The sequence below is a fragment of the Ascaphus truei genome, chromosome 8 (assembly GCF_040206685.1).
Source record: "Ascaphus truei isolate aAscTru1 chromosome 8, aAscTru1.hap1, whole genome shotgun sequence".
Lineage (NCBI taxonomy): Eukaryota > Metazoa > Chordata > Amphibia > Anura > Ascaphidae > Ascaphus > Ascaphus truei.
Window position 1 is genome coordinate 35,842,349 of NC_134490.1, and position 72,089 is coordinate 35,914,437.

Here is a 72,089-nt window from a genome sequence, read left to right on the forward strand (position 1 = left end):
ATATATTGTATAAGACAGTCTAAAACAGGGCGCTAGTTTTTTAAGGAGGCAATTCAAGTGACACTTAAAAACAAGCAAAAAAAATAATGGCCATTTTTCAGTTTCAATCAAACCTTCAGTCAGTTTAACTCAGCAGCTACAATGTATTCTTATATTACTCAGGTAACATTATCTATTGTTACAGTTTGCAGCTCAAACTGCTGGGAATGTTGGCTATAAATTATCAGATGCTGAGTATATTAAAACTAATTAAAAATGGCATTAGGAGTGGAATATTTTTTTTTAATGTAGTATTATCTAACATTACAGAACAAATGTATTTAAAAAAAAACATGCACGATATTGCTTGAATATTGACTACAGTTTTGTTAGTTATTCCCAAAAGTAATCACGGCTAGCTGAGTCCCCTGTACCGCTGACCGCGCTCATGCTTGGAGAACAGTGACATCACCAACTCTCCAAGCATGAGCGACGGGTGTCCGCGCTATTTCGCAAGCGCGGGGGGGGGGGGGGTTTGCAGGCAAGCAGAGAGCGGTTCAAAGACAGTTTTTTTAGTTTAAGCAAACGCCAAGCGTGGGTGAGTGTCCGTTCCCGCGCACGAGCCCTCGCGCTCCACGTGAGCAGGGACATCCAAATTTAAATAGCGAGCATTTACCTCGTCAAGCACCGCGCGGTCAGCATGGTCAGCGGCACAGGGGACACAGCCTAAGTCCATTTATGCACTTGGTGGCAGTGTACCATCCTTTGGGAATAATCAGACTGTCCTTTTAGTGCAGTTAGTTTACCTGTGTATGCTTTATAGCAATAACACATAAGATCATTGTATACAAGTGGGCTGGGGTATTAACGGCATGTGCACTGTATGCATAATATCTGAAGTGTGTGCTTCTTGCAGTTTAGCAGAGGATCTGAGGGGTCTAGGTGTCAAGGCAAATGTGGAGCAGATCTGGGTGAAAAAACTGTACAAGATGTATTAAAAAAAATCCTTATTGATTTCAATTGGACATTTTTCTTTGATACATACAAGTTGGCTATTTTGCCCCAGAGTTGCTCCACTTTTGCCTTGTTCCATATGCCCCCAAATATACCAACATATGTTACAAACACCTGAGAATGTCATAGATCTTATTACCCTCACAAGGAAGTAGTACTGTATATGTTAAGTGCAAGAGTTTGCATCTTGTTTATCTTTATAGGAAGTGTACTCCATCTACTGTATGTAGTGGATAATTAATTGTCTACGTGCTAGAATACATTCATATATACATGTATATTATATATGCGTGTGTGTATATTAATGTATCGCAGCACGTAGACAATTAATTAGACACTAACTAAATGATGTCTACTTCCCGACAGATATTAATAATAAGAGCGTGATTTCAGATTATTGCTTCCCAAGAAGGGAAACAGACACGAACCAATAGGAGGCCGGGAAGCTGCCCGGCCCGCCCCCTCTCCCTGGGCTATATAAGGACAGGGGAGTGCTGAGCAGAGCAGTAGAGCTCCTGGAACGCACTTGATACATTGTGGCAGAGCCGCTGCATTCCGGATTATTGCAAACGCGGCTCATTTTGTGTGAGGAAATAGTCATATTTCTGCTCCGTATAAGGATTACAATAACCAATATGACCCTGGAGGATATCGCTACTTGTGATAACCCAGACAGCAAGTAAGTAATGATTTATGTGTAGCCTTGGGGATACCTCTGCACCTGCTCTTTCTATGCAAACTTGCTCTCTATCTCACTGTAATTCTGACCCCTCCCCTCACCCCTTTTCCTACTGTCCCTTCTCACTCTATATGGGTTATTAACACGGGCATAGTGCCCTGGTCGGCATTATCGCGATGTAATGGATCACCCCCTATGTGCTTCTGACCGGCTCCCTTCTGTCTGTAGGATGCAGCCTGTGAGCGCAGCGCTGGAAGAGGCGTTGGTGGCTGCCCGGAGAAAGGATTCGCTGACAGTCGGAGTGTATGAATCTGCCAAGCTCATGAATGTGTAAGTTTCTGGGGTCTCGTGTCAATGAAAATCTACAATTGGCTGTATCTCTATCTGTACATGTACATTAGCCGAGAGTGTCAACCTGTCCCCAACCAACACATTAACCTTGCTTGTATGATCACTAAATGTTGCCTGCTTTGTTCCTCCTGCAGAGATCCTGACAGTGTGGTACTCTGCCTCCTCGCTGCAGACCAGGAGCATGAGGACGATGTGGCTCTGCAAATCCACTTCACTTTGATACAAGCTTTCTGCCGGGACAATGACATTAACATTGTGCGGGTGTCTGGCCTGCAGCGTCTGTCCGAGATTGTCGTGGGTCCAGCAGAGCCCAGCTCAGAGCCCCAGGACCTGCACTGCATCTTGGTTTCGGTAAATGTAATTTTTAAGCACTTATTTAATTCAGGGTTTGAGAGATTAGTTAGCAGTCTGAGCAATGTCTCCAGTGACAGCAAACATCAGTATACAGTTCCTGTGGGTCGCCTCTCATCCACAAGGAATGTCTGGTCATGAGACATAAAAACTATTGCTTCTGGTCAAATAACTTGTTTACAGTAACATGTGTTGGCACAGGACTGTCAGATCTCAGACTGGTTAATGGTGGTGGGGGGTTGGGGGAAGGGGCTGCCAGTAGCTGGAGTGAGCGGGGTTGGCAAACATCCAGAAATGTTAAATAGTTACTTGAACATTCAGATAGTTTGTAGTATTTCATGGGCTGTGGTTGGACTCCAGACATCTCTTCCCAGAAATATTTTCCACCTCCTAATTATGGCCATTTCTTCTTTCTGCAGAATCCACACACCGATTCGTGGAAGAGCTCAGGTTTGCAGGAGGTCTTTGATTACTGTGAAGAAGGCAGGTGCAGGAATCAGTGGGTCCCCTTCATATCTCTGATGGAACGGTGACCGATCTTTGGTGGACTCTAAATATATTAGAAGCAAAGGTTGAATGATGCTGAATGTCCATGATAACGTGGAAGCAACTTAACCCCAGACGGATTTGGATGGCCGCATTGATGAGTTTGGGCTGTGCCCTGTTCGGTATAGGAGAAGATGATGCTGGAATGAAATCCATCAGTGGCATCACATACAACTTTTTATAATATAAAACAAAGGAGCAGCCGGATCTGCAACTAATGTTACTCGATTTTGTTGGGAACACTGGACAAGATGACTGGACTTCATCAATACTGACTTTATGTGCCAATTTACTTGGAGGTGTAAAGGAGCTACTTTTGGACATTGGGTGGACATTGGGTTCCCAGCCGTGGCACTTTGATTTTGGAATTATTTTAAGCCTTCTGCTCTGGGCTCCCTATTGTGTCCCTGATCTGAAAACACAACTGGAAATTACCATAGTCACCTTGACCTTGTGGCCATTAGGCATCACCTCTACATAGTTCACCTTCCTGTTTTTTTGAATTTGATATAAAATGTGTCCCCCCTCAAACCCTGTGAAAATGGTGAATGCATACTAATATTTTTTAATGTCATTTTTGTAATAAATTATTTTGCAACCAATTTACTGCTCCTTTGCTTTTTCTCATGTACCAATATACACAATTGTCATGTTCATATATAACTGAGGTTGAAAATATACAGATGTGAGATTAACAATACTTATATTTACCCTAAACAAAGCCAATACAACATGTCCCAATTATATTTTACAAGGAAAAATGTAATAATTTCTCTAAATAACAGCCACATCGCTATTACTGAGAGCATATAAGGTTAAACTAACCGGATTGTTTTCTATATACGGTAATACTGTGTAACAGTTTTTGAGATGAATAAAAATGTGGCAAATTCAAGCTATCAGAGCTTGAAGTGTAAAATAGTCACCATTACCGCATATTTTGTTCCTCAGGGAACCCCTGCTCACCTACACAGAACCCCAAGGCTCCACAGAACACACGTAAATTACGGGAGCACTAGAGCAAGTGACACTTGCAGACTCACTGTGAGGGTAGTAGAAAACAGAACAAAGGCTATACAATGGCTGCATGATACAAAGCCTTTGTTTCCAATACAATATCTTTATCGTGCATTTATTTGTAAAATAAAAAATACAGTTAAAATGTCAATTTGACCATCTTCCATAAAGAGTGCGTAGGAATCTTTTCTATGCCATATATGCCAAAACTTGTGAGCAACGGGATTTCCGAATAGCACCAGAGCACACAAAAACATATGGCAATATTTGTATCAGTTTCTTCCGATAGACAATTTTATTATTCCCCAAATTATTAATCCTTTAAAGAAATTGTGAAATCAGGATCATATTTTTTATTAGATGGTGTGAACCTCATGTAACAATTTTTTGGGAACTGTAAGAAAACCATTCTTGGACTTCACAGTGATATAGCCCCAACATAAATCTTCACCCCCATATGTTTGCCAGTACAAAGCAGGCCACCCCAAAAATTACCAAGATCATATGTGGATAGAAAAACGAATCAAATATAGGTTTTCCATTCTCGTACATCCTATCCCTTGTGTACAATTAAACCAATCATTTAAACTCTTTAATAAACAAGGTAAACTGAAAAACTCAAACCTTTACTTTATATAAAATGTTACAAATGAAAAAATAAATTGGTTGTTGGCCTCTTAATTATGTTGACCACTAAGTGTAATTTAAGATAGAAATTAAATATCTTGTCTGATGTAACTTTGAAATAAAGTCCAATACTTCAAAGGTATCGTAAGTAATGGGTATGATCTATGAGGAATATCGACCTTAAACTCTTGTAAAATTTTGTATGGAACTTTCTTGGTTGTTATACAGCAGGGGCGGCCAATCCAGTCCTCAAGGGCCAACCACAGGCCAGGTATTAGGGGTATCCCAGTTTCATTAGTCAGACTGAGCCACTGATTGAGCCACCTGTGCTGAAGCTGGGATATGCTTAACATTACACAGTAGAACAGGAGTGGCCAACACCAGTCCTCAAGGGACACCAACAGGTCAGGTTTTAAAAATATCCCTGCTTCAGCACAGGTGGTCTTTGTGATCACTCTCTACATCAGGCCTGCACAGCTGTTTGCGGCCCTCGAGGACTGGAGTTGTGCAGGCCTGCTGTACATGGACTTGGGTGCACTAGGATAGTGGGTCTGTGGGTTTTCAAGTTCGCTGCCCTCTCTTTTTCTTTTTCAGGAGACATTGATGAAACCGTACAATTGAACTAGAGATTCTTTTTTTTTTTTGTTTCAAATAGTTTTTATTGGTTTTTCAGTTCCATGAAACAATAACAACAGTTACAATAATAGCATAAAAGAACAGGACAGATAAGAACATAACAAGCATAAAAACATAAAACACTCCTATCAGATGATAAATAAAATGGTATCGTACCATTCAGGGCAATACTCTACAATACACTCCAATACCCTGTATTACACATGAATAGACAAAAAAGAAAAAGGAGGGGAGAAAGGGGTTACCAACTTCGCTCCAAGGCATATACCTACAGTATACTTTTTCTTTTTCAGAACCAGGTTTTGATTTCTACCTGTTACCTCTTATGATACATCAATAATATAATATTGGTATCACTGGGGATGTAATATAATGTAGAATGATACAATATAACAGGTGAAAAGGGTAAGAAACCAGCAGTAAAACATCATAGCTCCAGCTTCGTTCATCCTTCCTCTATGAACTAGAGATTCTTTACGAACATTTAGTGGTGGTTGTGTGTCTATAGGGTCACGGGTGAAGATCTTGCTTAGATGTTCTGCCTCTCTAAATTGTGTGTAAGCAGGTGGACCCCCTGCTGTCTGGGCTTGTGCAAGGACATCTTTTCTTTATATTGTCTTTTGATTTTAGTCCAGTATTTTTTTTCATTGTTGTGACAAATAAATTCTCTCCCCGCCCCCCCCCCCCCCCAAAATTAAAAAAAAAATCTGTATATAGAATAAAATGCAATACTCCTATGTAAAAGCATGATACATAAGACATGGTTATAGCATCATTTAAGCTATTTGACATATCACATTTGTTGAGATGTCCATGGTACAATGAAAATACTAAGCAAAGGTTATTGCATAATTCTCAACTATATGGCAGAAATGACAATGTAAATGTTACATAAAGCTGATCCAGCAACTTATATAAAACAGTTTGTAGGTAATTGAACTTGAAAAAAAAAAATCTGTACACTAATGGTATGGACAGCGATGACATACAAAAACAATAATTAAGGCAAAACTTCTGCGCTATAATTGTGCCATATGGCATTTTTTTTAGTGTAATAGAAAGCACTCCGCATCTCAAGTTGTCGTTCATTTATACGGGGTGCAGATAGGACTGCCAGGTGCCACCCATCGGCCAACAAAAGGGAAACCGGCAAAAGGATCCTCCACACTCCAAACAAAATATGACATGCCGTACAAAACAGGGGACATTTCGGGCAACAAGCCCTTTCTCCAACGTCTTGGGCTTGTTGCCCAAAATGTCACCTGTTTATACGGCATGTCATATTTTGTTCCGAGATGAAATAAAATTGCTCTGAGTGCATCGGAGGGCTGCGGAGGATCCTTTTGAAGTTTACGATGTGGCTGTTTGTTTTTGATGGAGCTGGTATCCGGGCCTCCAACAGGGTGGGACATCCAGGCCTAGGGTCCCAGGCTCAGCAGCTATGGGGAGAGGGGGGGTCTGCGAGGAGATAGTGTCAAGTTCACCGGTGCCCACTGCTCAACACTACATTTGGGTCCCACAAAAATGTTCTCTCTTATACATAAACTATGAAAGTGTGAGATCAGCAAATATGACAAACTGAAGGGAATGTCGACAAAAATGTATTCCACGTGTGTCTGGGGCACAGGTTTTATCAACAAGAGAAATATACTGTACTCCTACTTAGATTGTAAGCTCTTCTGGGCAGGGACTCCTTTTCCCAATGTCAACTTTTATGTGGAAGCGCTAATGCCTATTATTTCACACGTATTACTGCGGTACATGGACGGTACTACATAACGATATACATACTTTTTGACGAAGCTGGTAAAAGAAAATGGGCCGGACAAAGACTGGGATTTCTGATATTGCTTTATGCTTCCGTCCTGTTCCGGTCATACATACATAAAGTGTGAGTAGATACCAACTGAACATTGTGTAAAGCAATGTATCTATGAGTCAAGTGTTCTATCAGGGAATTACATAATGAACAATGTTACAGTAATGGATTTGATGGAACATAGGCCTGGATTCCCATAGCTCCATTTAATCAGGACAAAATAACGTAAATTTACCTAAAACAGAAATGGCGGTTTATTTTTCATTACTTAAACGCCTTATTCACTAAGCTAATGATATGCAAAATATACCGGCTGTACTAGAGTACATTAGCATAGGCTTTAACGTCATGTTATTTCAGGACACTGGTACGTTATCTTCCAATAAAGTGACATTACTTTAGCCTTGCCGTTACTCCCATCTAGACCCTGAAGTAACGCTGAGAGGAGAGAAAATACCAGGGACAAACAAGACGTTTGCTAAAACATTATTATTATTTTTTTCCATTTTTAAAATATATTATTAACCTTAGTATCTCAAGTGATCGGCTAGTCATGTGCAACCCACAAAAAGGTTATTTAATGAACTTTTACATACTAATCTCAACCGTCAGGAAATGCTCTGTCCTTCGGGGATTAGCCCTCCCCACAAATGGAGGGGGGGGGGAGGTCAGACTATGCGCGTAAAGGGGGCCTATGATAGTAATAATCCCCAAACAATACTGCTTTGCCTTTGCTGTCCTTTGGGGATTATTACTCAATTCTAGGTATTGTACCTCCCTTGTCCCTCTCCAGCGAAAGTCCTATATCAGGGCCAGAAATGCGTTAAATATTAGTTAAATAACATAGCGTTAGCTTCCAGTATTAACCTTAACGGAGCTGAGTGAATAGGGGTTAAACATCGAGGCTCCTTTGCATATCATTTAGGATAACGGCTATTATTAATTACACCATGCTCTATATGGGAGCAAATCCTGGTTAACAGCGCATTTATTTGCACTGGTGAATTCTGCGTTATGATCAACGGCCGTCGGATTTGGTTAACGCCACGTCAAATAGGCCAACAGCGCTAGGTGAATCTGGGCCATAGTGTTTTATGAAGAACGGTCATCTTCGTCCATGCAGAGGTGCAACTAAAGCATTTAAACAGATCATGACGAAAAAAAGTAGGATGTCTGTAGAAAGTGAAAAGAGACGCGATCAGCGGCGGATTTCAAAATCCGTCGCCCCCGGTCACTTAGCTGTTGCAGCCGCCTCCTTACTTGCCGCCCCCTCCTCCTTCTGAACTGCCACGTCAAATGACACAGCGGATGTCACACGGCAATGTCGTGTTGCCATGGTAACGCCATTTGACGCGGCAATGTCGTGTTGCCATGGAAAAGAGACGCCACGTTGGTTTGAAGCTGTGGTTCAGGAGAAGCAGGGTGGCAGGTAAGGAGACGGCCGCAACAGCTACGTGACTTCCCATCAGGCCCGCTAGGCCTTAGAGCGCGACAAAAGTATATGGGGGTGGACTTGTTTGCCGCGTTAGGCCCGGGCCTAATGGGAAATACGCCACTGAACATGAGTGTGGCAAGCAACATGGTGGCATGGTATATACACTTATACGTTATTACTTTAAGGTAGGTGCCTCGATTCCAACTGGAGAATAAATAACGGGTGCAGATTCTGCAGCACCTTGCATTCGGGGGGTGAAGACACGGTCAGTGTATGTTAATGTGGTCATTTTATTGATAGAGTAGGTAAGGAGGACACTATTACGAGTTTATAATCTAAAATGTATTCTCCTGTGGCAGTATAGCAAGTTTTGATCTGCGTGCACCATTTTAAAAGTGTCAGAAGGAGAACCGATTTTAATGAGGCATGCTCATTTTCATTTAATTTCCCAGAATCCCTAGCTGCAGTGGAAGCACTGTATGCAAAACGATAATGTGAAAGGCAGGGTTGCAGACCTGTCTGAGACATGTGAATGTGCTCACAAGTGATATTTTTATTTGCTGAACGAGAGGACTGAAATTATGTGCCTTTATTGCTACATTTCCCCCCTTATTTGTGCCAAAATAGCATTCAGATCTGAGGTGACCTAAACCTGCCTAGTCTGCAGCCTGCACTAGACTTGATAAATGTAACTAACAAGAATATCTTGCATGAAACACAACAAATAGCAAAGAAGCAGACCAATGTTTTCTCTGCTTTGATATGCCCTAAATATGTCCATCTCGCACTCCACAGCTCCACTTGTACAAGATCCCAGATCCAAGTCACTGATTGAGCCACCTGTTCTGCAGCTGGGATATCCTTAAAAACCTGACCTGTTGGGGGATCTTGAGAACAGGAGTTGACCACCCCGGGTGTAATAGACACTTGTTATTTCAGGTAAAAGAATATTAGTCACATGGTGGATGCACCAAAAGGTACCCCTTCTCTGCTAGGACCACCTTTTTACACATGGCTAATTAAGGCATTACATAGCCCTTTAGCAGTGAGAGTTTAAGCACAGGGACTGTGCCCTCCCTGGTAAAAAAAACACACGGTCACTGAACTGCACAAATTCCACAAAGCGAATGTGGTGGTGAGAGCAGAACAATTACACAATTGCTGGATACATAATGCTCAAATAGACCAATGCTGGACTGCAAGCTTTGTCCTAAGGGCCTTTTCTAGATCTGTGCTCTGCTTTCTATTTCCACACGCTCTCCCATTCGCGGTCTCATTTAGGAGAGATGGTCTGCCCATTGCCACTACTAAACCTCGTTTCCCTCTACCCAGTATGCAAAGTAGTTGTTAAGGACTTGGCTGCACATAATTACAAAACGTGAAGCTTCACTGAGGTTGCAACAGCATTCCTAACATAACTAATAAGGTGGAGGCGACTTGAGGAATGTTTTCATAACATAATATTAATAGTAACCACAAATGGAATGAGAATATCTGCTAGCGAGCGGTAACGCCCTCTAGGAAGTTAAGTGTCGTTATCACGCATATCAGTGACAAAGAAAATGCACAGACATGGGCATACAAACACATTTTGGGTGAGAAAGGGAAGAGAGTTGTGATCCGCACGGCTTTGGAAAAAAAAGGCAGAAGTATTTTTACATATGCAAAGCTGCATACTCTCAATTGTTAATCTGACCCCAAACTGAAGGGCATCAATGGAGTTAGGTTACCATCTTATCTCAATAATGTCAGTGGAAATGCAAGTCTAGACCAGCCCCAAAATGGTCACAGATGAGGTGCCCCAAACATTGCATAGACTAAGAAAAACAAAAAACTCTCAAGCTTATCTAAGCTAATAAAGATAAAAACTAGAATGGCAAGTAATGCGCATTTGTCACATGTTACACAATGTGCATTTGAACAGATATACTCACAGGTGCATATATGCAGAATATTTTTAGACAAAAAAGACAAGTTGACATGTTAAGTACAATGAAGTGAACCGTTTTATTATCTTTTTAATTCACATTATAACAGCAATACCACAAGATATTTGGCACACTGGAGAAATGCAAAGAGTTGACATTAAAATCACATAGATTACTTTCTAAGATACACACTGTACAAATGTTTGTGTGGTCATTGATGTACTGTATACGAATTCAGCGTGACAGAAAGTAAAGCATCAAGTTACCAAAATATTGTAGATGTCCATTTTTATTTCCAAAAATCAAAGAATACAGATAATATATAAATGATTACACAAAATATATTGTGAACTTTATGAATATAAGGCAGGGGTGGGCAACTCCAGGCCCCAAGGGCCACCATCAGTTCAAGATATTCCTGCTTCAGCACAGGTGGCTCAATGCCACCTGTGCTGAAGCAGGGGGATATCCTAAAAATCTGACCTGTTGATGGCCCTTAAGGACTGGAGTTGCCCACCCCTGATACAAGGCATGAAATATCAGGCCTACAACTTACATCTAAAACGCTCGAACTTGTGTATATAAAACAAACTGGCATCATTACAAGCCTTCTTGGTTTCTAAGAACTCCTTAGAAATGTATTTCCAGACAAACTCTCAGGAAAGTGCCGAGGTCTGCAGTGTTTTAATAGTAAACACAAGTATACTCATTTTAAACCAATCTAAGATGGTCTAGCAGCGGCAGTACCACATGGTCAGAACCGGGCGTCCTGTTATCACCAATTAATAGGTCTTTCATATGGGCATGTTGCAAGCGCGTGTTTTACTATTAACATTGTATTAACATACAATGCCGCTGTAAATGTTGGGAGTATGCAGACTTCATTAATGTTAGGATTTTATTTACCTAAGGAATGTTTTATTGCTTTCAATGGGTTTTATTCCCTTAATCCGTCTGGTGCTGTAAATTGCCCCATTTATGTTTAATGATTTCATGTTGATAGGTCTGGGGCAGATCATGCGGTGTTGCATTATATTCTTAAATTACCAGGAGTCTGGCTGGGTAATGTGCTGGGGCATTCAATGTAGACAATCAGGTAACGTCTTGCTAATACTCAATGAGGGGTCTTCCATTTCACACTTAATGGATACTTCCAATTCTAACTTGCAAGCATTGACAAAATGAGATTAGATAACGATGCAGGAATCGGTAATGTGTCACCTAACTAATTAACTCACAAATGTTCAAAGTGACTCAGTGAACAAATAGTATTGGGATTAACCAAACACACACACACACACACACACACACACACACACACAATATATATATATATATATATATATATAAAATATATATATATATATATATATATATATATATATATATACTGTATAATTGTGAAATTCCCCATGAAAGCTATACAGGAAGTGGGCAAAGGGCCCTATAGTTTATCACAGATGCTAGATAAGTGGCCTTCTAGTCTTTTGTACACATGAGTTACAGTCTGGGTTGGGTAGCTCCAATCCTCAACGGCCACCAACAGGTCAGATTTTCAGGATAGCCCTGCTTGAGCACAAAGGGCTCAGTCAAAGACTGACTGAGCCACCTGTGCTGAAGCAGGGATAGCCTGAGAAAATAACCTGTTGGGGCGTCATGAGGACTGGGGTTGAGCACCCCTGCTTTAAATGACGAAAACGTCTAAACTTCGGCCAGTATTTGTTTCATGCACGCACAGAAAGTGATGTATTAGGCTGCCTTAATATTTTAATTATAATTAGGTATTCCGGTTTTAGGTTTTAACCAAAATACACACTGGCATATCTGGTTAAAAACAATAAAAGCCGGAAGTTAAACATTTCCATTGCTAGCACTAATGAACACTGATTTAAAAAAAAAAAAAAAATAGAAACATCTGGGGGCTAGGGAGGTGGGGGCAATTTAACAGATTTGACAAAAAAAAAAAAAAAATGACCACCACAAAACAGAATCCCTAATTATTAATAGACACAGGGCCATAATTACTAAGTAGTCCTAGCTATAAGGCAGTGGTTCTCAACGCCAGTCCTCAAGGACCACTAACAGTGCAGATTTTAACGATACCTCTGCTTGAGCACAGGTGGTTCAGTCAAAATGATTGGGCAACCTGTGCTAATAAGAGAATATCCTTAAAACCTACATTCCATGAGGACTGGAGCTGGGAACTAATGCCATAAGGCATCTTCCATGTCTCTAACACACCTTACATTCAAGTCAATAGGCCATAAGGTGTCTGCAGCCAGAAGGGGTCTTCTTTCAGTAAATATAATGTAGAAGAGAACGCACACCTTAATTCACGTTCATTGCTGGGTGACTATTCAAATGCAGGTACTGTAACGGCACTCTCATAATCAGGCTTATATTTGGAGAATGGCCCACCAGTCTTGTAATCCTGTGCATATAAAGCAAGATTTTCAATGACAACAAGATTGGTGGGCCACTCTCCAACTAGAAGCCATGTTTCAGAAGACGGCGTAGGAAATATGGACACTAATGCATTAACTTCATGAAATGTGAATAATTGGGTTGCATGGCACAAAGAAAAATAATAATAGATCTTTATGCATTTTTTGGGATGTAACAAACACCGAGAGCAATTCCAATGAAGCGTAAAAGGTTTTTAGAAACAAAAATTGATAATACCATTATATTATACATACTATATATTCTCATCCAAATCCTACTGCTGCCACCCTTAACACTCAATGACAAAATAATCCTAAATCAAGTCATCGTGAAACACCACCTTAAAAGGTTCATGCAAAGTGATGGCTACTTTCCATTATGCATAAAAGGCCATGTTTGTGCAGCACACAATGGTAGAGCTATGAACACTCCATGTAAACACCTCTTAGCATCTTCTCCATCCGATTAGTGAATGTGGATTCCCATCAGAATCCTTATAAACACTTATTTTCTTTGCACCTTTCCCCACACTCGTGTTCAAAGCTCAGGAAAAGCACGTTCTACAGGAAACGCATCCAACCCCTTACAGTGGTTTATTTGCTACCTATGTCTACACAAAGTGTCCCGCTCTCCATCTAACCAGCAGGAGACTTTCCTCTCCCATATCTCAGATGAAGTCTGAAAGTTGTAACCAACCCTAGATTGACACGTACACATTGGAAGTGGCTCATCTCCAAATGCAAAATAGGTGAAAACATTCAATTCTTGCATAAAAGTAATATTTGGCAGGGGAAGACCATCAGTACAGCTCTTTATAACCTGCACATTATGTGTGAAATGCAAGAAGCGAGACTGTTACATATTGAGGTTGAAAGAAGAGATGTTCATCAAGTTAAGTCAACCTATGCAAAAAAATTAGACGACAGATACTTATCCTATATTTATATTTACAGTATATTCATAGAGGAAGGGAAACAAAAAAACCCCTAGGGAAACATTATTTAAAAAAATGTCTTATAAAGGGACAATTACATTCATTTCTGAGTCCAAATAATGGCATTTAGATTTCTCCCTGGATCAACATCCTTCCCATATTTACTTATTTAGAATATTCCAGTATAACCTTTACTTTCTAAAAAGCCTTTTTGTAATGACTTCAGTTTCATCATCTTAAAATACTGCTGAGTGTTTGGCGTTTTACAGAACATTCTCCTTGGCTTTGATTATTCTAGTTAAAAAGTGATAGGAATCCAGAGGATGAATTAGAAACATTGGACTATTCCATACACTTACCAAGAAGGAATATGTGTTGACAACAGTCATTTCAACGACTTGTAACGATACAAAACCTTAAACTATGTTTTTATTTATTGTTTGGACATGGACACAACTGTGTAATTGGCACTGTTAATGAGCACTGTTAATGAAGTTGACAAAGTGGGAATATCATTACAATATAACAAAGTAACAAGTGACCTGCATGTTGCAATGTTAGCCATTATCAACAAAGGGGAAAAGAGGTCTTCCTAGAAAGGTTACTCGCTTCATTTTGATACTCTGATCCAAGGTTGGCCAACCTCAGTCCTCAAGAGCTACTAACATGTCAGGTTTTCAGGATATCCCTGTTTCAGCACAAAGGGCTCAAATTGAGCCCCCTGTGCTGAAGCAGGGATATCCTGAAAACCTGACCTGTTGGTAGCTCTTGAAGACTGGCATTGGCCACTACTGTTCTAATCAGATCAGTGTAGTGAAATATTGATCTCTGAAACCGAATGCAAAATCCTTTAAGAATACCTTTCTTCTCACATCCCATAAAGCTTTTGCAGAAACAGACTCAAACAAAAATAAAATAAAAAACAGAAACCTAAACACTGCAGTCGTTTCATTTGCCCTCTTCATGGCTACGTCTAAATCTTTTCATAATAATTTAAATCCCAAGTCTCTCTCCTGGTATTTGCAAAGCTTCTTTCTTTTGTTTTGCATGTTGCAAACCATTTAATCAGACCGAGTTATCTGCAGGTTACTATGAAATTTGATTTGAACCAAACATTTAGTGTTGCATCGGGCATCTTGAGCTGGTCATGGAACCGCAGCCGTGTCCGTAGCAGGCAAATTATAGGATGGTGCAGGGCTTTTTGTCTTTAAAAGGGTTCTCTGAGGTTGGAACTCCAACCAGCAAAGGGTCATTCTTGGCATGCTGCTCACAGTAGTTCATAAGGTCTGCTGCAGCTTTGGAGACCTAAAATTGGGCAATAATTATGGAGGGAGAAAAATAAATCAACAATTTGAGCAGCAGAAGCAGCAGCACTGGCACAATGCACAATGCACATTTACCCAAATTGTCCTGACTCACTGATTATATCACTAGACCCGTATTCACACTACTGCACGTTGGCGATCACACATTTATTTATTTTTAGAAATACCAGCTGTGACTAAGTGCAATGTCTCAAGACATTATAAATCACTATAAAAATGTTTAATTCCCCGAGATTGAACCACACGAGTTATGTTGGTGGAAAAAAAAAACTCCACCCTACAGTGTACAGCAAATAAAATACCACTTGTGGGCACATTCACATCTCAGACAGGTCTGCAACCCCGCTTTTCCCCATTATCTCTTAGCACAGGGGAGCAAACTTTTTCTGCTCCGTCCCCATGTCTGCCTGCTGCGGAGCTCTCGCCCCACCTCCTACATGGCAGCTGCGTCAAATGACGCTCCGGGGTCACGTGACATCAGGTCACATGACCCGCCGCGGCATTTGACGCCTGTGACGTCACACGACCCTGCGGCATTGCCATGGAGATGTGTCACAGCGTCTGAATACTGGTAAGTTTTATTGTTGCAGGGGCCTCACACAATCCCCTGGCATTTAATTTAAATGCCTGGGGGAAGATCGCGGGACCTTTGCAACCGCCCGCGCCACCACCAGATAAATCTCCCGCCCCTTTGCACACCCCTGTCTTAGCATACAGTGGTTCCACTGCAGCCAGGGATTCTGGGTAATGACATGCAAATGAGCACATGCAAACAAGAAACCTCTTGTTTCTTGTCCATTGTAACATGGACCCCTATACGCTTATGCCTGTGGTATTACACAGCTTTTCAGCACAGCCTGGGTTAGAGAAGTGCAGAGCCAGTAACCCTACTCACAGACAGCTATTTCGAAAGAGATAATGGGGAAATGCAGGGTTGCAGACCTGTCGGACATATGAAAGTGGTCATTTTATTTGCTGTGCACCGAGATAAAACAGAATGGTAGTTTATTCCATAGGGGAAAAGAGCATTATTGTATGCAAGAGAAAGTTACACTATAAAAAAAAACACCTGAACACCATGCAATACAATATCTTCAAAATACAACAGAATAAAAATGTAATACAAACAAAATATGTTTTAAGAGTGAACTGCAGGTTGCATAAGTCAGTTTCTGTGTTTCTTGTGCCACTGGTAAAGTGTTGTAATGCAAAGTCTTAATTCTCTTTGTTTGACATTCACATGATGCAATTTGACAACAGAATAAGTAAAACTATAAGGTTAGAAGATTATAATATTCTTAAGAAATACATTATTTCCACTATCCTAAGGAAAATTAGACTTTTTATTTTTGAACAATTCACATTCTTCAGGCTTGCATTACCAGCAGGATATATCATATACCTACTGTACTGTGTATAATCTTACATTATGCAAATAATAGCATTGACATTCCAAATAAAAATGAATTATGGGCAGCAAAAGTGGCAATGAAGTCCCAGTGATAACACATTACAAGAGCTTCTGCAAGTATAAATATGATTTAAAATGCTAAATGTGGGAGAAGGTTAATGGTGCAAGGAGTATGACTGAATGGTCTCAATGTGATACCCTGCTACAAACAGAAAAAACAGCAAACTAGAAAACACCTAATCACATTGCAATCAGATTAGTCCCAGATACTCACCTTGATTCGCTCTATCCCAGCCTCAATTCGCAGCTGCTCCACCAATTTCCGAGCCTGTGCTATGTTATTAGAGGTTGACATTATCTGCCATCAGTTCTCAATCCAAAGATTTTTTATTTATTTATTTTTTTTAAATCTGGAAAAAGGAGGAAAAGGTTATTTTATACGGTAAACAGATCATAATATACATTTGGCACCAAGAACATCTTAAAAGGAGCAATCCAAGACGGCATTTTTTAAAATATAGCATTGAAGCAGGTTATCTCCGGAGCTGAACACCGTTAATTTTAACTCCGGGGACCCCCTGCTTCCGGAGATACTTACCTCCGAAGTAGGTCCTGGTAGCAGCTCCAGCTAAGCAAGCTGGGCTTTAAAGTTTAAAGCTCCCGCGTCACATGGGCCAGTAGGAAGCAGCACCGATGACTTTGTGGCTCCCTGGGCGTGGGGGGCTTTGAAACGCCCCCCCCATTACGTTTCAACAGAGGACATATTGTGAACCCTGGCAGCCTAGGAGAGGAGCTGCTACCGGCACATAATTCGGAGGTATCTCCGGAAGCAGGGGGTCCCCGAAATTAATGGGGTTCAGCTTCACAAAATGATATTGATTATATAACAAATTCACTAAAATAATCCAACGATGTGGATTGCCTAACAAAACCTCACTAAGTTACCCATCTACAAAGAAATACTGCTGCATTTTCATATACCCTTATTATCAGCACTTTGCATTAGTCGGATTGAAAGTCTTTTTGCGCACGGGTTCGTTTATACTCTTGTATGTACTTCGAAATAGATCCACGGTTCTCCTAAGCACAGAGTTCAAACTTCTATCCAACAGAAGTAATGCAAGTAGTAGTTGCTTTTTAATTGCAGACCTGTATAAAGGATCACACAATGTTTCGGGTAATCTCTTCATCAGGTGGGTGATGTATATACTTCTCTTATAGGGTAAAAAAAAAACAACAACAAAAAACCTGCAACTCTAAAAGAAAATAGGTTTCCAAGTGAAACCAATAGCGTTTTTCTGCTTTGATAAATATTGTGCAGCCTTCTGCTCCACATTTGCCCTAGTTGTACAGCTGGAAGGATTTAATATATACTCCCTTAGACTTCCTCCCACTAAGAGAGCTTTTGCAGGCACTGGCATGCGGGCAAATGACCCATGGTAACTCTGAAGTTGGCTTGTTACCATACATCTTAGTCAAAGACTTGTTTGTGCAATAAGGTTTATTCAAATGAATAGCCGATAAAGGCCAAATGCAGTCATGTGTCGCAGCAATGTCAAAATTAAACTAAACTTGTAAATGGCCAGCAAAATACTGTAAATAGGAATCCTTCCTATCCTGCAAGTGATACAGAACGAATAACCTGTTACAGTATTGCAGAACTTGTTAGGGTTTCAGCAAGTTGGCAAACCTGGGAAATGTTATTGGCATTTGCTACCAAAAGCAGCAATCCTCCCAAATTATTATTTTATTCTATCTTAACTGTCCCTTGGAGCTGATCATTGGTGCCCCCACCTCAGGGGACTGTGTGGTTTAAGAAAACGACAAAAATTAATAATAAAACTACAAACATGGCCTGTCCCCAACAGAAAACCGCAATGTCATCTCCCAAAGACGTTGCAGGTTTCTATTGACCCTTGGGCCATTGGTGGACAAAACGTCTCTTCGCTCGGGATCATTCACTGGTGTGCGTCTAAAAGACATGGGAAAAGGTTTCTGGACCAAAACAGAGCGAAGGTAAAATGGGTTCTTTAATGCCACATGCAATACGGTACACAAAATAATGACTGTATTTAGTCTTCTGCCCAATAAAGCAAGGTGTGTGATGCATGAATGCTACGCAGAGTTGGGGAGTTGAGCATATTTCCACTGGAATTTGAACCAGCCCCATTTTTAAAGCATTTTTACCTTCCAAAACAAAGTGTAAATATCAGTGTGGGTAGTTCTTATGCAGAGATGGTGATATAAAAAGGATTTGGCTTGCCCAGACATGCTGTAGCTACAGAAACATCAACCAACCTTACCAACACCCAGAAATTATTAACTATTCATGATCATTTATGAAATGGAATGTTGTTGGAACTCTGCCCTTTCTCTTTCAGGCGCTACAACCTGAAACGTAATATTACCATAATGACAGGAAGCAACATTGCAAGGCGATTAAATTCCTCACATCGTTTGCATTGCTACAAATTTGCCACACCTCAATAATTAGATAAACAAAGTAATACTGTCAGGTATACACGTGAGCAGCTAATTATTTTATACATGTGCCTGCAGAAGAGAATATGTCTTCCGGAGTACCATCCTGTGCACATACAGTACATTGTGTATTTATCCCTCTTACAGCAAATAACCCAAAGAAGAGCCAAAGAAAGAACTGAGAATTAACTTCTATTTCATGTCCTACATGCCATTCCTTAAAACCTCCTCATGCAATCACACCATATCTCAAAGTGATAGGCCTATACTACATGCTCAGGCTGCATGAGACCCCAACTCACTAGTTTTTAATAACTAGAGATGTGCAAGGTTGACTTTCCTACTAATAACCCAGTCTTGTATAGAGGACAGTTGGCGTTACATGCAAGTGGTTCACACATTTCAATTATAACGTCACAGAAAAATCAAACATCCTCCAAATGTCATCTAAAAAAATGACAACATGAAAGACCTGGCTGGAGCACACGGGAGGTGCAATCCCACAAAGGATTCTAGGAGTTAAAAATGTTGATGAGCAAGCACTGTACAGTCTCATTGCTGCATAGTGGACGTGTTAAGCTACTCCCCTGATGCAAAGGAAGATACAGTAAGGTCCGGAAATAATTGGACACTGATACAAGTTTTGTTATTTTGGCTGTGTACCAAAATAAATTCAAGTTACAGTTAAATATTGCATATAGGCTTAAAGTGCAGTCTATCAGCTTTAATTTGAGGGTATTCACATCCAAATTGGAGAAACGGTTTAGGAATTACATCTCTTTAATATGTAGCCCCCTCTTTTTCAAGGGACCAAAAGTAATTGGACAATTGACTCAAAAGCTGTTTCATGGACAGGTGTGGGCTATTCCTTTGTTATTTCATCATCAATTAAGCAGGTAAAAGGTCTGGAGTTGATTCCGGGTGTGGCATTCGCATTTGGAAGCTGTTGCTGTGAACCCACAACATGCGGTCAAAGGAGCTCTCAATGCAAGTGAAACAGGGCATCCTTAGGCTGCAAAAAAAAAGAATCCACCAGAGAGATAGCAGGAACATTAGGAGTGGCCAATTCAACAGTTTGATACATTCTGGGGAAAAAAGAACACACTGGTGAGCTCTGCAACACAAAAAGTGGATGTCCACGAAAGACAACAGTGGTGGATGATCGTAGGATCCTTTTCATGGTAAACAAAAACCCCTTCACAACATCCAGCCAAGTGAAGAACACTCTCTAGGAGGTAGGCATATAATTATCCAAGTCTACCATAAAGAGAAGACTTCACGAGAGCAAATACAGAGGGTTTACCACAAGGTGCAAACCATTCAGAAGCCTCAAGAATAGAAAGGCCAGATTAGACTTTGCCAAACAATATCTAAAAAAGCCAGCCCAGTTCTGGAACAGCATTCTTTGGACAGATGAAACTAAGATCAACCTGTACCAGAATGATGAAAAGAAAAAAGTATGGAGAAGGCTTGGAACAGCTCATGATCCGAAGCATGCCACATCATCTGTAAAACACGGTGGAGGCAGTGTGATGGCATGGGCATGCATGGCTTACAATGGCACTGGGTCACTAGTGTTAATTGATGATGTGACAGAAGACAGAAGCAGCCGGATGAATTCTGAAGTGTATAGGAAATGGAAATATTACTGTATGCTCATTTGCATGTCTTAGACAGGTCTGCAACCCTGCCTTTCACCATTATAACCCAGCACACAGCACTTCCACTGCAGCAAGGGATTCTGGGAAATGACATGCAAATGAACACACAGTGCCACCTTTTGCTTCAAAACCATAAACATGATTCCCTATAGGCTTAAGCTTTTTGCATGGTCACAGCTTTGAGCACAGCCAGGGTTAAGATGCATAACCAGTAAACCCACCCACACACAGCTGTTTCGACCTTAATGGGTCTCCTCAGTGTGGGGTTGGTTATACCGGCTATGCAAAAATGAAGCAAGGGATATGTAAAACCCTGCTCAGATTAAGCCAAATTCAGCGAAGTTGATTGGACGGTGCTTCACTTTACAGATGGACAATGACCCAAAACATACCGCGAAAGCAACCCAGGAGTTTAAGGCAAAGAAGTGGAATATTCTGCAATGGCCGAGTCAATCAAATGATCTCAACCCGATCGAGAATGCATTTCATGTTCTGAAGACAAAACTTAAGGCAGAAAGACCCACGAACAAACAACAACTGAAGACAGCTGCAGTAAAGGCCTGGCAAAGCATCACAAAGGAGGAAACCCAGCGTTTGGTGATGTCCATGCGTTCCAGACTTCAAGCAGTCATTGCCTGCAAAAGATTCTTGACAAAGTATTAAAAATGAACATTTTATTTATGATTGTGTTAATTTGCTCAATTACATTTGAGCCCCTGAAATAAGGGGACTGTGTATGAAAATGGTTGCAATTCCTAAACGTCTCATACGATATTTTTGTTCAACCCCTTGAATTAAAGCTGAAAGTCTGCACTTCTATTGCATCTCGGTGGTTTCATTTCAAATCCATTGTGGTGGCGTACAGAGCCAAAATTATGAAAATTGTGTCAGTGTCCAATTATTTCCAGATCTAACTGTATATATTGGTGCAGAGAGCCCATTTTTATCATATTGTGCATCCGAGGGTTGCTTAGCTTTGCAAACTTAATGGCTACAATAGGGAGAGGTGCTCTGCACTCCTGGACCTGCTTATAACACTCGGCGCAAATTATGAGCCTGCTCTCTCTGCAAACTGCAGGTGCATAAGGAGGGTGAGTCACTCCCACGATGAGCTCCACCCTTCAAATCAGTTTCACCTTTAGGTTCCAACCTGGTCTGAAGCACATGGTTATATTAAAACAATTATGGATGGAATGCATTTCTCCTGAGATGGAAAATCCCCAAACAGACTAAAGGATGTTACAAACACCAATAACACAACTGTCAAAATGGTTTAAAAAAAAGTAGTAACAATGTAATTTAGATCTAATTGTAGAGAACGGTTCCACACAATGCTTAACACCACGGACCAACTTCCTGAATTTGCATCACGCACATATGAAATATATACTTGTTTAGGTTCAATATATAAATCGAGTATTCCAACTGTAAATTGCATGAAACAAAAATTAATGACATGAAGAATATGTCTACTTATTTCCACATGTTGGTGCGGATATATATATATATATATAGATATAGATATATACAGTGGTTGACAAATCACCAAAAAATCTACTCGCCACACAAAAAAATCTACTCGCCACCTAGTACCAAACGTGTGCTGCTTGGGCCAATATTTACTCGCCCGGGGGTTAAATCCACTCGCCCGGGGCGAGCAAATGTATAGGTTTGTCGAACACTGGATAGATTATATATATATATATATATACTATATATGTTCTATCCAATTCAGCCAACACAGATTATGAGACCTTATACCAGGGGTAAGCAACTTCTGCCCTCAAGAGCTACAACCTGGTCAGGTTTTCAGGATATCCCAGCTTCAGCACAGGTGGCTCAAATTGAAGACTGTGCCACCTGTGTTGAAGCAGGGATATCCTGAAAACCTGACCTGTTTCGTAGCTCTTGAGGACTGGAGTTGGTTACCCTTGCCGTATACTATTGCAATGTACAGATTTTCCTGCACACGCAGCTGCACATTTACAGTAGCGTGTGTGTTTTTTTATAATCACTCATCTCTCTTGCTATTATAAACCGTAGAAACACTTGGCTTAAAGCATTGCAGCTTAGGTGTTTCACCCAGCTACCAATGAGTCACCACTCAAATGTACGCAGTGAAAACCCCCAGCGGTGAACCAACGTAATCAGAAAACAATGTGGAAAAGGCCTTTTCCCAAACGTGTTTTGTGACTTATAAAACGGATTCAAAACTATTTAAAATGTAAAACATCAAAGTCACATTTTTTAAATTCTTTTTTTCTTTTTTTTAGCACATTCTATGTACAGCTAATTATAACATAAATACAGGACCATACAGAAATCTGAATTTGGAGTGGAGAGTTATTATAATAAATAAGAGCACTTTTTTTGTGCAGATCAAAAATATTAACACAGGATTTTGAATGCAAAAACCGACTTTTCACACAAAAAAAGTATTTTTCCCCCAACTAACCAATGTAGTCTATTGCCACAGCCTGTACCTTTAAAAATCGCTCTATTATTTAAAATTACATCAGTATAACATCAGGATCACTGGCCAATCTATTGCTTCCCCTTTCAGTTACATGAATCATTAATTCACACAGCCAAGACATATGACCGGTTTCTTGTTATTCCCCCACGAGTTTAATTAGAATGGCTGAGAATACGAAGCCCATAAGACACCTAAAAATAGATTCAGTAATATCCAACATGGCATATAGGTCATCTGAAAATAAATGCAGGAACAAAAGAGTGACTTTCTGAAATCAAAATACTACGCCGCATGTCTAACGGTCTGCTGACCACTCTTTTATACTCGCTTACATTAAAGCCACTATGAACAAAAACAGTTAGGAAATAGAACCCCACATCTGCATGTGACTTGCCGGATTTAAGAGGCTGTTTTGATGACATAATGCTCATGTGAGTCTCTGCAACAGTAAAGAATCCCCCAAAGTACTAGAGAATAGGGAAAGACAGAGACTCCATTATTCAATTCCTGCTTGCGGAGCAATTTATAAACTGACGAGTCGTGGACAAAACATTGTAAAGCATCAAAGCTCAGTAATGCCGAAGAAGATACATGTTAAAGCAGCAGCAGCGTGTGTGTGTGTGTGTATGTGTATATATATATTTTTTTTTTGTAGCCCGGGTGGTGAAAAAGTGATTCCACCTCAAAAGCCGTGCTCGTGGTCAAGTGAGACCAGGTGCGCTCCACATGTGACAAAGTCTTCTCCGGAGAGTAGGCCAGTCCGTACCAAGAGACAGTCCTCTTCAGCCGAAGCCAGAAAGAGTCCTGCTGTTACATTGACGTCGTCATCCGACGTCCATCCTGTTCCCTCCCCATGCAGTAGGCGCAGCAGGAGGGTCCAAGTCTTTAGGGTGTTCGGCTGACGCCTACTAACCCACCGTGATCTTCTCCCGAAGGATTGGCGGTCACTAGCCAGCACTACAGTCTTTACTCGCCGAAGAAAGGGGTGACGTTAACCCAACACCAAACAAAACAAATTCATGGTGCGAGTGCTCCGGTGCTCTGTGCAATGCAGTGCAGGAGGTGCTCAAACGTACAACACAAAAGGGTTGCACGCCTGGCCCTTTGCAAGGCCGCATTCACATGTCTTAGACAGGTCTGCACCTTGCCTTTCACCATTGTCACCTAGCATACAGTGCTCCCACTGCAGCAAGGGATTCTGGGAAATGACATGCAAATGAGCACACGTGTCACAAGTGATGTTCTTTGTTGGCTATATGCTAACGGTGGAGGTTTTTTTGTTGCCTTTTTCACCCACCATAACTTAAAATGTAATGGTAAACCTACCCAATTAATTAATTTATTATCTAGTTTGTACTTCATTGTATTTGGATGCCCTATTTTAATACTATTATAATAAAATTCTTTATTTTAAATTAACTCATTACACTACTCTTGTGCTCCGTGAAGGGAATTCTTTTCTCTCCAGTACCCCAGTGTACTTTTACTGCTCTTAGCCCTTCCCAGGCTGCACACAGCATACTATCAACAATCAGGTTTGAACGAGGTCTCCTATAATATAAATATATATATATATATATATATATATATATATATAAATATATATTCACACACACACACACACCTTGACAAATCACTCAAAAAATCTACTCGACGAACCAAAAAAATCTACTCGCACCTAGCCCCGCTAAAAAAAAAAAAAAATTGAATAAATTCCTAGTAAGAACTAATGACATTAGTTTTTGACATAACAGTTTATTCATTGTATTACATTTATACTTTACTACAATTAGTCCTTAGTTACGTGTGTGTGTGTGTGTGTGCGCACGCACAAAGACGGGAACACCACTGAACGCGTTGATCCAGCAGCTCCCACTCCTGCATGATACACATCGGTTTTTCAGTCCTCCTAGCAACCATCCCTGATCAAGAAACATTGTATGTATCATTTTTGCTCAGTCTTTTTATAATGTGCTTATACTCTTTGCTAAACACCATTTTGTAACTATGCCCGTGATTAGGTCATCTTGCAATCACCAATTCCAAAGAATATTTATTAGATTATGAAACATTCTTCAATGTAATAATCTACTGTGACAGACCTACAATTGCTCAGATTTTCATGAAAATAGTGATTTTTTCTGTAAGATATGCCGAAAAATAAAAGGGTCCTGTTTTTCCCCTGAACATACGATTTTGTGCATTCACCCTAGGTGTACTGTATGTCAAACAAAAATCCACCCGCAATCACCAAATCTTCAATAAAAATTCAATGTATTCCATCTAATAAAACAGAATGCAAAACGACATGACTCTTTGTCAAGCACGTCAGGTGTAGGCTCGAAACATTGTGCTGTTTTACCTTCTGTTCTATGGGACGAATAAATTGCATTTTTATTGAAGATTTGGCGTGTGCAGTGGACTTTTGTTCGACTTATAAAAAAAATTGTATATTTTTGTACTTTGTTAGAATATTTTTTGAGTGATATAGATATCTATATCGATCTCGAGAAAGGTCCTGTAATAGGACCGCAATGTAGATGTACTAAATAAATCGCTTTATTTTTACAGAAACACACACTATTTTATCTGCTTGTTCTCCTCTAAAGAATATGTTTGCATGGGTAACAAACATACTTAGAAACAAGTCATAGAAAGATAGCGCTTACCTTAAAATATTGTTAAAGGGGGAAGTCCCTCCTGGGACGAAAGTGAACGAAGGACAGCAGCATGTTCAACAGGTTATACTGTATATTAAATCTAGGTACCGTATTGGCCCGCATATAGTGCTATGTTTTTTTCCTAAAAATGTCCTTCCGAAAACTGTACTTGCATTATATGCGCAGCTGAACACCTTTTATTTTTCATGTTGAACACCTTCAAAACTTTAGGGTCGTATTATGTGCGAGGCCGTACTATATACGGGCCAATACTGTATTTGAAAATATTTTTAAAAACTTAATGATTCTAAGGGAAATAAGTGAAGTTTTGTTTACTATATTTATTTAATGTCTTTTGGTGATCACACTGTCAGTCCTCAAAATTAGAGGCCAATTATTGTCTTTGTTTTGTCCATTGTTTGTATAGTAATTGTGAAGTCATCACTTGTCAAACAGATAAACATCAGTGGCTGATATACTCCGTGGGATCAGGACACGCCATTCTAAACAGGATACAAATACTGTAAGTGAAACTTAAATTGCAGAGGATTACATCTTCCTATGGAAACCGATTACACAGATTGATGACGTTTTCTTTATAGTGGAACTGTCCCTTTAAATCATAAGCACAACTCTGTATTATGAGCTACAGTCAGGGAACAGACGTTCCCTTACCCAATTTGCTTCCAGAGGGGCCTGCAAAGCATTGCTCTACAAAGTGTTGCTGACCTGGCAGCAAAAGAGTTAAGATATACTGTATTTTCACTTCTAAAACAGGTTAACATAATACAGTACATAGGTGGTGCTGCATGTGAGCCTTCAGCTGAGCAGATGTCTCTCACCCCTCTGCACAGAACATTCACCAAGAGGTTCTTGATCATGAGACAGAAAGGATGAGTATGTGGCCTTCAGAATGTAATACTTCAACCAGAGGTCGCATTAACGCATGTATAAATGAAATAAACACTTATAACATGCCTAGGACCCCTTTAAATTAGTCCCATGCATATTTCTACACATGGGCAAGGCAGCCAGCAGTTTTCCCGGGGCCCAGGTTTGAACCTTTGATCTAGGACCAGGGGTTGGGTCCTTCAATTTGTTAAGTATGTAGGGGGTGGGGGGAGTTAATAGAGTGGTTTGGTGTGGGGTGGCAGAGGGATTTGGTGTGGGGTGGCAGGGGGGTGGGGGGAGTTTCAGGCATTCACGGCCCTGCACATAGGGCTAATTTCTGTACAGAACAGAGACAGTGCTGTCAATCACCGCTCTGCTCTCTGAGTTCATGCTTCACAATGCACGGAGTAGCGTTACGTAATGCATTGGGGGACGTGATCTCAGAAAGCAGAGCGGTGATTGACAGCACTGACACTGTCTGTGGGGGTGCAAGCATGCGGTCTGCACAGCGTTGGAGCCTCTCCAGCTGCTAGGATTGCCACCACTCCGGGTTTGACCCGGAGACTATGAGTTTTGACCACGTATCTCCGGGGCTCCGGGTTTACCTAGTAAACCTCTGGGTGATGGCAGCGGCGTTCTCGGCATCTTCCCCTGCAAGTAACTCCTGTCAGTGTGGCCTCACGTCATCAAATGGTGCAGCGTTGCCTTGTCAACGGGAACGCTACGTGACAGAAACACATGACATCCGTTGCCATGACAACGGGACGCTAAGCAGCGGCGCGTTGCCATAACAACGTGGCTCCATAAGGCTTCCCGTTGTCATGGCAACGTGACACCATGACGTCACGTAGCATCCCGTTGTCTTGGCATCGCGCACACATCTTGACAGGTTGCAGTGGGAGATGCCAGGAGGATGTCGGAACGCCAGGAGCGACCACCAAAGGTAAGCGCGAAATTAAAAAATGTCTCCGGGCTGGTCTTGAGTAGAAGGTGGCAACCCTGCCAGCTGCGCATGTATATATGTATGTATGTATGTATATGTGCGTGTAATACTCTGAGCAAGGAGAAGAGCATATTGCGAAGTAAACCAACATTTATTCACTACAAGCACACAAAAAAAAAGTATGTGCATAGTGCCCCGATCTGCACTATGACAGTTTAATGAATAATGTTTTTTTTGTTAACACATAATCAGGTGAATTTGCGAACCATGAAGGATTTCACAGCTTTAAATAGCAGTAGTGACAAAAGGCAGCATCTAAGCATCCACCCTGTGCAAGCAAATGCATGACGTCAATTGGCAACATAAATATCTGCACTCTGCAGGGAAACCCTCCTACAGCATATCACATCCCTCAGGGTCACAGCTGCTGCATGCACTATTACCTAACCCAACACATGCCTAGCCCACAGTTATACTGCTCCATGTACTTTTACCTACCACATATCACAGTACATAGAGCAGTACTGCTGCTCCATGTATCAGGGCTGGAAAAATTCCAACAACATTCACCAGTCAAGGAAAAACTCATCGGTTAACCACATGTTATACATGAATAACTGGGCTACGTTTTAATAAAAGTCCCCCACGTTTTAGCTCACATAGCCACCCACCCTCCCTCAGAACTTGCACAGCCCCCTTCATTTAACCCATACAGACCACCCCTTCATTTAACCCACACTGTCCCCTCTCCCACCCACATAATAAATACCCTTGTCCTTACCTCTGTCAATGAGGCTTGAGTGAAAAATGTAGCTGCGTCTTGTCTGATTAAGCGCGGAGCTGTAGGGAGCATGGAGATAGTGTAAAGTCGCAAAACTACAGAGCATGCAGGCAACATGGCTGTAACTCACCGCCGGAGACTCGCCATGAGCGCCCCACAATGCCGTGCACTTAAAAAGGTGCCAAACCGCAGCAGCAGGCGCAAGGCATTGTGGGGAGCTGGTGTCGAGGCTCCGGCAGTGAGTGACAGCCGCGCTGCCTGCACACGCCCTGCAGTTTGGCGCCTTAAAAGTGCGCAGTCCAATCAGAAGTAATGAATAATTTAAATCCAAAAGGCAGCTACATTTTTTTTTACTGATCTGCCTCCATTTACAGACGAGTGGATTTTTCCAGCCTGGACTGCTGTTCCATGTCACACAGCCGGCTGAAGCAAGGTAAGTGGAGTGTTGCAGGGGCCTCACGCGATCCTCCAGCATTTCATTTAGATACATAGGGGAAGAGCGCGGGGCCACTGCAACCGCCCGCGGCCCCGCAGAAAAACTCTCCCGCGTCCCCCATTTTGCACAACGCTGTACTACCCAACACATTATACTGCTCCAGCTACTACAAAACACATATACATATTATAGGAGAAGCAGCGGCTCAGGGAGTAAAGACACTGACTGGCACCGAGTTCTGAGAATCTGGTTCACTTCCCGTGTCGGCTCCTTGTGACCTTGTGCAAGTCACGTTATCTCCCTGTGCTTCAGGCACCAAAAACATAGATTGTAAGCTCCACGGGGCAGGGACCTGTGCCTGCAAAATGTCTCTGTAAAGCGCTACGTAAAACTAGCAGCGCTATACAAGAACATGCTATTATTAGTATTATTATACGGCTCCATGTACTATTACCCAACGCAGGGGTTCTCCCCCACAGTCCTCAAGACACTCCCAACAGGTCTTCAGGATATCCCTGCTTCAGCACAGGTGGCTCAGCCAGACTGAGCCACCTGTGCTGAAGTGGGGATATACTTAAAACCTGACCTGTTGGGTGGGTCTTGAGGACAGGAATTGAGAACCTCTGACCTAATATCAGTGTTACACTGCTCCATGTAGGTAAAACATACATATGCTTGCATAATGTGGCCCACCTAATCTGCCCAGTTTACTCTGTTGTAAAACCTCAGACCCCATTTGATCCTGGGCTCTCTTTCATTTTTAGGATAGCCCAACATCCACCCCGAGCATTTTTTAAATTCCCTTACAGTATTAGCCTCTATCACCGCCCTCTCTGTGGGTGGCCACCCTCAAGCTTCAGAGAAATGACAGCATTACCACCTCTGGTTCTAGCACAGGGGTATGCAACTCCAGTCTTCAAGGGCTACCAACAGGCCAGGTTTTCAGGATATCCATACTTCAGCACAGGTGGTGCAATCGAAGACTGAGCAACGTGTGCTGAAGCAGGGATATCTTGGAAACCTGGCCTGTTGGTAGCCCTTGAGGACTGGAGTTGCCCAGCCATGTTCCAGCACTTCTCTGCAGTACACTGGACCACGAGAAGGCTCCAGAAATAGGGTTATATCTGCAACTACAATAAACAGTCAACGCAACAAAAAAAATATATGGCAACACACGTTTAAAGTCAAAGACTGAGCCACTTGTGCTGAAGCCGAGATATTCTGAAAACCTGACCTGTTGGGGGAAGGGGGGGGGGGGTCTTGAAGATTGGAGTGGAGAACCCCTGCACTTGAGTCAGAAATGACAGAGCTCATCTGGGTCCGAGAGATGCTTTTATGATACTTTAATACCGATGACTGTGCACAGAGATTTTCTACCAGCCCCCCCTTTTCAAACCCACATGCAAAGGTCTTCTTTATTCCTTAAATGATTTGGAAACAGCAAATGTCCCCATAAATTTGACCTTGCCTCCTACTCGGCATGACAATTCTCTTGCACATCACAGAAAACCTGGTTGAACATATAAAATCAGCAAGGAGAGGTCATTTATTGTCAATCCCATCCAGGACACAAACAGGGGGACAGAAATGACTAATATAATACACTACAATTAGAATAATGCACAACGCACCTCTTTGTGAAACTATTCTGCATAGGGCTGAAGGGCTCATTCTCACAAGGACAAATAAGGCAGCAGGAAACTCATCAAAAAATGCAAACGCACTGCTCTGAAATCACATTACACTGATCTGCCACACGGTCTATTAGATCCAGCAGCAGTTATAGAATTCAATGGAATTCTATTTGCATTTACAATTGATACATACCAGAGCCAATGCAAAGCAGAATGAGTCAGTCGGGAAAAGGCCGTATGTTATCCTGAACATTAATCCTGCAGCACACTTAAACACACAATATATGTAAGTTCTTATTCTACTACCAAGTCAAAATGAGAGCTACAGGTTTAATACATATAATATGGTGTCAGAGATGGCGCCACTTTTAATTCCAGTCACATAAATCTGTTTACACCCATGAAAAACTATTACAGAAGAATCCAAATAAAACCATAATCTGCATTATATTACATGTATATTAATCTTCTCTGACACTGGATAAAGGTTTCCAATAAATATATCTGCTCTGATTTCATATCACAATGATTAATCCATTAACATTTTAGAGAGGCCATGCAATTTTTTTTATTTTAAAACATGATTGAAGCAGGGGATCTTCAGAGCTGAACCCCATTCATTTCAGCTTTGGGGACCCCTACTTCTGGAGATACTTACCTCCGTATGGATTCCGGTAGCTGCCCGATTCGGCTAGCAGGGATCACGTAATGGCGCAGTTTCAACGCTCCTGCGGGCCAATAGGATTCGGCTTCCTATTGGCCCACGTGACTCGGAAGCTTAATCTTGCAGGAGATACTGACACCCCCTAAGGAGAGTCTGTATCTCCGAAAACAGTAGGGTCCCCGGAGCTAAAATGAATGGGGTATAGCGCGGGAGCCTGTCTGCTTTAATCCCATGTTAAAAAAAGATTGCAAAAAAAGTTGCGTGCTTGGATTGCATCTTTTTTTATTTAATCACAAAGTCTTTATTAAAGCTTTTCTTTTTGGGGTACAGAACAAAGAATAACATGGGAAAAATCATAATAACATTACAATGGAAAAGTTTGTAGGCAGACAAACATACGTGGGCATACATAGTGGGAGAGGGACCGAACATAAGTGCGTTCCCCCTCTCCTCCTAATTCCATCCCCACCCAACGCCCACACACTTGGGGTACCCATCAAAACTGCGGGGTGTGGGGGTGGGAGAAGTCAAATTTAAATTGTATTTACCTAGACAAGAATACATGGGGGGTAAGTCATCCGGGGGGAGGGTGGGGGGTAGGGAGCTCCCACCGCCGTCATTTTTTGCAGCCATCTAGTTCAATTCCTTTCCTTAGTAGGAGAAGCTCCTCTTTTCTATTCTCATAGGACCCTCCTTAACAATTGCCTGAACATACCTCTTGATACCCGGTTTAGGTTCTGGACAGTCATTGGTTGAGCCATGGGTCCCATATTTTGTAGTGTGTTTTTGTTGCGTCTCTCAGACATGAAGTCAATCTGTCCATTGTCATTACCTCACTTAACCTCTTATTTATCGTCTTCATGGAAGGGGCTTCTATATTTTTCCAGGCACCGCAATGGCGCACCGGACTGCTGTAATTATGTGGGCGCTAAGTTTACGCTTGGGTGGGGGTCAATGCTTCAATTGGTTTTGCTAAACGAAAAAGACACAGGGTCCAAGGCTAACCTGCTTTCCAATATCCCGTCAAGTACTTTTCTGACCTTGGACCACATTTTAGCTATTTTAGGACATGCCCACCAAATATGGAACATGTCCCCCCATCTGCCCACAAACCCCTCCAACAGAAATCTGAGTGACCTGGATAAATCTTGCGTAGCTTTTGGGGGGTCAAGTACCACCCGAATAGCACCTTGTACGCATTTTCCTTTGTTTTGGTGCAGATAGAGGCCTTGGCCACCCCTTCCCATAGATATTCCCAATCCTCTGTCGCGATTTCTGACTGTAAATCTTGTTCCCAGCCTTCCATGTATTTAGACTTTTTAAGTTTGCCATCTAACACTAGCTCTTTATAGATAGAGATAAGGCCCTTTTGACATTTCCTGCTTCTACATAGGGACTCAAACCCTGTTCTTTCTTTAAATTTTGATTCTTGTCTGATATGATTTATAAAGTGTTTTACTTGAAAGTATCGGAATAGATCTTGGGCGGTATGGCATATTTTTCTACTACTTCTGCAAATTCCATTATCTCTCCCTTTAGTAGCAGGTCTCCTATCTCTCTTATACCTTTTTGTCCTAAAATTTAAAATATTTGTCATCCAATCTGGGTTGGAAATTCGGGTTTCCCAATATTGGGATCAACCTTGAGGGATTTGGTATTAACCCATATTTGGACCGAGCAGTTCTCCATACCTTTAAGGCAGTGGGTTCAAATCTTTTTTTGGTTAAGGAACCCCATGTGAAATCCTGAGGAATCCCCAAACATCTTTAATAGCAACTCTGTGATCAGATGCATTGTACAGTTTTCTGTATTTTAAACAATTTTCAAAATGACCAGAAAATTGCAGGGAACCCTTTAGGGATGCCCAGGGAACACAGGGGTTCCTTGGAACCCTGGTTGAAAAACACTGCTTTAAGGCAGCGTTGCGCAAACTGGGGGGTGTGACCCCAAGGGGGCGTGAGACTGCCTGCGGGGGGGGGGGGGGGGCGCACGGTTTATAGAGGCCCCGAGCGCTTCCCGAAGGCACTTAAATTAAGTGCTGGAGAGCTGCAGGGCCTCTGTAAACCTTTACTTACCTTGGCTCCACATGTGTCGCCATGGCAACGCGCAAGGTCATGTGACGCTGGAGCCGATGCCAGTGAGAGTGAGGGGGGGGGCGTGAGGGTGAGGTGACCGCCGGCAGGGGAAAAAAAAATTGCGCCCCCCAGCTTTAAGATATAACCTATTGTGTTGCATGGGGGTCTCGCTTGGAGCAATATATTTCCGGACAGGGCTCTTTCAATCTCAACCCAGCTGTGTTGGTCCGAGTTTGAATGCCACATTACAATTTGTTTTAGGTGTGATGCAAGATAATATTTTATTAAATTCAGAACTGCCAATCCTCTTTCTTTTGAGGACATAAAAGTATTGCCCTTGCTATTCTTGGTCTCTTGTTCTGGATTGCATCTTTAAGAGGCATTCAATGAAGCCAAGAAAGATTGTTGAGCAACGTGGGATTAAGCATTCAAATCGAGCAGACATTTGTATCCGTCTGCCCTTTCATCGAGTCTATGTATGTGGTTAGGTAGTGTGCATTATTCATTTGAATCTCTTGTACATACCCGGTGTGCGATTCAATGTGTGGTGTGTATGTTACAAAAGGAAACATAAGCAACTGAGACAAGCTTAGCTTGTGTCATATCAGTGGAGACCTAACTGCAGGATGTAGCATAAGGAATGAAAGTTCATGCCATAGTTCAGGGCTTTTCAACTTGTGGCCTGTAGGTTAAATCCGGCCCTGAAGACCCTTGGACTGCCTGCTTCTGCTAATTTCATTGCAGTTTCTCATGCAGCAAGTGCCATTTTTCACACTTAAACCCACTATAAAGCTTAGGTCAGAGGTCGCGTTTATGCATGTGCAGGCGTCTTGTATACCTACAGTATAACATGCCTGGGACCCCTTCAAATTAGCCCCATATGCATTTCTACCAATTAGGGACGATTTATCTAGCGAGCAGGAAGACCAGGTGCTTGCACCTCCCCCACTCCCCGATAGAGGCAGAGCTGTCAATCAATGCTCTGCTCTCCGAGATCACGTCCCACAATGCCTTGAGTAATGCTACGCAATGCACTGTATTGTATGTCTTTATTTATATAGCGCCATTAATGTACATAGCGCGTGGGGCAGAGACCAAAGCAGAGAGACGGTTCTGCCTCTGTAAGAGGTGCAAACATGGTCTCTTCTGCCATGGACTCTCCTACGTGCGTGTGCCTGTGAGTGTGTCCATTTAAAAAAAAAAATGCTTTTGAAACTTTTAACATTAATGCAAATTCTGGCTAGGGTGATAATATGTGTGTTATAAATGCTACGCAAGGATGAAGTATAGCAATATTTAAATCTTGAGAATATATACACACACACACACACAATTTACAATTGCAGTAGAATTATATTCCTTCTACTTGTATATCTTTTCTAATCCAGTACTTTGGAAAAAGGAATTCAAGAGCACTATTAGATGTGCTAAAATCTATTGTAAATATGTTTGTGGGCAAAATAAAAGGCATTCAATTCAAATTGGAAGGTCTATTACATTTTTGTTCTCACTCTGCGTTAGTGGAAAACAAAATGGCAGAGAAATAGTGAGGGGCTTAAGGGGGGGGGGAGAAGATGAACCATAGGGGAGGCAGGGAGTAAGTTTATTAATATGAATCAGAAGACCTTTCAGAATTCTGACTGTAAAACTCTCCTTTCAAAACTTTTATTATTTAAAGCACCATTAAAATGTACGTGTGCACAAAGAGGAGCGCTGTGTATTTTTCTGGAGGCAGTCCTGTTTTATTTGTCCTGGTATGTATTATAATGATAGCGCACAGAACAATAGTTGTGGCCTCTGCTTTTTGCTGGGACAACACAAACCGGTCTTTTCCTCAATACTCTCGTGTAAAACAACATGTGAAAAATAATTCATACAGATGTAGTAACATGTTGCTCTACATTTCCTTGTGTACACCGTCCGAATCTGGTATAAGACCGGTTGAAGATGCATATACCCATATAAAAATCCAGAAACCTTCATACCAAAAAAACACATATTAAAGAAGGATGGATTGAAGTATTAATCCAACTTGCACACTTAAAAATCTTACAAATTTCATAAAAACCTTTCAAAAGTTTCTGCAGTGTTCAATCTCAGGTCCTAGCATAAATTGCATGTATACCAGGTTATAAATCTGACCCGGTGATGTAAAAAAAAAGGATTAGGAGAATAAACTTTGTGCATATGCACCTTTAGTTCCAGCTGCATAGAAGACCACGGCTTTCATTATTTAGCACTTGAAAAAATGCACTGGTTTTAATGCAATAGCGTTGCTCTTCTGTTGAAACAGAGGTTTTGCTTGGATAGAGAGAATGTTCTCTTTGCATATTGCCAATTGTCAGCAGCAGACATCATGGCAATGTATCTACAGTTTACAGAAGGCAAAATTATCAAATAAATCACCTCCAACCCCCTCCATTAAGCTGCGATATCGTCCCTGTCACACGGAAACTTCCACTGTAATAGTGTCCCGATCTGTATTATCGCAGTTTACGTAATAACCTCCAAAGCAGCCTGCAATTACTTGAAGTGAAGTAAACAAAGCATGCTGGAGTTGTGGAATTTGAAGCTTAGTTTAAATGAGCTGTCAGTACAATGAGAACATTCTGAAGAGACGCCCAGCCTGCTAGCAGCACATGTGCCCTACACAGCAATCGGGATTTGATGACTAGGTCACAGACGAAAGGAATGCAGTTCCCAAATGGAACTGGATTTACAGAGACAGTTTGATCTGAAATGCTTAAGCAGCGACTCATTGCAGGACACACACAGCCTTGCATACAATAAAACCTGTTAATTACTGAACATCCTCTGTAGCAGTTTAATAGGAGATTATCAATTATTAAAACAAATGAAAGCAGGATTCTAGAAGAACAACGCCAAGAAAATGATAAATGTTTGATAACAAATAAATCAAGAAAAAATGTATAATTTATGAAGATTAAATAGATTTGTATTTAAAGTATGAACTGCAAAGATTTAAGAGGTTAGTGTGCAGGATGGGAGTCCAGAAGATGTCTTTTTTTCCCTCTTCGTGCATCTGTTGGAAGTGATCCATGTGATCTGATACATCTGCTTCAAACTGCAATCATTGCAACAGGAATGCACACAAATGGAGGCAAGAATATTACAGGAGTCTATAACAAAGGTGCTCAGCGCCGGTCCTCATGCCCCCCCCCCCCCCCCAACAGGTCAGGTTTTCAGGATATCCCAGCTTCAGCACAGGTGGGTCAAAGACTGAACCTCTGATTGAGCCACCTGTGCTCAGGCTGGGGCTGATTGAGCCACCTGTGCTGATGCTGTGATATCCTGAAAACCTGACCTGTTGGGGGGGGCGCTTGAGGACTGGAGTTGGATCCAGGACTGGACTGGAGTCTATACTGCTGTACATTATACAGAAAAGTGCAGCAGTTCCCCTATTGACACCTACAGATATAGCAGACTTTATTAAACAATATCACGATAAATCGCAGGTTTCGATGCACTGTAATGCAAACAGAGGGAGGAGTTACGTGCCAAACCGTGCCACTCCGCATGTGGCTGCTCGATAATGTCTGCTACGTCTGTAGCGGAGTATAGCTCGCTAGGTTCTTTCCCCCCTTAGCATGTCCTGCTCTTTAAAAAAATTAAAATGTTTAGAAAATAATAATAAAAAATAAAATAAAGGATCGTCTTAATCTGTGGCATCTGGGTTATATGGTAATCTTTAGGCTGGGATCTGGGAAGAGCTCCATTTTAACCCCCCAGAAACCTAATATTTCAAATGTTTCCATTTCCAGGATGGAGTATCCGATTTAAAAAATACAAATCAGTATTGGAAAGGGTAGGTAGAGATCTCTTTAAAGTAAGTAAAAGTGGTGCAAAAAAATAAACAAATGTTGATCAGCACAGTCTGCTTTAAAGCTGCAGTTCAGGCAATATCCTGCATGTGTGTTTTTTTTAATAAATCAGTTCTGTAGTAAGAAAAAATACTTTTAGCATTTTCTGTTTTAAAAAAAACAACTTTGAAAGACCAATTTTCCTGTATTCTATTTTAACAAGCATGCTTGTTCCTATAGCAACGATTTACATTCCCCATATTTAAAGATGTCGCCAAACTTTGCCAAATCAATAGACGGAGAACGAATTGACCGGCAGCTATGCAGTTTTTTTTAGGTAAGTAGAGATTGACCACATAAAACTATTGAAGTAAAAAAAACTAAAAAAAAAAACGGGAGCCTCAACTGCAGCTTTAAGGGCTGCACGCGTTTTTCCAAGTAAATGGAGCCACAATGTGTTGTACAATACTGAAATGTTTTATTATACCTTCTAACTCACTGACCATCCTAAGGCCGCGCTTATAGTGCCGGTGACGCGACCGATGACGTCACCGTCGCCACTAGCAAAAGTTATACTTGTATTAAGCGATGTCGCTGGCGACAAGGCCAGTGACGTTACGAAGGCGGCGGGGCAGCGCTCGCTGATTGGTTTAGAGACAGACACGTGGCGACTGTCTCTAAAAAAAAATAATAATAATTTACCCGACTTCCAAATTTTAATATAAGCGCTTGCGACGGAGTAAATGGATTTGTTTTGGAGCGACGTCGCGTCGCCAGGCACTATAAGCGCAGCCCTAGTCTTTATGATCATGATACAATTTATAAACAATGATTTATGTAAAATGCATCACTGTGACTTTGTATATACAGCTTGCTGCTGCTCCTAGCACTAAACAAGGGAGTCTGTCAAGCAAAGCCAAACAAACAAAAGGGTGCAAAACAAACACTGAACTTGGTGCAAACTTTTTCACAAACTAGAATGTGTTTATCTGTCTCACTCTCCTCCTGAACTAATTAGTAAGTGTGAGCTGCACAAAGGGGCATACATGCCAAAATGCACGTGCTCCAGACACTTCTAGGTCACGCTCCGGCCATCTACCCCACCTCCCCTCCCCCAGACAGGGCCACCCCCCTGTGACAGGGCCGTGCTATGACTGTCACAACCCCCCGCAAAACAGGGCCCTTCTCCGGTCACCCCCCCCCCCCCCGAGGCAGGGCCGCATTCTGGCTCTCAGCCTGCGACTGCTCTTTGGTGGACCCATTATTTTAGGTATGTCACTGTATTTACAGCCCCAGCAGAATATGTTGGTGCTTTATAAGACAGAAATAAGGGGAATACATCAATTATATAATGAGCAACGGATTCTCCTCTAAAAGATGGTGCCTTTGCATGCATCACGCTCTATGGGTGACACTTTAATAAACAGCACCACAAGTCTAGAGAAGAACGCATGGAACCTAGAGAGCTGTGATTCAATAAAGGAATAGCTGGAAAATGTACAGAATGAATCAGAATTAAACCAGGTCCTGGCTAGGTGACTCTTTTCCCAGGATTTCAACCCAGAACATTCTGATCTCAATACAGAGAATTTGAAGTCCTGGGAAAAGACAGTAGAGAGTGACATGGTGTTACTTCTGTCCCCTTTCTGTTTGTCGAGTTACAGGAGGTATCGCCTACTACCAAAGTACTCACTCACCAGCCTTCCTATCCCATGAACCTCAATAGTGCCATAATACTGGGCAGCATTTGTGAAAAAAAAAAAAAAACGTTTACTCATGGCTCTAGTACAATTGTAACTTTTCTTAGATTAGTCATTTGAATCCTTTTGTAAATAAATTTAAAGCAAAAAAAAAGAAGTATATTTGTGGCTTTAAAAAAAATAAACAAAATAAACTAAAACCATTATTGTACTTACTGGCAAAAAGCAACATGCTCAGGAAATCCACAAACTGTGGGTTTGAAATGGGTTCAAATCAACCAAAGTGCGCAGAATATTGTGTGTTCGTCAAAAATGGTCCTCATTACCTTCTGTATCTGTTTGGAGTTTGCGTGTCCTTATATGGTATGTAATTTGGCTTATGTAATATATATCACTCTGTACCGTTGTACTGAGCTGTGGGATATGTTGGCTCTTTACAAATAAACAATGGTAATATTAATAATAAAGCAGTCCTTTCGGATGGATTCCCAGAGTCTACATACAATACCAAAAAGGACTGTGTTAATATTATTACTGTTTATTTGGAACATATGACCCTCCTAATACACAACCTAATTTCTTGGTAATTGCCTTTGCCCTTTTTATCCTGGTCATTTTAAACAACTGTTTCCCCCCCCCCCCCCTGTTTTGACGTAATATTAATGTCAAATAAAATTATATTTGGCCTAGTGATATAGAGGGGCAGAGCCGCATTTCCGATTATATCTTCTTGTGACCTAAAAAAAACCCCCAAAAAAACACAACAAAAAAAACATCCCTGTACCGTTGGAATTAAAATTAGATTGTGAGCTCTTTGCCACACACACTGCGTTTCAAAACACAGACGTGAGCAACTTTGGAATTGCGGCAACATTGTTTCATAGGAGAAGAGCCCCCCCCCCCCATGTTGTGTAGTATAACTGTGTATTGTATATTTGGGGTTGTTATTCACAGTACACCATTTAAAGACAAAACTGGAATTAGCAACCAAATGTCACATCTGCTGCTAAGTGTGACTGCAGTTTTAGGAATTAGAACAATTCATTTGCACTCCAAACCTCGATTCCTAGCCCACATTTTCAAAGTCATTATCCCAATGTCACTGTTCTTTGTGTGACCAAGTTTCAGTGAATCCTCTGTATGACTCGCTGGTCTCTCAGAAGCAGCTGAAGATTATTTACTGTAATTTCTCAGTATTCACCCTACTGCGGTACTTTCTGGCCAGATCCACGGCTCCTTCAAGCTTTACTTATTTATTTTCCTGGAAATGTTTTTTTTATGAGTCAGAAAACATCAGGCCTGAAAAATTGGAATCTGACTTCACGTCAGCTAGTGGCGCACCGGCGCTTGCCCCAGACATTTCTGGAAACCGTTGCGTCTCCTAAGGACTCCTCTGCTTTTCATCTTTATAATCAGAACTATTATCATCATCATCATCATCTTGGAGCAGGGGGCAGTGTTCTAGGCCTAAAAATTTATATTTAAAATTACACAGTGCGCCTCTAAAGCACCACGCAAGTTGATGCAAAAACAGCTGATCTCGTCTTGTGCTTTTGCCTTCTTGATACATGCAGATGTAGGGCAGGAGTGGCCAACACAAGTCTTCAAGAGCTACCAACAGGTCAGGTTTTCATGATAGCCCTGCTTCAGCACAGGTGGTGCAGTCGAAGACTGAGCCACTGATGGAGCCCCCTGTGCTGAAGCAGGGATATCCTGAAAACCTGACCTGTTGGTGGCCCTTGAGGACTGGAGTTGGCCACCTCTGCTGTAGAGCTTGAATTGTATCTAAACTTAGCTTAAAGTTTTTAACTATTACTCAAGATACAGTGGCCTGTATTTAAAAACTGTAATACTAGGTTCAATGATCAATACCCACTGATACTGCCCTGTTATTGCCATCACCACATTTTTATGGACTCAAATGTAAGTAACTATGTAAATAAGCATTTAGTCACATTATTCACCGCATTTCACAAGGTTTACATCACATTCAATGATGGAATTATGTAATATCCTACTACAGACTGGTGGTGCCTCGCTAGCGATGCAGAGAGAGAGAGAGAGAGACAAGGGTAGAATCGAGGCTGGAGATGGAATGAAGGGAATATAGAACACATTAGAAACGAGGAAATACAAAGATCAAACTATTACATTCCATGACTAACCTGGTCCTTTTTGTTAAAGAAAGAGGCAGTGATCCGATGCATGTAAATATTTTCCCCTATATACAGGTGTGTTTTAGAAGTGTTGAACGATAAAGTAAAATATTTGTGCATATTCACACGACGGCCAAATAAATCATGCAAGCTTCTAAATATGCCGCAAAACTATTACAATGAGTCTGCTTTATCCTCAATGTATTACAGACCCCTCAGTGCTGGAACTGTATTCCAATTGTGGTCCAGGCATCCCTATTTAATGTTAAGGAGAGACAGCCCCCATCATATTACCCAAGACTAAGAATGATTAGGTTGCCTCTAGGCTCATCATTGTTATGCAAGTTAAATAGTTCATTAAAAAGTCATTCACTAATCAACAAACCCCAGCCTGAAAGCACATGCTTCCTCTACTGTCCAAATGTACCTAGGAACATTCTGTTAGAGAACAGGCAGTATATATGAACAATAACTGAGTCACATTTATACATGTTAAAATCACAACTGCCAAACAATGACAATAATGAGGACAGAGACACTTGGAACAGCCACGGTCACCCAGAAAAGGCAAGAAAGCAAAGTATAGTATTCCTATTGTTAAAAACCCTTTCTCATTTGTGATGAACAAGATCTCTCTTCCCAAGTCTCAAACTGTAAACCCATCTTCCTTAATGAAACATTTCAAAATCCTCCACACAATAAGGACATCACACATACCAAGCACACGCTTAGCCTTGCCACTACACCATTAAAATACCCAAGGCTGAGTTATACTATGTGCTTTTGTGCTTGCGCGCAACAAAAACAACATTTCGGACTCCGTATGAGGCTGTCACTATTGCTCCCGCGCACACGACAGAGTGCGATGGCGGGGCCGCGTTTTCAAAAGACAAAAGTTTGTTGTCTTTTGGCGCGGCGGCCGAGCAACGGCCACGTCACGGCGGCGGTTCAACCAATGAGAGCGAACCAGCCGCTCCCCCCTCACCAGATCGCTTGTGCTAGAGCCGCGCTGCACAGCATGCACTCGCACTCTCGCAAGCAAGCGGAGTGTATAATCCCAGCATAATGTTCTTGGGTTTAGCCCATAGTTTTCAAATCCTAAAAAGGGAAAAAACCCAAAAATAGCTTTATTTTTCTACAGTTCAATTGATGTAATAAGAAAATCTTATGACATTCATAACTAACCAGCTTGGCAAAGCATGCGAGGATTGCTCATCGATTCTCTCATTCATTCCCTATGTTACACAGAAATACTTAGAACATCAAACAGAGCCTATCTTTATGCTCTGGCGCCCCCTAGTGGCAAAGCCTATGCAATGACCATGTATGGTAATGAAAAAGCATCCACATGCTATGACGAAGCTACAAATGATTTTATATCGGTAAGACGTGTGAATTGTGACTACTGTACTTTGATATTCCGACGCGGTGAATGGAAAGACGGCTCATGCTCTAGCGCTCTCGCCCAGCTCTGGACCATGCTCCAGCTCGCCCCAACCACAGCTCCGGGCGACTAACCACTCCCCGCATCTCCAAACCTCCGGACCATACTCCGCCCCCCCCCCCCCCAACCCCAGGCCACAATCCAGCTTCATATCCATGGTTAAACTTTGGATATCATGAAGAAGCCTGATAATCTAGTCGTCACCAGAATTTCCTTGTTACGACATAGTAACTGTTACAATAGGCTTTTTCGTCAGTCTTTTAAAAAAAAAAAAACACATTACAAAAGGAAAATGACTCTCCATGTCATATGCCTCATGTAAAATTAAGGTGTACATTTTATTATATTTTATTGTGTGTATTTTTTCTAAAACTATTTGCCAGAAGGTAGGATAAGGCAGCTGCTATAGACTATGAATTCACACAACACACCTAATTCTCAATGGATTCTCATATGGTGTTGATGGTATGTGAAATCCACATGACAACTTGGTACACTCTACCTATTTACAAAATACAGAATAGTTGTGTACCCCATGAATTATATATATATATTTTTTTTTTGAGTTTGTTTTTTTTGTGGACCCTATATTTCTAAATATTTTTTTTTTTTTAATTTTTTTTTTTTTTACATGTGATGGTTTAACAGTGTCACTTGTCCATACAACAAAGGGCATTAACAGTTCGTCATCATTACTGAAATAAAATAGTTGCTATAACACTGTTTTTGAATAAGTGTGGTCTGTAAAGATCATTGAATCTTTCCGGAAATATTGGTAAAATAACCTCTAAAGTGACAGATGGACCAGGTATTTCATATCAAACCATATTTAATGCAACAAGCAATTAAAGACGTGAATTACTGTTATACAGGGAGAACTGAACTTGTCAAATGTGCAGGCCTGAGGACAAAGACTGACCCCGGCTCTAATTCGTGTATCTAAAGATGTGACCAGCTAATTCATGTCTGACAATTACACACCGTAGCATTTTATTATCTGTGCTTGGGAAGCAAGCACCAGAGGAGGCGGCAAGGCAGGGGGCTGAGCAGGAAAAGTGTGCGCTCCCCTGGTGTAGGGGATTTTAGAGTAAGGGCTTAGTGTATGGGATTTTAGAGCAAGGGCTTAGGGTATGTGGTTTTATGGTACGGTAAGCAAAAAAGAAACTAGGTTTCAATGATCAGTGCTTCCAAGTTTTGAACACAAAATAACAGTCTATTTACTGATGAAAGATATCAACTTGCTTGAGAGAAAATGGTATTGAAGGCATCTTGGGAGTCTGGCTATTCTTGAAAGTACCAAACACACAGATACCCAGCAAGCTCTCAGAAACCCCCCAAAATATATATATGTATATAAGTGTCAAAAGGAGTGCTACTGGGCGTGGCTAAATGTATACAACAAGAAACAAAGAAGTTCAGAGCAACATCCAATGTGACAAAAATACACAGTGAAATACCTATATATCTCTTGAAAAAGGAGCATTTAGTTAACCCTTTGGCCAAAGCGTATAAGCCTGCGAGCCACTTCAAGGCATGACCATAATATCGCAGGTCCTAACACTAACTGATTAAAATTCTTATTTACCTCTATAATTAGAGGCAGGATGGTCCTTGCATTAAACCTTTGTTTCTTGTTGTATTCTTGAAAGTATAATGCTCAGAATGAGAGAAAGGTGTACATATAATGTCCTTGGTTGATAGTACAGACCGTGACTGTTGTTAAACAGCACTTTCCGATTCTCTTCCTAAGTGGACCACCCCCCTAGAGCTGTTTGTATATAGTCCAGAAAGATTCCTCCCACGGTGTATAAACTATAATGTGGCAAGGAGATTTGATGTACTCACAATCTGATGACGTTGGTTCCTCGTGCGTGCTTCATTCTGCAAGAGTAAATGCCAAAAGTCCAGGAGTATGGAGAAAACGGAGCACAGCTGCAAAAATCGAAGGGCTGGTGGATAGAGAAGGGTGCCACTGTGATACTGATGGACATTTGATCTGTCAAGTTTAGTCTCGCTGATACCATCTTGCGCGGCACCCGGTGTCACGTCATTTCCGGTTGGGGGAGAAAGTAATTTAAACCTCCATTTTCAATAGAGGTATATACTCTCTGACGAAGCGCTGAAAGATGCGTGTAACGGGTTAGAGTTGCTTACTACATCTTGCCATGTGGTCACTCCTTCATTAAATTGCATTTACCTTAGCTCCAGTATTGTAGCCCTTCGTTTTTTGCAGCTGCGCTCCGTTTTCTCCATACTCCTGGACTTTTTGCGTTTTATGGTAAGGCACTTCCGTTAGCAGCTGGTGGAGAAGTGGCCAGCGGCGGCAGCTTCCAGCGGCGGGGTGAGTCACGGTGAAATGGCCACAACCAAATGTTCTAGACTGGTGGCCATCTCAATGTAACTCCATCATTTAACCCAGAAGTGAAATTCCTTCATAAAATGAGATTGAGACAGACCTCTGGGTTTGTTGAATCGGAACATGACAACCCATCAGTCTTTTAAGGTAAGAGAGTTTGGTCTGATTTCAGTTTCTACCACAATTACCACATGCATGTACCATGTGACAAATGTGTGAGAAACTGGGCAAAATTCACTTTTACTAGAATCAGGTGTTCAATCCCAGTGTCAAAAACATAACATCCAATGTTGCACCAGGAAACAGAAGAGGATTAGAGATGCGGGTGCTGGCGGGTTAGCCCTCCAGCCTAATCATCCTACTGTGTTATTATTTTAATACAGATATGTTTGTATGGCCATATGGTTGATTCAATGCTATTCATGATTGATAACTAAATCTTAAGCTTAAACACAGCAATTTTGTGTTTAACACCGGGAAAGTGTATGAAGATCCGGGGTGGACAAAGATTTTTTAGAAACCAAAGGTTTGTAGTGACGGGAGGGGGTGGGAGGTGGGTAGTTCTTGTTACCCCTCACCCCCTTGTTGACGGGTATGTCAGCGTGCATCTGTGACACACTGACACACAGTATGTGGGAGTGTAGGTATCGGTGAGCACACTGACACACACACCACCATGACACAGCACAAAGCCTCTTCCCTCGCATCGTTGAGAGCAGGGGCAGACAGAGTCCTGGAGCTCTCCTCCTTCAGTCCTTGACCGCCTCTGCTACCCAGTCTCAGATTTCCCTCCCCCACACACTCCTCACTAAGGGGGGACAGCGGTGACTGACAGGCTTTTCCCCTGGTTTACAAAGGTGTATGGTTGCTCCTTGAACCCAGTGGCAGGCAACATGATATATGTCAAGGGCTGCATGTAGAGCCGCCAAAAAGGCAGCACCTCATCCACATACATAATTAGTGCACAGGCAGAAAGGACGTTACAGCCGTGGGTAGGAACTTCTCCCTGCTTGAGTCAGCTGCTTAAGGCTGGCACACTGATGAATACTGTCCCACTCCTCTTCCTACACAGGGAACTAGTGACTAGCGCACAGGAGAGGAGCGGGCAGCACAGTATTTATCAGCGCATTGTTATTAAGCAGCTGAGGGGGGTGGCAAAAGCTATGATCCACGTCAGCAACATCTCTGCTCCCTTTGCGCCGGAGAGGGAGAGTTGGCTGCTGGGGAAGAGGGGGTCACAGTGGTTGGGGGCCGCAGTTGCCCATCAATGCTCGAACCCCTAGAAACATCTAGAAGGAAACGTAACCCTCGCAGAATGATAACTTACTCCCTCTCTATCCCCATCACAAAAAAGGCAAGACAGGTATTATTTACATGAGTCGTCATATACTTATACCATCTTGTGTAGTAGAACGCCTATAAGGGCAGAATGAAGGTCCTGGAAGTTTAGTAATTTATATTAAGCTAACTCAAGATTGAGGACACTAAACAAAAAAAAACAAAAAAGCACCAAGTTCAGCATTTTACAGAAGTCATCGACCTATTGCCAGCAACATGTGGCGGAGATAAGGCAGAAGCCACATTGGCTGCGAGAACGATAATTGTAAAGCACATTGAAATATACAAAGCGTGAGATCAAGTGTGCTCACTAACAATTAAGAAATTCAGACAATGAGAATCAGTTTACGGTAAGTGACCTCATTCAGAAGAATTCCGTTGAATGCTGAACAGAGGTAGTTTTTTCTTTTTTTTTTTTAATGGGTCTTCTCTGAAGTAACAAGCTGGACAGTAGGTCACATTCTCACTCCTGCTAAAATTCTGCTTCTCTGCACTTTAAACGTTACCGGATCATTTTGCTTTATATAATATTTCTGTATGAAATGTATGATATCTCTGGAGTTCCTTTGTAAAACGCTACAATTCCCTGGTGTCTGTTTCTCATGTGGCTTATAAATCTATTTATGGCAGCATTTTTGACAGGGGAGCCAAGATTGGGGACATTTCTCAGGTCCTGTGTAGTTCCGAGAGAGCTATCCACACCTGGATTAGAAATGCAAAGTTCCAATCTTTAGTTTGGGTGGGTTCTCCATGCAAAATCTATCGGGCATATACTGTTTTCCCTCTCGCGTTTAGTAAACCTTTAGGCTGCATCCATGCTGCCGAAGACCGCGCTGTGGTGTGCGCGTGCGTGACATCACCCGCGGTTAGCGGGAGCGTTTTCTGCCCAAGGTAGACGTGACATGGGGGTTGTCTGTGACGTTACGGAGCTGGTTCGCCATCATTGGCCGAACCGCTCACGTGACCAGGCCGTCGCGCCGAGGAATCAGTTTGAACTGATTCTTCGCGCACCGCCTCCTGCTGTCGCGCCGTCTATGGCCACGATTATTGCCTTAAGACAATGTGATCGCGCACCCCTCAGCACGGTCTTCGGCAGCATGGCCGCCGCCTTAAAGTGCATGGGGCACTTCCAGGTCATCTGACTGCTGCACCCTGATTGGTCAGCTAGCTCACCCCCTAGAAACAAAAGCCATCTGCCAGGTGCCCATGGAGTACCTGTTACTTCACGGGGGAGGAGGGATCTGTCGTGCCAGGGCCCAGACCATTAATATGTAAAAGTCTTAGAAAGTTGTATACCTCTGGAGACTGGTGAAGAAGAGCCTCATTGTACAAAATCTAAGCATTGCTAAAATATAATATTTATACAATTTTTTTAGGTTTACAGTTGGATGTGTTTGCAACTTTACCCAGTGCTTCTGAAGCCCTTCTTTACTAACTACAGTGTTAAAGCAGCCCCCCCCCCCCCCAAAAAAAATCCTCTTCTAACTAACGTCTCTTCTTATAACAGCATAGGGACCAGGGGATCCTCCACATCCAAACCACGCTATCGCTAATTCCAGCTCTGGGAACGCCCACACCTGCCTCCCGTTTCCAGATACTAGCTGTTTCACCCTCTGGGGATTGAAATGGCCACCCAATAGGAAGCTACAACTGATGTTGCGGCTCTCTATTGGCCCGAGCATCGTCAGCCATTTTGTTTGCCCTGGAGGGAAATGGAAACCTGGTAACTATACTGGTAAGCATCTCCGGAACTAGGGGGTCCTAGACCTGAACATAGTGGCATTCAGCTCCATGGACCCATCCCACGGAGCTGGGGAGGAGCAGGGTGGCAGCGTGCACCAAGTGGGGGAAGGGGGCGGCAGCATGCGCCGGGCGGGGGGAGGGTAGTGTGAGCATGTGTCAGTGTGTGTGTGTGTGCAGAGTGTGTATGTATGTGTGTGGGTGTGAATGTGCACGTTAGTGTTTGCGTGTATGTGAGAGTGCACAGCAGTGTGTGTGCGTTGGTGGATGTGAGTGTCAGTGTGCACGGTAGTGTGTGTGTGTTGGTGGGTGTGAGTGTCAGTGGGCACGGCAGTCGGTGTGTGTGTGGGTGGGTGTCTCAGTGGGCACTGCAGTTTGTCTCAGTGGACGTGTGTGGGTGGCTGTGTCAGTGTGCACGGCAGTGGCTGTGAGTGGGTGGGTGTCATTGTACACAGGTGTGTGTCATTGTGTACTGGAGTGTGTGTATATATGTCAGTGTGTTTCAGTGGGCACAGTAGTGTGTGTGCATGTGTCATTGTGAATGCTACGTGTGTGTTTGAGTGAGCACTGCAGTGTGTGTGTGTCAGTGTGCACGACAGTGTGTGTGTGTTTGTGCGCATGACAGTGTGTTTGTGTATGTCTGTGTGCAAGGTAGTGTGTGTGTGTATGTCAGTGTGCACGGCAGTGTGTATGTCAGTGTGCAAGGCAATGTGTGTGTGTGTCCACTGTGTCCACGAGTCCACTGCCGTGCACACTGACGCCCGAGTCCACTGCCGTGCACACTGACGCCCGAGTCCACTGCCGTGCACACTGACGCCCGAGTCCACTGCCGTGCACACTGACGCCCGAGTCCACTGCCGTGCACACTGACGCCCGAGTCCACTGCCGTGCACACTGACGCCCGAGTCCACTGCCGTGCACACTGACGCCCGAGTCCACTGCCGTGCACACTGACGCCCGAGTCCACTGCCGTGCACACTGACGCCCGAGTCCACTGCCGTGCACACTGACGCCCGAGTCCACTGCCGTGCACACTGACGCCCGAGTCCACTGCCGTGCACACTGACGCCCGAGTCCACTGCCGTGCACACTGACGCCCGAGTCCACTGCCGTGCACACTGACGCCCGAGTCCACTGCCGTGCACACTGACGCCCGAGTCCACTGCCGTGCACACTGACGCCCGAGTCCACTGCCGTGCACACTGACGCCCGAGTCCACTGCCGTGCACACTGACGCCCGCGTACAATGCCGTGCACACTGACGCCCGCGTACAATGCCGTGCACACTGACGCCCGCGTACAATGCCGTGCACACTGACGCCCGCGTACAATGCCGTGCACACTGACGCCCGCGTACAATGCCGTGCACACTGACGCCCGCGTACAATGCCGTGCACACTGACGCCCGCGTACAATGCCGTGCACACTGACATACGCGCGCACACTGACATACACACGCGGACGCACACTGACATACACACGCGGACGCACACTGACATACACACGCGGACGCACACTACAGTGCACACTGACATACACACACACACACACTACCGTGCACACTGACATACACACACAGTGCCGTTCACTCTGACATACACACATAGTGCCGTTCACACTGACATACACACACACACACACACAACCGTGCACACTAACATACACACACACACTGCCGTGCACACTAACATACACACACACACTGCCGTGCACACTAACATACACACACACACTGCCGTGCACACTGACATACACACATACTACCGTGCACACCGACATACACACACTCTGCCATGCACACTGTGTGTGTGTGTGTGTGTATGTCGGTGTGCACGGTAGTATGTGTGTATGTCAGTGTGCACGGTAGTGTGTGTGTGTATGTTAGTGTGCACGGCAGTGTGTGTGTGTATGTTAGTGTGCACGGTAGTGTGTGTGTGTGTGTATGTCAGTGTGCACGGCAGTGTGTGTGTGTGTCAGTGTGCACGGCAGTGTGTGTGTGTGTGTCAGTGTGCACGGCAGTGTGTGTGTGTGTCAGTGTGCACGGCAGTGTGTGTGTGTGTCAGTGTGCACGGCAGTGTGTGTGTGTCAGTGTGCACGGCAGTGTGTGTGTATGTCAGTGTGCAAGGCAATGTGTGTGTGAGTGTGTGTATGTCAGTGTGCACGTGTGTGTATGTGTGTGTATGTTAGTGTGCACGTGTGTGTATGTGTGTGTATGTTAGTGTGCACGTGTGTGTGTGTGTGTGTATTTCAGTGTGCACGGCAGTGTGTGTGTGTATGTCAGTGTGCACGGCAGTGTGTGTGTGTGTATGTCAGTGTGCACGGTAGTGTGTGTGTGTGTGTATGTCAGTGTTCACGGTAGTGTGTGTGTATGTCAGTGTGCATGGCAGAGTGTGTGTGTGTGTGTGTGTGTGTGTGTGTGTGTGTGTGTGTGTGTGTGTGTGTGTGTGTGTGTGTGTATGTCGGTGTGCACGGTAGTATGTGTGTATGTCAGTGTGCACGGTAGTGTGTGTGTGTATGTTAGTGTGCACGGCAGTGTGTGTGTGTATGTTAGTGTGCACGGTAGTGTGTGTGTGTGTGTGTGTATGTCAGTGTGAACGGCACTGTGTGTGTATGTCAGTGTGCATGGTAGTGTGTGTGTGTGTGTGTGTATGTCAGTGTGCATGGCAGAGTGTGTGTGTGTATGTCAGTGTGCATGGCAGAGTGTGTGTGTGTATGTCGGTGTGCACGGTAGTATGTGTGTATGTCAGTGTGCACGGCAGTGTGTGTGTGTATGTTAGTGTGCACGGCAGTGTGTGTGTGTATGTTAGTGTGCACGGCAGTGTGTGTGTGTATGTTAGTGTGCACGGTTGTGTGTGTGTGTGTGTGTATGTATGTCAGTGTGAACGGCACTATGTGTGTATGTCAGAGTGAACGGCACTGTGTGTGTATGTCAGTGTGCACGGTAGTGTGTGTGTGTGTGTATGTCAGTGTGCACGGTAGTGTGCGTCCGCGTGTGTATGTCAGTGTGCGTCCGCGTGTGTATGTCAGTGTGCGTCCGCGTGTGTATGTCAGTGTGCGTCCGCGTGTGTATGTCAGTGTGCACGGCATTGTACGCGGGCGTCAGTGTGCACGGCATTGTACGCGGGCGTCAGTGTGCACGGCATTGTACGCGGGCGTCAGTGTGCACGGCATTGTACGCGGGCGTCAGTGTGCACGGCATTGTACGCGGGCGTCAGTGTGCACGGCAGTGGACGCGGGCGTCAGTGTGCACGGCAGTGGACGCGGGCGTCAGTGTGCACGGCATTGTACGCGGGCGTCAGTGTGCACGGCAGTGGACTCGGGCGTCAGTGTGCACGGCAGTGGACTCGGGTGTCAGTGTGCACGGCAGTGGACTCGGGCGTCAGTGTGCACGGCAGTGGACTCGGGCGTCAGTGTGCACGGCAGTGGACTCGGGCGTCAGTGTGCACGGCAGTGGACTCGGGCGTCAGTGTGCACGGCAGTGGACTCGGGCGTCAGTGTGCACGGCAGTGGACTCGGGCGTCAGTGTGCACGGCAGTGGACTCGGGCGTCAGTGTGCACGGCAGTGGACTCGGGCGTCAGTGTGCACGGCAGTGGACTCGGGCGTCAGTGTGCAAGGCAGTGTACGTGGGTGTCAGTTTGCACAATAGTGTACGCGGGTGTCAGTGTGCACAGCATTGTACGCGGGTGTCAGTGTGCACAGCAGTGGACACGGGTGTCAGTGTGCACAGCAGTGGACACGGGTGTCACTGTGCACAGCAGTGGACACGGGTGTCAGTGTGCACAGCAGTGGACACGGGTGTCAGTGTGCACAGCAGTGGACACGGGTGTCAGTGTGCACAGCAGTGGACACGGGTGTCAGTGTGCACAGCAGTGGACACGGGTGTCAGTGTGCACAGCAGTGGACACGGGTGTCAGTGTGCACAGCAGTGGACACGGGTGTCAGTGTGCACAGCAGTGGACACGGGTGTCAGTGTGCACAGCAGTGTACGTGGGGTTTGTCCCCACCCTGTATAATTCCGGGTGTCTGGTCCCCTGGGGCCCCTCCTCGCGTCACAATGAAGAACACACACACCCCCCCCTCATCTCTTTGGAGAAGCCGCAGGCCTGCTCCACTCTGCACCTCCCTGCATGTGTACCCGCGCCGGCCATTACAGGCCTCTCCCCCTCACCCGGACTCACCCGCGGGCTCCGGGCGCAGTATACGAGCCGCCTCCTCCGTAATCCAAGCGCAGCGCAGGGGGCGTGCCTAGTGTGAGCGCGCCGCGCGTAACAAGGGGTTTTGTGCGCGTGTCCGAGAGGCGGCAACGCGCCATGAAGGAGACAAGGAGTGTGCGTGCCCGGAATAAATTAGGGGGTGCTTGTTATTCCTCCCCAGCCTTCGGGGGAATCTCCCCCAATCCTATCATCTGCATTCAAAGAGAGTGACAAATGTCACCGTGACTTTCCAAAGTCATTAGTTATTTAAATATTACCCTCATCGTAAAAATAAAATACAAAATAAACAATTTAAATATTTCAACAATGCTTAGTGAGGTAGAATTGTTACATATGGAATTATTTATACACACACACACTCTCTCTCTCTCTCTCTCTCTCACACATCACTAAGGCTGGGGCCATGGTGCCGCAGACCGTGCGGACGCGATCAGACTGCCTTAAGGCAGTGATCGCGTCCATGCGGCGCACGTTGCGCAAGAAATCAGTTGAAACTAATTTCTTGGAGCGACAGGCCAATCACGTGAGCGGTTTGCCCAGCTCCGTGACGCCCCAAGGCACGCCCCCCACGACCCGTCCACCATGGCCAGGGAAAGCACCCTCTGCACGCGGGTCACTTCACAGCCTCCGCACACCTCTGCGCAGGCAAAGGCTCCATGGCCCCAGCCTTAGGCTGAGTCCACGCTGGCGCTGAGCGCGCTCACCCTTGGAGAGCGTTCCAAGCATGTGCGCCGGGTGTCCTGGCATTTCCGCGCGCGGGAGGGGGAGGGGGGGCATTGAGCGCACTAGAAAGTCAGTTTGTTTTGTTTACATAAGCGTCGAGCGCGGGTGAGTGTGTGTGACCGCGCACGAGCGGGGACTTACATATAGCTATATATGTAAGTAACCGCGGCAAGCGCCACCCGCTCAGCACTAGCGGGGACTCAGCCGTAGGCACGTTTTATAGTGTCGGGTGCGAGATGCGCCGTGCGCAGATTTTTAGTTGGCTGACGTGAGTCAGCCTTTCTACACAAGGGCCGCGCGCGCACACGGCAGGGAGAGGTAAGCCGACAGACAGCGGCGAAGATGAGGATAATCATCTTTTCGCACCGCTGCCTGCGTGTGTGTGTGTGTGTGTGTGTGTGTGTGTGTGTGTGTGTGTGTGTGTGTGTGTGTGTGTGTGTGTGTGTGTGTGTGTGTGTGTGTGTGTCAAAAAACAAAAAAAATGTTTATTAAACTTTTTTTTTCTTTAAAAAAATCTTATTTAGGACTTACTTTCACTCATACAACCCAAGCACACACATATACTCACACACAATTCCAATCTGGCTTTCGCCCCAAACACTCCACCGTAACTACCCTGCTAAAAGTTTGCAATGAAATCCAGTGTGGAATGGAACGGGGTCAACTCACTGGTGCAATATTCCTAGATTTTGCAAAGGCTTTTGATTCTGTTGATCATGCTATCCTGCTTAACAAACTCCAGAGCTCTGGAATAGGGAAGCATGCTTTAAATTGGTTTCAGTCCTACCTATCGGGTAGATCCCAACATGTGTCCATCTCTGGCTCTAACTCTAACCCCTTAGATATCACCTGTGGCGTCCCGCAAGACTCTGTTCTGGGGCCCCTACTCTTCTCAGTGTTCATCAATGATCTTCCCACAGCTTGTCAGGAAGCCTCAATACACATGTATGCAGATGACACAATCCTATATGCACACAGCCATAGCCTCTCTGACCTTCAACACATACTTCTGTCTGACTTTTTCAGACTCGAAAACTGGATTTCCCAAAACAAACTGTTTTTAAACACTGACAAGACTGTAACAATGGTATTTGGGACCAAGACTAAATTTTTAAAGCTTCCAGCGACTGAGCTCCAGATTAGAATCAACACTAACACCACCCTAACTCCTGTTACTAGTTTTAAATACCTGGGCATATGGTTTGACTCCCACTTAACATTCGGGATGCACATTGATACCCAAGACCTATGCCAAACTAGGGGTACTTTAACAGGAACAAATCCTCCCTAAGGCTAAGGTCCCGTTGCACGCGTCCGCACGGCTGGCTTGCTTGCCGGCGGCGCGTGCAACTCGCTGTACCGCGATCTGCAGGATACTTTTCTCGGAGCGGGGGGGGCGTGGCCAAACGGGTCGGGGGGGGGGGCGCGGCCATGACGTGAGGGGGCGCGGCCATGACGTGAGGGGCCGGAGCGGGAGGTGGGCGGGAGTGGGAGGATTGACAGGGAGGGGGGGGCGTGGCTTGAGCGGAGGGACCCGCTACTCTTCCCCCCCCTCCCTCCACGGGCTGCCACGGGCTGCAGGTAAGTAAAAAAAACACACACACGCAGGCAGGCACACACACACACACACACAGACAGAGACAGGCACGCACGCACTCATACACACACACACACACAGACAGAGACAGGCACGCACACAGACAGGCACACACATACACACACACACACAGGCAGGCACTCACGCACTCAGACACACACACAGAGAGGCACTCACGCTGCTTTCACTCCACACTCCTCCCCGCTCCCCGAAGCCTCTCCTCCTCCCGCAGCCTCCCTTCCCCATTGGCTCACAGCCACACCACGTGACGCGTCAACGCTAGGAAACACCATTCTGTGGTGTCTCCTAGCGGCTGACGCGCCACAGCGTGTAGTCAGCTGTGCAGCCAGTGGGGACCGGGACCGGCTCACGAGGATTCCCCTGCTGGTGGGGAACTCGCTACATTGCCGCCCGCGCCAACGAGCGCAGCGGGTCCCAGGCCTAAGTCTCCTGGTCAGAAAGCGTATCGCACAGCAGATGCTAATGCCAATTATTGACTATGGAGACACAGTATATGGCTCAGCACCTCAAACCCACCTTAGCAAACTTGACACCCTCTAAAATTCAATTTGTCGTTTTGTTCTCCAATGCAAATATAACACACATCACTGCGAAATGCTCAAAGAACTAGATTGGTCATCACTCGAGTTTAGGCGCAAAATTCATCTCTCCTGTTTTGCCTTCAAATTCTTTATGGGCAAGCTACCCAGCTACCTGAACAAGCTCCTCACCCCTACCACATGCAGCACTTATCACCTGAGATCAGACTCCAAAAGACTGTTCATGGTCCCAAGGCTCAACAAAGTATCCGGACGTTCCTCCTTCTCCTTCCGTGCACCCCAAAACTGGAACAACCTACCAGAGACTCTCACATCCACCACCAGCTTAAATTCTTTCAAATCTAATGCTGTCTCACATTTTAATCTGGTCTGTAACTGTTTCATACACCCATAATATATATTATCTTTAACTGTGCATGCAATGTCTTGTATATAATGTATACCCTGCTCATTTATGTAACTGTATTTGTAAACATGTATTATTTGTCTTAACTCTGTGCCCAGGACATACTTGAAAACGAGAGGTAACTCTCAATGTATTATTTCCTGGTAAAATATTTTATAAATAAATAAACATACATACACATATACATTACCTGCAGCTCCCGGCTCTATAGACAGGAAAAGCATGCTGCACGTGCACGCGCGTTCGTATAGGAACGCGCTGCCGCACGCTGTATATAACAGCCCTTAGGCTTGTTATATAGTGGCCGCGTGCGCTACGCCGTGACCGGCACTTATAATTGGCTGAGGTTAGTCAACCCTTCTATACAAGGGCTGCACGCGCACACAGTAGTGAGCGTGCATCCGGCCGACAGCGGGGAATACAATGATTTTGCACCGCTACCGGCGCTGAAACGTATGTATGTGTGTGTGTGTGTGTGTGTGTGTGTGTGTGTGTGTGTGTGTATGTATATATATATATATATATATATATATATATATATATGTATGCATGTGTGTGTCTGCACAATGTTAATAAATATTTTATTTCTATCAATTTGTTTTTAAATAAATAATAAAACTCACACACACACTCTCTCTCTCGCACAGTATACACACAAAACGTGTGCGGCACGTGCCTTTGGACAGGCACGCGCGCGGCCGCACACAGTATATAACAGCCCTTAGGCTGAGTCCCCGCTGGCGCTGAACAACAGATACAGCAGAGTCCCAGCAGAGCCTCCAGTGTAACTCCAGTGTCCCGTCTCCGTGTACAGGGGGGCAGGTGTTTGCAACAGACACTCCGTGTAACCGGATGTGGAACGTACGCTCCGTGCGCTTTCCCCTCTGGTCTCTCTCCCAACGGGTACACGTCCTCAGCTGTCAGGACTTCCAGCTACTCGCACCAACACAGGGCTCTTCCGGATCAGCTTGTAATACTCCCAGCACGAGAAGACTGCTGCTATTAACCCCGCGCTTCAATGTCTCCTGTTCATTTGAGGAAAGATTAAATAATAACAATATTGATCTTAAAAGGTGTTTGTTTAATTGATTCTTGAAAGTCAAGGATCAAATGGGGTCAGATGAACGCCACACCTGTGTGCACGTGACTTGTGTATTTGAAAGGGGTTAAAACCTCCAGCTATCCAGCAGACTACTAACTTACCTCCCCCGCAGGGCACTAAAAATTAGCAATATTTTCCCATATGTGTATATGTCCGTGTGCACAGCAATGTGTGTTTCTGTATATGTCTGTGCATGGCACGTGGCGCCATAAGGTGTCCCGTTGTCATGGCAACGGTACACCGCATGACGCCACGACATTACATGAAATCACATTGTTGTGCCAATGCAGCGCCATTTGACGTCGCGCGAGCCATGTTGACGGGACCTTGCAGGAGGAGATGCCACCGCCGGAGAAGGTAAGAGAAGTAAATATATAAATAAAATAAATTAATGAAAAAAATGTAATTTAATTGCACAAAGTCTCTGGGTTAGCCTTTAATAGAAGGTGGCAACCCTGGGAGGGAAAGAGGAGTGTGAGAAGGGGGAGAGAAATACATGGGGGGAGGGAGAGAAGAGTGTGAGAAGGGGGAGAGAAATACATGGGCGGCGGGAGAGGAGAGTGCGAGAAGGGGGGAGATAAATAGACGGGGTGAGAGAGCTCAAAACTTTGCCCCCACCAAAGGACACGCCAAATTTTTGTGCGTGTGTCTTATCTCCCACATATCAATCTCTTGTGACATTTATGGCTGGGAGAGAGAATGATTTTAAACTCGAATGAATCGTAATTAAGTACTAATCCACAAAGAACAGGGCATTACTGGGCAATAATGCCCTGGCTGGAAGAGTTGAAGGCCCGAGGCGAAGCCGAGGGACTTTAAAGCTGCAGTTCAGTCTTTTTTTTTTAAATTTATTTTTTTACTTCAATAGTTTCATGTGGGCAATCTCTAATTACCTAAAGAACTGTATAGCTGCAGCTCAATTCGTTCTCCATGTATTGATAGGCGAAATTTGGTGACATAATTAGAGCTGGTATATGTTTATATTCTGCCTCTGTCACTCAGTGGAAGCTCATGAATATTCATGAGCACTCCTGCACTGACATGTGCTAGAGGGAGGGCAGGGCTGACAAAGGGGTGTGCCAGGGCTTGTGACAGGACATGAAGGGGCAGTGCCTTAGCAAATGGCTGTTAAAATAGAATACAAGAAAATTGGTCTTTCAAAGTTGTTGTTTTTTAAAACAGAAAATGCTAAAAGTATTTTTTCTTACTACAGAACTGATTTATTAAAAAAAACACACATGCAGGATATTGCCTGAACTGCAGCTTTAACCCAGCCAGGGCATTATTGGCCAGTAATGCCCTAGGCTTTTTTCATAAATAATAGACACTTTTGTATAGTTATATAGATTTTATTAAAATAAAATGGAAAATACATTAAACCACCTCTATATACACTTACACTGCAGCTATCGATCTTCACACACTGTCGCCCCCTCTGTGAACACACACACACACACACACACACACACACACACACACTGGAGCTATATATATATATATATTTTATATATATATATATATATATATATATATATATATATATATATATATATATACACACACACACACACTGCAGTTCTCTCTCTCTCTCTCTATATATATATACACACACACACACACACACACTGCTGCTGCTGCTACACACACATACAGCACACCACACACACTAGACAGACAGAAACTGCAGCCACAAACACACTGCAGACAGCCACTTACTTACTTTGCAGCTACACAAACGCTCTCTTCCTCCCTCCTCCCCCCCCCCCCCCCAATTCAACTAAATCTGTAAGCTCTGTTCACAGAGGGAGGGGAGGAGTCACTGCCTGCTACTTCTTCCTGCCAATACCCTGCCCTGTCTCAGAGCTGTTCCTTCCTCCTGACCAATCCCCTGCCTTGTCTCAGAGCTGTTCTGAAAACTGATTGGCTGAAAATAAACACATTGGAAATAAACACATTGCAAGCTGCAAAAATTCCGGGTATTACTGAATTAATAATGCCCGGAATTTTAACCAATCAGAGAGCAGGGATTTCAATAATGCCCGGAATTTTACAGCTTTAGCCTACAATATAAAATACTCTAATTCTCTCCCTGTAACCCCTAGAATAATGATATCCTCACCGTTGCATTCGTATGATTGTAATGCACACGGGGACATCTGTCTTGACAAGACTGATTTTAATCTTTGAGGTGGGAACAAATATCTGGCATATACAAGCTGTTCATCATTCGCTTGGCGATTCCTGGCCAGCTAGTTGCGTGTGTGGGGGCGTGCCCATGACATCACGTTCGCTCTCATTGGCTGAACCGTGCACTTTACCAGGGCAAGAGCTACAAATACAAAAAAAAATTGCCGCTCCAAGCATCGTGCCTCTGCATGGTCACGTGCAGCTTGGACACAACAATTTGCTTTAATTGTTATAATGGCGCGCTTAAAAGCAAGCACTCAGCCTGGACAAGGCCTTAGGCTGCGGTCACAGTCTGCACTGCAGCACGCGCGCCAGACAGGGGGGGGGGAGGGGCGGGGGCCTTGTTCAGTTGGCCTTCCCTTAGGCCGCAGTCCCAGTGTGCACTGTAGCACGTGCGTCCGGCGGGGTGGCGGCGCGTCCACAGCGCTTCACCGCGATCTGGGAGAAGATGCAGGAGATTGCGACGGGGGCGTGGCTGGGGTTTTCCAGGGGTGTGGCCATGACCTCACGCAGCTGGTTCGCCCTCATTGGTTGAGGCGGTGGCGTGGCCACCCTTCCGTCGCAAATTGTAAATACAATTTGAATATCTTTGGAAAAACTTGTCGTACAGCGCGGCTGCACATTCTGCGCGAAGGCACCTACTAGGCCCAGCCCCATTGAGTGGCGGTGCTTGTTCGCGCAGCGCACGCTGAGACCTGTACTGTAGAAGGCACTGGGACCGCGGCCTTAAAGTAAAACAGCATGTTTTAATCAATCATTATCTGGTGATACAGTATTTAGATGAATATCTAAACATATTTGGCAACATTATTATCCCTTTGAGACTTGTCTAAACATTTCACATGTAATCAAATTTTGGGGTAAACGCTTAACATTTTGCGAAGGAACTTTGGACAGTTTAGCACATCTCAATTCATTACACTGATCTTTTGCCCCATCTCAAGGATTTGTGACCCATTAGTACTTGATATGTTTTTTTAGTTTTTCCTTTTTGTATATTCTGTTTTCACCTGAGTTTCCTGTTCCTGAAGCACAGACCCAGCACTGAATGCAGAATTGTTTTTTGGTCTACGTTTTCTATACCAGAATATAGTTTCAGTAGTCGGCAACACAGACACTCTCTTGTGGCCATCAATGCTAAAAACAAGGTTTTGGGCTCTAAGAGACTGGTTTACAGAGGGCCCGGTAAGAAAAATAAGAACTGAAATATATAATCCTCCAGTTTACATAAGGAGAGTTGCTAGACAAATAAGAGGTGTGACAAACGCCCCTCTTTTGTAGTGCTGACGTCTGTCTGGGTTCTTCCCGACACAGTCTTCTAGGGTTAATTATACAACAAACAGGATCAGGCAAAGTATTATGCTGCTTAACTCAGGCTTCTGCCTGCTTTATTTTCATCCAAGTAAGGTACTGCAGCTTTAACATGTGTAGGTTAGAGGTACTCAGATACTTTCATTCAGCAGTTCACACATTTCAGTGTTACAATATTTCCCACACTGTTATTTCAAGAAATAAAACCAAAATCATATAAGCAAATCCTATCCCTTTCAGGGATCTAACTACACATCAGAATCAGTCTCTCTAACAGCTGCTGGCCAACTAAACTGGTTCCCCAGCTTAAAACAATGCTCTCTCATTTAGGGACACAAGATACAGCACAGTCTTTTAGCAACAGCAGTAATCATTTGTTTTGTCTTATCTGTTCGTGGTGTCCAGGCAAATCCTCTGGTACTGTCATACGTGGAGAGGCCGTCAACCTCGATACTGGATGCAGGAGAGTAGCGACACCCCCAGCCCCCAGGCTCCAAGGAGAGAGAGTGAAATGCAAAACCTCTCTGCTCTAAATACCTGTGCATGTGATTAGAAGAGCAGGTGAGGGAGAACTAGAGCCATTGTAATCTGTGGTCTGGATTTTCCATCCAGCTGCCTGAGGTAATGGGAAGCTGTGGAACGGATCATTTGTAACTATTCCTGCACTTTCTGCTCTAAAATGGGGCAGAAAGCTGCCTAACATCTTTGGACTATGTCACATATCCCCCTCCCCAGCTCACACCTACTGGGGTGAGCGGCCATGGACCTCACTGGGGTGAGCGTCCTACCTGAAATACTTGAGCTAACTCCTCAGTACAACATTAAGTATTCACATGACACGAATATGAACTTCATTATATAATTTACCAACTGAATATTAATTTGTAGTTTAGCTACATTTTCAACACAGAGAACCAATATAACACTGTACCCTTGACAAAATGCTTATTCTAGAGGCCTAATATACCTTAACTACAATAGCTTATTTGCATAGTTAAGTGTCCGTGACATAGTCCACACGTGTAATAACAAAAAAAATATCGGTCAATTCCCCAAACACATTTTTTTTTTTCTTTGACTTCCAGTCCATTACATTTCCTGACTTTATTTCATAGGCCGCTGCAAACTGCAAATGACTGGACTGTTTCTTTAGCTTCTGACGGAACTCTGGGCCCGGATAGTCTTTGTCTTTATATTGTGGCCCAGAGTGGCGAGATCCGGAAAAATTCAAGGCCAGCGTTGACCTTCGTCGCTTTTGATTTGCGACCTTTGAACCTTTATGGTACTTCTTACTGCCATGTATTTTCTCATGACCATCACTCACAGAGATTTGGGATTTTTCCTTTGGGGCAATTATATGGTATTTAGAAGATGAAGCACTGATTACCTGGAGCACCTTCACCTTGATGGGGCTCTCACTAACTCTGGCTGTACCCTGTGGCATTTTACCTTTGCAGCCGGCAGGCATGTAGTCTTGGACCTCTCTTTCCTGAGGTCTACATTTATTCAGGCGGAAGTACCGCTGGATAACCAGTGACGCATTTCTCAGGGTTTGATAGCGAATCCTGTTCTGTGTCATCCTAGTCAGAGACTGGATTTTTATAGTTGCTCCTTTCATAATGAGGAACCGGTTTCGTACCATGCGGGCACGGTAGAATGATTGAAGAACACAGGCTGCTTTATTCCGGTGATTGAACATACGAATTTTCATCCCTCTGTAGGCAGCCTGTAGGATGATAGTTGCGGCGCGTTTACGCTGATAATTTTCTCTTTCCCTTCTTCCTTGGATAAGAGCTTTGCAGTGCTTCTGAATTATTATAATGCTTTTCTCCTTTTTCAAAATGTTATGTTCCTCCACGAGAGAATTCTGTTTTGTGCATACATCTCGCAATTCTGTTCTCAGAGCGTCCATTTCTTCCTGGTGCTGGCTCTGAGTGTGCATCAGTGCTTCCTGCACTTCTAATTTTTCCTGAGTCAACTGTTTCTTTATTTTTTCTGCTTGGTCAGTCAAATCTGAATTTTCCAATTTCAGAGTCTCATTTTCTTGCTTTACAGTCTCTAACTCACTTAGGGCAATCTCATGGGTTTGCTTCAACATTCCCAGCTCTGTGTTCAGACCGTGGCCCTCCAGGCGCAAGTGTTGCACCTCTGTGCTGAGCGCATGAACCTCTTGTAGAGCCTTCCCGTATTTCTGTTTTAGGATAGCAATCAATTTGTCAGACTTAATCTGTTTTTCATCCATGGTGACAATTACGGTGTTGGCCTTTTCCAGACTAGTCGTCACCTCTTCCAGCTCACTCCGTAAGAGAGACTCTGTTTTCTTCAAAGCCTCGTGCTCTTGTAAAGCTGGAAGTATACACCTCTGTAACTCGGCGTTCGCTTCTCGCACCTTATTGTTAGATTCTTGCTCCTTCTTCCAACATTCTCGCTCCTTCACCAAATCCTGCCACAGGACTTCATAATTATGGCGGGCAGCTTGGAGTGCAGAAACCAAAGCCTCTTTATCCTGGTTCAAGGATTCAGCTTCCCTCTGCTCCTCCTTTTCCTTTGCCACTGTTCCCGTGACAATTCTGCCGATCACTCCGGTCTGCAGCACATCTCGGCGCCTTTCTGACGCATGTCCTGACAGCGCAGGTTCAAGTGGCTCGGTCACTTCCCCTGTGACTTGAGGGACAGTTTTCTTTTTCTTCTTCTTTCTTTTTGCTTTATTAGCTCCAGAGATATCAGGGGTACTGGGCACACGCTCACTGGTATCAGCTTCCACATCTTGCTTGCACACATAGGGCGTTGCTTGCTTTTGCAGCTGTTTGTCTTTGAAAATTTTGGGGCACACATCTTCCATGTGACCTACTTTATGACAGGCCCAGCATACTAAATTCATCTGTGGGTACGGCTCTCCTCCAGGGGCCACATACGAGTCGTCATCATCATCATCATCATCGTATGGCCTGAAGGGACACTGTTTTTCATGATTATGTACATTACAAAATAAACATTTCACGTCGGCCATTTTAGACACCCGGCAGGAACAATTTGCTAGCTGCAATTTCACTCCCTTCAGCAACTTGCATACAGCACTTGCTAGCTGCAAATTCACTCACTTCAGCAAAATGCATTAGCTTTACAAACAGCACTTGCTAGATGCAATTTTTTTTTTTTTTTTCTTCTTCAGCAAAACATTTTGGTTTTCTGTTTGGGTTCAGGGTGCTATTGCATCCACACTTCGCACATTCTCTGTGTATGCTAGAAGCACAACTGATATACACATTGGGACAGACTTCACTCATAGCATCTGTACTTTAGTTCAGCTCGGCGGCCATTTTAAACCCCCGCATTTATTTGCAAACCCACAGACTTTTTAGTGTCAACCCGCATTCTCCACCATATGTGACAAACGCCCCTCTTTTGTAGTGCTGACGTCTGTCTGGGTTCTTCCCGACACAGTCTTCTAGGGTTAATTATACAACAAACAGGATCAGGCAAAGTATTATGCTGCTTAACTCAGGCTTCTGCCTGCTTTATTTTCATCCAAGTAAGGTACTGCAGCTTTAACATGTGTAGGTTAGAGGTACTCAGATACTTTCATTCAGCAGTTCACACATTTCAGTGTTACAATATTTCCCACACTGTTATTTCAAGAAATAAAACCAAAATCATATAAGCAAATCCTATCCCTTTCAGGGATCTAACTACACATCAGAATCAGTCTCTCTAACAGCTGCTGGCCAACTAAACTGGTTCCCCAGCTTAAAACAATGCTCTCTCATTTAGGGACACAAGATACAGCACAGTCTTTTAGCAACAGCAGTAATCATTTGTTTTGTCTTATCTGTTCGTGGTGTCCAGGCAAATCCTCTGGTACTGTCATACGTGGAGAGGCCGTCAACCTCGATACTGGATGCAGGAGAGTAGCGACACCCCCAGCCCCCAGGCTCCAAGGAGAGAGAGTGAAATGCAAAACCTCTCTGCTCTAAATACCTGTGCATGTGATTAGAAGAGCAGGTGAGGGAGAACTAGAGCCATTGTAATCTGTGGTCTGGATTTTCCATCCAGCTGCCTGAGGTAATGGGAAGCTGTGGAACGGATCATTTGTAACTATTCCTGCACTTTCTGCTCTAAAATGGGGCAGAAAGCTGCCTAACATCTTTGGACTATGTCACAGAGGTTAGAATTTAACCGCGAAAGAACTAATGGACACTCCCAGGAAAGTGTTATACAAATTGGTCTTAGGTAGGTCCTTCTTAGCGCCAGTTGGGTTTTTCCACTGTCCGTCAGTCAGACCTCAGGAGGCAAGGGGGATTTTCAGGGAGAAGCGAATCCCTTGGAAAATGAGAGATGTTTTGTGGTTGACAAGTCATGGGAAGACCTATGTCAGGACAAATCTGAGACACCAGAAGGATGGGACCAAGGATTGTCCCAGGGAGAGGTGTTTTGGCTATTTGGAGACCGTAGAGCATCTTATAAAAGATTGTAGCTTCTCACAGGCAGTTTGGGAAAAAGCCTCGCACAGACTAGGAATAAAACATTTGCATACACAGACATATGCAGAGATAGTGTTTGGGTTTGCTTCTACATATCTGGGTGTTAACACCAGCACCCTGAGAGTGATCAATGCCACCATTTTGTATCACCTTTGGATATCAAGAGTTCATGTCAGTAAATAAAAAGGAACTTTCTGAGGAGGAAACATTGCAAGGGATGGTTGCTCAGATCAGAGGGAAGAAAGCAGAATAGAACAGAAACAGTGGGAAAAACTGTGGAGAAATGTAAATATTTGAAATAATTGCACTGAATTTGTGTTCTATTGTTTTATGTAATGTTTTGGCAGTCTGTTTCTGTATTGTATATGTTGCATGTTTTTCAACAAATAAAATCACAGACACAGCACTGACTGCACTGTATTCATCTATGACAGTTTCAACTATAGAATTCAGTACATTGATATGTAACTTTAAAGACAAAGATAGACCTTGTAAGTATAGGATTGATTCCAAACTCCCTTCTCTAAGGACCCCTATGTCATGTCTTCACAACAACACACTGCCTTGTTGGAACTGAACGATCCTTCTTTATTACTGCTGACAGGTAGTAATTTTCCTAGTTATCTCAGACTACTGTTTGTCTGTGTCATGCCCTGATGTTCTCTGACTGGCTCCCACTCTACTTCCTGGTTCAGAAGTCAGAGTGGTGACATCACAGCATCACATGACAGTGACCAGGAAGTACCCAATACACCACACTCATTTCATTTTTATTTATTTTTGTAGATATCCCTGCAGGAGCACATGTGGTGCTTAATCAGTGTATTAATCATATTGTATGGTTTTCTTTTCCCCCACGAAAATTGTAATTAAATCAATGCTGCGTCTTACAATCTACAATCGATGGCGCCTTAGAATCGAGGAAATACGGTGACTTAGAGATTGTGTCAAATCTCTGGGACATCTGTACACTTTCACCAGTTACTGCTATTATAAACATATTGTTTTATTGGACCATTCATGCAATGACCAGGTTAAGCCAGGTGACTTCACAAGAGACTAAGAAAATTTAAAATACCTATGTGCAAATTTGCTTGTTATTCCCCAGAATCCCGGCTACAGTGGAAGCACTGTATGCTAGGAGATAATGGGAAAGGCAGGGTTGCAGACCTGTCTGCGACATGTGAATGTGCTCACAAGTGATATTTTTTATTTGCTGTATACTGAACGATGGAGGGTTTTTGTCACTTATTTACTTACTACTGTATATCTTATATAACATGTAGTTGTAGGGTGACCAGATTTTCAAAATGAAAAACCGGGACACTTTAAAACATTATTTATAAAACAATGTACATCACGTCACGCCACCCCTTCCCCCCGTTGCCATGACAACAAGACACTAAAGTCAGGTGGTGACATGTTGACATGACAATGGGATGCCTCGTCACCATAATGCATCCCATTGTCATGTCAACTTGATGCCGCGTGACGTCACGGAGCGGCTCGTTTTTATGTCAATGTGTATTACGCACCGCCGCCGACACAAAAAACTGGGACATTCCCGGGACAGTCCGGCAACCGGTACAGCGCACGAAAAACCGGGACTGTCCCGGCAAAACCGGGACGAATGGTCACCCTATGTAGTTGAAACCTATTCCAACTTCACATCGCGAAGCCAGTACAGGCATACCCCACATTAACGTACGCAATGGGACCGGAGCATGTATGTAAAGCGAAAATGTACTTAAAGTCAAGCACTACCTTTTTCACACTTATCGATGCATATACTGTACGGCAATCGTCATATACGTGCATAACTGATGTAAATAAGGCATTTGTAACAGGCTCTATAGTCTCCCCACTTGTGCACACCTTCGTTACAGGTAGGGAGCCGGTATTGCTGTTCAGGACGCGCTTACTGGCGCATGCGTGAGCTGCCGTTTGCCTATTGAGCGAGATGTACTTACTCGCGAGTGTACTTAAAGTGAGTGTACTTAAACCGGGGTATGCCTGTATAACCAGCCTCACACTGAAGAGACCCAAAGGTCAAAACAGTTGTTTGTGAGTAGGGTTACTGGCTATGCACTTCATTTACTCAGGCTGTGCTGATAAAGCTGAGTAATGCGGCAGGCATAAGCTTATAGGGGTCCACGTTAAAATGAACATGAAGGAAAAGGTGACACTGTGTGGTCATTTACATGTAATTTCTCAGAATCCCTGACTGCAGTGGAAGTGCTGTTTGCTAAGAGATAATGGGGAAAGGCAGGGTTGCAGAGCTGTCTGACATGTTTAAAATGAAAGTTAACCCCTTGGTTGCTATATTGTTACGACAACTGAAAAGGTTAAAGGCATTAACATGACATGGGGTTTGAGGTTTAACAGCTGATAGGAATTGGACAAACTAGGTGGGTATACAGCAGAGAGAACTCAAAAGAACTGAGCACTAAGCACCCCACTAGTATGCACTCGTTACCAAGGTGATAATTAAATAATCCTAATTACCAAAAAGCACAAACTAGGTGGGCCAAGGTAGATTCCAAAATACCCTCAAATTTTAGGTGTATATTTAATCTTCTTTTGCTAAGAGAAGGGAGGCTTGAGGAGAGGGAGTCAAACACCAGGTACAGTAGGATTGTGCAGGTTAGATCAGTAATAGAGCTGTTTTAGGCTAAAAGTAGAGCAATATGAAGTAACCATGGAGAAATATGTAATTAACAAAATACAGTCTAATATACATATAACTAAAATTAATGCTTATCAAGCATTTCGAAGGCAGATGAGAAAAGGAATAATATATGGAAGTGCAGCCAAAGGTGGAGAAGTGAGGATCCAGCACCAAAGTATAGATGATTATGGTGACCAGTTGTCCCGGTTTCGCCGGGACAGTCCTGTTTTTTTCGGTCCTGTCCCGGTTGCCGGTTCGTCCCGGAAATGTCCTGGATTTTCTCTTGGACCCGTTTTTTAAATGTGTCTGCACTCTGCGGCGGCGCGCGGGAGTGGTGCGCGGCGGCGGCGAGGAGGAGGATGTGGCAGCTCGGCCGGTAAGTGTTTTCAGTATACCAGGGCTGAACATGCCGGCCTGCAGGGGATTGGTGGAGGATGCCGGGGGTGGGTCTTTAGATGAAAGTAGGAGGATGCCACAGGGCTTTGGCTCTCCCGGGCTTTCCCTCCCCTGGCACTCTGGCCCTCCCTCCGGCTCCCTGACACCCCGGCTCTCCCTCCCTCTGGTACCCGGCTCGCTCTCCCTCCGGTGCCCGGCTCGCTCTCCCTCCCTCCGGTGCCCAGCTCGCTCTCCCCCTGCAGCCTGGCTCGCTCTCCCTCCCCCCCGCCCCAAGAGCCCGCTCACAGCTTCTCGTGCCACTTCCTGTAAGCACGTGCCCCAGTCTGCCGCCTCCACCGAACTTGCAGCTGCCTGAGGTAGGCATATGGGTATAGAGAGGCGGAGATGGGAGATCCAGGGGGGGGGGGGGGGAGAGATGGGAGAATGGGGGAGAGAGATGGGAGAATGGGGGGAGAGAGATGGGAGAATGGGGGGAGAGAGATGGGAGATGGGGAGAGAGATGGGAGATGGGGGGAGAGAGATGGGAGATGGGGAGAGAGAGATGGGAGAATGGGGGGAGAGAGATGGGAGATGGGGAGAGAGAGATGGGATATGCAGGGGGAGGGAAAGATGGGAGATACAGGGGGGGGAAAGATGGGAGATGAGGGGGGGGAAGATGGGAGATGCAGGGGGAGGGAAAGATGGGAGATGCAGGGGGGGGGGAAGATGGGAGATGCAGGGGGGGGAGATGGGAGATGCAGGAGGAGGGAAAGATGGGAGATGCAGGGGGGGGGAAAGATGGGAGATGCAGGGGGGGGGAAGATGGGAGATGCAGGGGGGGGGGAAGATGGGAGATGCAGGGGGGGAAGATGGGAGATGCAGGGGGGGATAGATGGGAGATGCAGGGGGGGAGAGATGGGAGATGCGGGGGGAGGGTATATGAGGATGATGATGATGATTTTACCTGTGCTGCACAATTTTTAAAATTATGTATGGGGGTCTTTTAAAAATGTATTGGGACGGCGGGCGTCTTTTTAATATGTATTGGCGTGTGCGAGTATTTTTATTATGTATTGCGGGGTGGGGTTTTGTGGTATGTATTTTGTGGGGGGATTGAGTGAGTGGGATAATTGACGGAAGGTAGGGGCGAGTGAGAGGGGGAGTGAGTGAGGAAAAGAGGGAGTAAGACACAGGGGAGATAAATACATGCGAGGCGGGAGGGGAGGAGAGTGAGTGAGACGGATGGGAGAGAGAAATTCATGGGTAGAGGGTGGGAAATAGAGGGGGCTCGTGAGGTGTGAAATTAACCTAAGGCCGCGCTTATAGTGCCGGCGACGCTGACGTCACTCTGCGGTCGCTGGACAAATCAAATTGAAGTGACTTCCAGCGATTGCAACCAAGCTGTTGCGCCGTCCTGCCGCTCCTACTATAAGCGCACGCGACGGTGTCAATACATTTGTTTTGACGCAACATCGCCAGCACTATTAACGCGGCCTAATATGTGTCAGCCAGATAGGGGTTCCCCGAGATTTTTCTAAATACTTCAAGGGTTCCTCCAAACAAAAAAGGTTTGCGCCCCCCTTGTCTAGTCTATCTTCTTAATCCACCTCCTAGCAGAGCTAATAAGTACTGTAAGTAGCAACATATATTTATAATACACAACCCTATTTCCCCTATTTAGTTTGCATTTTGTAATATTATATACACAAGCCACAAGGTCAGGTCAGGAATGAGGAATATCAAATTTTTAAAATGTCTTAATTTGATTTAAAGCCTTCATTTTTATTTAATTTTAATGTCTTTGTTATTTATGCAATTTTAATTAATGTATTCATTTTTAATTAAGTACAGTAGAGATTAGAAAGTACATTTCAGATTTCAGGCTGCAAAGTGGTTTGTTTTATTTATTTCTGATAGAGGATTTCACTATCCTCTATACTGGGGGAGCAAACTTTTTTTACTTGCAGCGACCCCCGCGCCCCCTCCTCACCCCTACTTACGTCAGCTCCGGCGTCATGACGTCACGTTGCCATAGCAACGTGACGTCACATGACCTTGCGGCATAATTTGATACGTGTAGGAAGCCGCCGGAGCCAAGGTAAGTAAAGGTTTACAGAGGCCCTGCAGCTCCCCCGGCACTTAATTTAAGTGCCTTCGGGAAGGTCGCGGGGCCTCTGTAAACCCTGCACCCCCCCTGCCCCCCGCAGGCAGTCTCGTGTCCCCCAGTTTGCACACCGCTGCTCTATACACACAAACACACTGCAGCCCCCACCTCTATACACACAAACACACACTGCAGGGCCCATCTCTATACACACACTGCAGCTCCCACATCTATACACACAAACACACACTGCAGCCCCCACCTCTATACACACAAACACACACACTGCAGCCCCCACCTCTATACACACAAACACACACTGCAGGGCCCATCTCTATACACACACTGCAGCTCCCACCTCTATACACACAAACACACACACTGCTGCCCCACCTCTATACACACACACACACTGCTGCCCCACCTCTATACGCACAAACACACACTGCAGGGCCCACCTCTGTATACAGAAACACACACTGCAGCCAGGGTTGCCACCTTGTATTGAAGGCTAACCCGGAGATAACATTTTTTATATCTTTTTATTATATATTTATTTATCTTGCCTTTGGCTGTATCCTCCCCTCCAAATTCCATCAACATGGCTGCACGACATCACGTAATGCCCATTGCCATAACAACGAGACGCTCCGTAACGTCACGCGGCATCAAGTTGACATGACAACGGGCGCATTATGGTGACGAGGCATCACGTGATGCCACATGGTCATGGCAACATGTCACCGTCTGACGGTAGAGTTTTTCGTTGTCATGGCAATGGGGGGCGTGACAGGATGTACATTGTTTTATAAATATTTTTTTTAAGTGTCCCGGTTTTTCATTTTGAAAATCTGGTCCCCCTATAGCTGATGCAACCAGGTCAACAGACGAGCGCCATAACTTTATAGACAAGGCTGCCAAGGTGAGGCAAAGAAGAGTAGCAGAGTGTATCAACATAATTATATTTTAGGCAGCATTAAAAGGTGCCAAATACTGTAATACAGTACAAAGACTTCCAATATTACAAACCGTAATTGTAATGTGTGTGACAATGTTGTTTTAAACCACAAGAGGGTGCCAGTAAGACTGACTGCTGTTATTCAATCTGATCTACAGCAGTGGTTTCCATTCGCCAAGGTTAGTGGGTCCCTTTACGTCTACCTTTCCTATAAAATACAATCTATATTATCCCTAATAACACTACAATTATATTAATTTTGTAACATACATACATACCACTATATATACACGCATATATCCCATGCTTCATTTTGCAAAGCCAGTATAACCAACCTCACACTGATGAGACCCATTAAGGTTGAAACAGCTGTCTGTGGGTGGGTTTACTGGCTATGCATCTTAACCCTGGCTGTGGTCAAAAGCTGTGAAATGCAGCCAGCATAATCATATAGGGGATCATGTTATATGGTTTTGAAGCAAAATGTGGCACTGTGTGCTCATTTGCATGTCATTTCCCAGAATCCCTTGCTGCAGTGGAAGCACTGTGTGCTGAGTGATAATGGTGAAAGAAAGGGTTGCAGACCTGCCAAGACATGCAAATGATCATACAGTAATATTTCCATTTGCTATATGCTTTACTGTGGAGGGTTTTTGTCACTTTTTTTTACCCACCATAACTTAACTACTGTAAGTGTGGTGAATACCTATCCCAAGCTTCAAAAAAAAAAAGAGAGAGAGAGAGAGAGAGAGAGAGAGAGAGAGAGAGAGAGAGAGAGAGAGAGAGAGAGAGAGAGAGAGAGAGAGGGTGTGAGAGAGAGAGTGTGAGAGAGAGAGAGAGGGTGTGAGAGAGAGAGAGAGAGAGAGAGAGAGGGTGTGAGAGAGAGAGAGGGTGTGAGAGAGAGAGAGAGAGGGTGTGAGAGAGAGAGAGAGAGGGTGTGAGAGAGAGAGAGGGTGTGAGAGAGAGAGAGAGAGAGAGAGAGAGAGAGGGTGTGAGAGAGAGAGAGGGTGTGAGAGAGAGAGAGAGAGAGAGAGAGAGGGTGTGAGAGATAGGAGGGGGGAGAGAGAGGGGGGGAGAGATAGGAGGGGGGGAGAGAGAGGGGAGGGGGTGAGAGAGAGAGATTTTAGAATATATACACGAACAAGTATAATTGCGCTAACTAGATATCCATTTGGGTATATCAATTGAAGTGAACAATACAAATATATAGAATGTGTGAGTGCAAAAATTGCACATACATTCAATGGATAAGCAATTGGAGTGATATAAAATAAAAATCAAACCAGTAATGTGAAAGTACATATAAGAGTGTCCAAAAGAAGTATAATAAAGTGTAAAGTATGGCAGTAGCAGTATCAGCAGCTTCTGGAAGGATAGACCACATCCATGTAGGGTTGCCAGCTGTCCAGTATTGAACCGGACTGTCCTATATTTGGACACTCTGTCCAGTAAAAAATTAGAGGTGAGACTGGACATGGATGTGTCTGGTATTATCTCTCGGAACATAGTGACCTGACTGGCTTGGGGGGCCGTGGGATTTCCCTGAGCAGGGAGAGAGCAGGGCTGTTGCTAGGGGACTGGGCAGCTTCCTCCATCCTAATTGGCTGCTGCTGGGTAATGCAGCCACTCAAGAGGAGATGTCAGAAGC

At 44.0% G+C, this 72,089-nt stretch overlaps 2 protein-coding genes across 2 annotated transcripts; one reads left to right on the forward strand and one right to left on the reverse strand.

The window, feature by feature from the left end:
- Positions 1-1,490: 1,490 nt before the first annotated feature.
- GADD45B (growth arrest and DNA damage inducible beta) lies at positions 1,491-3,522 on the forward strand. The gene is made up of 4 exons (XM_075610187.1): positions 1,491-1,672; positions 1,901-2,002; positions 2,158-2,374; positions 2,794-3,522. Exons 1-4 carry the CDS (start codon positions 1,629-1,631, stop codon positions 2,905-2,907), a joined length of 477 nt encoding a protein of 158 aa, XP_075466302.1. The 5' UTR covers positions 1,491-1,628; the 3' UTR covers positions 2,908-3,522.
- A 6,920-nt stretch (positions 3,523-10,442) lies between these two features.
- Positions 10,443-52,049, reverse strand: GNG7 (G protein subunit gamma 7). Its single transcript, XM_075611408.1, has 3 exons — positions 51,934-52,049; positions 16,772-16,907; positions 10,443-15,066 (listed from the first exon to the last, which is right to left on the reverse strand). The coding sequence occupies exons 2-3, from the start codon at positions 16,850-16,852 to the stop codon at positions 14,941-14,943; spliced, it is 207 nt and encodes a 68-aa protein (XP_075467523.1). The 5' UTR covers positions 16,853-16,907; positions 51,934-52,049; the 3' UTR covers positions 10,443-14,940.
- Positions 52,050-72,089: the final 20,040 nt, after the last annotated feature.

Excerpts from the sequence above, each read along its gene's own strand:
- GADD45B (XM_075610187.1), top strand. The coding sequence starts at position 1,629 with ATGACCCTGGAGGATATCGCTACTTGTGATAACCCAGACAGCAA. Across the intron at positions 2,003-2,157 it reads TCTGCCAAGCTCATGAATGT|AGATCCTGACAGTGTGGTAC; the intron begins GTAAGTTTCTGG and ends TTCCTCCTGCAG. Across the intron at positions 2,375-2,793 it reads TGCACTGCATCTTGGTTTCG|AATCCACACACCGATTCGTG; the intron begins GTAAATGTAATT and ends TTCTTTCTGCAG.
- GNG7 (XM_075611408.1), bottom strand. The coding sequence starts at position 16,852 with ATGTCAACCTCTAATAACATAGCACAGGCTCGGAAATTGGTGGAGCAG. Across the intron at positions 15,067-16,771 it reads CTGGGATAGAGCGAATCAAG|GTCTCCAAAGCTGCAGCAGA; the intron begins GTGAGTATCTGG and ends GCCCAATTTTAG.